The sequence below is a fragment of the Heterocephalus glaber genome, unplaced genomic scaffold (assembly GCF_053883595.1).
Source record: "Heterocephalus glaber isolate CG9 unplaced genomic scaffold, H.glaber_assembly_v1.0 deba00001805, whole genome shotgun sequence".
NCBI classification, from domain to species: domain Eukaryota; kingdom Metazoa; phylum Chordata; class Mammalia; order Rodentia; family Bathyergidae; genus Heterocephalus; species Heterocephalus glaber.
The window spans coordinates 1,031,430-1,103,518 of NW_028258480.1; the positions used below are offsets into that span (position 1 = coordinate 1,031,430).

Sequence of the window (72,089 nt, forward strand, 5' to 3'; positions counted from 1 at the left end):
TTATACATGGAATTCAGAAACAGGCTCTAGGGACAGATCGTTTTAGCTCTTGCTGTTATTTAATTTGGAATAATAATCTCTTGACCTAAATGAAAAGTACTCTGAAAATAAGACCCACCAAAGCACTACTATGTCTCAGTCTAACATACTGTAAATACAGATGACTTCTGAAATTAAAGCAATTGATGGCAACATCTGACGAGAAGGTGCATGTTGCTGTTGCTGCTGCTGTTGCTGTTGTTGTTTACTCTTCCAAGGCAACAAAGGAATCTTTTACAAGGGCCATCTTAGCCATCTCTCTTCTATGACTGTCTTCCTTGGCTTGCTGCAGTACTAGAGCCCCACCCAAGTACAGACAGATACCACCATGGTAACTGCATGATTCGTATTCCATTCCAGAAATTATCAAACCAAGGGTACAAATTCACTAGGTTTGGTTATCCTAAAAAAAACAAGTCTAAATGCTGGAAGGCTGGGAACACAGCCTACTGGGCATGCTGAGAGAACTACTAAAAATTAATTGAATTAAAGGAGATTTATTGGCAAGAGCCATCCTTATTCTGCAACATTATAAGATGTTTAGCCCTTCCCTCTATATCACACTCATTCAGGGCTACACTCTCCTTGAGATCTTTCGCCTTTTCCTTTTCTTAATATTTCTTCTGGTTTTGATGAGTATGTATTAAATGTACATATTAAGGGAATTTATTGTGATATTTCACCATCTGCATACAATGTGAACTATTCAAATCCAACCTCCCTCTATACAACCTGTCTTTCCCAACCTCTACTAGTCACCATTTTACATTCAGGTTAACAATTTTTTTGACTTCCACATCTGAGAGGAAATTTGCAGTTATTTTTGTTTCTGTGTCTGGCGTATTTAATTTAACATAGTGTCCTCCAGTTTCATCCATTTTGTTGAAAATTGACAGAATTTTGTTATTATTTATGGTTGAATAATATTCCTCTGTGAATATATACCATATTTTCTTTATCCATTTATCTATTGATGGTACCTAGGTTGATCCAAGAACTTAGCTGTAATGGATAGGGCTACAGTAAACATGAGTATGCTTATCTCTTAGGTGGGCTGATTACATTCCAGCCCAGTTTGTAAAAAATCATTTTAAAATACTAGCAAGGATGGGAAAAAAACATACTCTCATACACCTTGATTTTAGTTCAGTGACATTGACTGTAGATTTTTTATCCCCAAACTTCCCCAGAATAAAATTATGGATATTTTCAAGCTACTGATTTTGCAGTGCTTTGGTATAACATCAGTAGTAAAATAAACCAGGAAGTTCTGGACCACGACCTCAGAGCCCTGCTTCCCTTGGAGGCAGAACCAGGAAAGGACTGTGGCCAGCAATGGGGAGCTGCAACCTCCTTCAGAAGATTTTTATTGCAACCTACCTCAATCAAAGAAGGGCTTAGCCTATGATAGTCAGAGTTCTGGATTGACAGGGATGGTAAATTTGAGGTAGTGAATATAAATTATAAAAATAATTTCTGCTAAGAAAAAAAAAACCAACTTAGCCTTAGTGATTCTGTTAGAATATAGCCTTAAAACTGAGCTAGGAAGAAAGAAGAGCTCTCCTGGAACTGCATCTCTAATAGGGAGACAGGTTCTTTCCACTGGGATTGCAGAATTGAGAAAGGTAGATTTTGTTTTTACTTAAATATTAATGCTAGCATTTTTTACAAAATTAAGTGTTTGCATGATAAAGATTGAAATAAGTGGCATTTTTCTTGACTCTGCATCAAGGCTGTCAGTTGCCCAGGCCATGTATTAACAAAGCATTTTCCTAGAAGCTGCTTAGGACCATGAATTAGGAAATCTGGGTTCTGAGCTTAGTAGGCTGCTGCCTATTTTAAATAACATAATTACTTCCAGAACTCTGCTTTTGTACCTCCCCTTATCTGTTCAGTGGGACTGCATTACATCACACATGTGTGAAAGAAGTTTGAAAACCACCAGTTAAAACCATTGTTGCAATGTCTAAGTTTCATAATCTGCTGATCTGGGTCCCCCACCCCTCAGATCCATGGGTTTCCACTTGCATCTGTGCTGTGATGGCCCAGATTCCCAACTAGTCTCACACAGCAACCACCTCTCATTCATATGTGGATGTAACACAAGTCAGGTAATTGCCAGACTTATTTAGGAAACTTCAGGTGGGAGTGAAAAGTGCAGGAAGCACTTCTTCTCCAACCTCTCTTGTTTCCTTCTATGGCTACTAAAGCATAAAGTAAACATAAGTGAGAATGCACACATGTAAATATGTACATCAGTGATTTTACAAAGAAGATGAACTGGAGGTGGCTTAGTGTGAGAAATAAGCCCCACTAAGTCACCTTCCAGATTTTCACAGGGAGTTACATAAATGAAGAATGGTAAAGGAGAAAAAACTGAACATAAAGTGGAGACAGAGTTAAAACCTGTTACACACACCCACCAGTACTATTCACTGCTCTGTGTGGACTACACATATTACTAGAAAATTTCTAGCTGCCCATACGTACATATATTAGGGTACAGTGACAAGAAAACAAACCAAATATTCAAGGAACATGCTACCATCCTTGACATTAACTTTGAAATCATATCTCCCAAAGTTCCTTGTAAAGAGAATGAGTGAAATAATGCATAATAGATTGAATGGTATAGATATATGAGGTGCATCAGGAGATAGACAGCTAGGTAGAAGATAGGTAGGTAGGTAGATAGATGGATAGATGGATAGAGAAAGAGAATTTTCTAAAGCTACATTTCACTGCAGTTCAATCATAGACTTAAAGCTAGCTGCATGCATTTTGGATTCTAAAGGTGCTCAGAAAATTTCTCTGCACAGGTTATCTCTCGTCTCCAGCAACCAAACATCTCCTTTCCTCGGGAGGACTCCTGAAGAAGTAGACATCTCTGGAATTGGTCACACCAGAGGAGCCAGCCTCCTTGTGAGGTCTCGGTCCCCCTCAGGCTTTCTCCGCCCGGTGGCTGGGTAATCCAACATGGTGCTTTATTAGATAGTTCTTCAGTTAGATATTAATTATAAACATCCAACATGATACCAAAGATGTATATAGTTATACTTCCTGTTAAGAAGCTTTACCATGCACTAACCAATATGAAAAAAAAACACTTTAAATCCATGAAAATATTGCCCTTTAAATTTTCATGCATGTTGACATGCTCTAAATATTAAAATGATTTCTGCTGCATAAAAAGAGAGAGAGCAGGGAGCCATAGCTACAGAGCTTACAAGAATGAAATCGTCTGTCAAACATGCATCTAACTGCCTGTTTACTGGAAGAAAAACTAAATCTCAGTAGAGATATCTGGGGACACTTCAGCTTTCTTCATTAAATATAATCATAAAATAAAAACTGCTGTTTCATGAAGTAGAATCGTGCTATGGTTTGCTTACATCTATAATCATTTTAACTTTTTATATTGTGATTTACTGACCTTTTTCTCGCTTTGGTTAATTAAATATAGTACTTATTCTTATGAACATGAGTAGTCACTTCCACTGGATTTCCACTGACTTCCAGGTTTTGCCACATTACCTTCGTGTAAAAGTGCCTCTGCTCGCAGAAATCCTCTTCCCGGGGCTGACGACACCAGGATATTTTATGGGATTAGCACCCCTGTGGGATGTGCTGCTAAAAGACAGAGGATCTTTGCATGCTAGTCTGGTGCCAGGTGACCAATTATAATGCTCAGTTACCACTCTGGACTGAGAATGGGAGAGATCAATCATCATGTACACAAATAATCCAATTAATCTAGAAAAAGTTTGTATATGAGCCTTATTTACTAATTTGGTATAAAAAGAAACAGACATGAACAATTAACCTACACAATAGCCTGAAAACAGTAAGCGTTCTGAAATTATGGCAGTCCATAATGAAAATGCTAAGAATAATGGTAATGAAAAGATCTCAAATTTCAGTCCTGAACTATGTTGACACACAGAGGTGTGACCTTGGGCACTACACGTGGTCCCGGGCCCCTCCCTCTCTGGCTCTGTCCCCTGATTGGCTTCCTCCTGCCACCATGGCCTGAGCAGCTTCCTCCATGAAGCCCTCTGCAGTGATCCACCTTGGAGACCAACAACTATGGACTGAACTCTGAAATTGCTATACCCTCAATGTCATAATGAATAAATGGCATAACTATGTCATAACCAATAAAACCATCATTTTTAAAGATTGTCCTATTTTATAAACAATTGCATTGAGAGAGAAAAAATATTGATTACCGTAAAATCACATGATTACAGCAGACTTTATTTCTACATCTGACCATCAATATATTTATTCATTTAAAACATACATGACTGTTCCTATGAGATTGTAGGACAGGTAATGTTTTAAATTTTGCTAATGGTTAAGAGACAGAATAAAAATAGAACAGCATAGGAATGAGTCCCAGATCTATAGTTCACCAGTTGTGTAACCAAGAGAAGTGTATTTAAACTCACTAAAGCTCAATTTTCTTATCTATAAAATGGAAACAATTTGTTATTAACATAAGTGAGGTAATACTTATAAAGGTTTTGAAACATCTCTGCATTAAAGGTGTCAAAAAGACAAATAATTTTAAAATAAAATTAAATTGCATATAAAATATATATGTTTCTAAAATATAATAAAAATCAAGTGTATATGTAAGTAATGCATATTTACATACAGAGCCTGCCTGTGTGAAGCTTATAACCTCAAGAGAAGATAGTCAAGTAATTCCATGCATTTATAATCATAAATGATGACCATTATGACTATTACAAGAGCTGCTCAAAGTGGTGGCCATGAGCTTCCAGACATCTATTAGTATTTATTAATTGCTGCTGGGGTAACCTTGGTCACTGAGACTGCTGCACATGCATTTTCAATTTCTTCTCTAGGGGCCAGCAGTGCAGTGAGTTTTCTGCAATGTACAACATCCTCTAGGGTCCCCTATAAGAGGGTAACAGCATCTGTTGAAAAAATATGCAATTTTTCTTTTCCTAAAGTGTGTATGCATTTTTGGTGGACTCTATATTATTGAATATCTCTAACACATTTTATGTGAGTTATATCTATCAATATTTTTCATGTCAGAAATAAACCTAAACATGTTTAGTGTTTACTATTTCATTTAAGATTACAGTAATAAACCCATTACATGTTAATGTAAACAAAAGATTAATAAATTGTATAACTAAATGTCCAAACCAAAAATATATAGTAACCAGAGTGATGTGGTTTTATATGTTTGCAATTTTTAAAGTATCTGGCTTCATACATGACAGTTGAAATTCTCACATGAGAGAGAGAGATAACCCGAGAGATGAAATTTGAATTTGAAGGGGTCTACATATGAAGTAGAAGGGAGAAGGAGGAATTTATTATTGATCCCCTATACGGTTCACTTTGTTTTGACTTTTCAGTCACAAGCATACAATATTAGCTTTGCAATAGAAATAAAAAAGAATTTAGGGCCAGGGATGTAGCTCAACGGCACGGCACCTGCCTGGCAAGCACAAGGTCCTGAGTCCGATCCCTGCTACCCCCAAAAAATAAAAAAGAATTTAAAAATTGATTCTGCCAGTGTGTCTAAATATGTGTATTATACTCAATATTATTTTACTATAAACAATATATGTTAAAGTTTTGATGTGTGTATAATTGCCTTCATATGCAGCCAGCCAAAGAACACCTTCCAGCTTCCACTCGGTAGGGAAAGTCCTTTCTTGGAGAATTCTCGCCATCTTGTGGCGAATGGAAGCAGCACCCGGGCTTAGCTGACCCTGTGCTGAACACGGAGCCTGCCACCCACCTTAGCCCAATGTTGCTGCTCTAAATCCCTCCGTAGGATCCGAAGCCTCTGAGTATGCACAACCAGGAACCTCCATGTGGCAGCACTTTCTCCGTTGTTAAATTCACATGCATGTGTCACTGTATACTTCTGTCTTGTCCCCGGACTGAAAGTCCAGGAAAGCTGCTTGTTTTGCCTCCTGATCTACATTTCTCTGCAGTAGCTCAGCCCCATGCATCACAGCTGGTGAAGCAGCACCTGATAAATGCACGCTGAGTTAGGTAATCAAGGAAGTAATTAAGATACATATACCATCTCCAAGATGCAAAGTATTTCTGAACTAAAAGAAGCAAATCACTGGACTACGTACACAATATCTTTCCATGTGCCTTAGCATACATATTAGAAAATTATTCATGTATATCCTCACTAGTAAATAAAAGTTCTCCAGAAGAAAATAAAAGATCTCCTGATGCTTGCTGTGAGACGGGGAGGCTAGAGTCTGGGGTGTGATGATTTCTAAGTTCTCACCGAGTATTTATTTGCTTACCTTATTGGATCATGTATTATGAACATATATTATTTTTCAATACAAAAGCACAACACCAAACAACATACAGTACAAGGGTTGTCAAATGAAGGCAACAAATTATTTGTATTTGTATGATCTGTAAAAGAGAGAAGAAGATGAACTTCCTCATGCTTTTATATTGCAACCCTCACATTTTAATTTTTAAATGACTTTTATTTTATTTTTTTAACTGACATAACATTTTATGTTTTTAAGACACAAGATTTTTTCAATATATATGATTAAATCTAGCTTATTAATAAACGCACCACCTCATAAAGTTATCATTTTGGTGGTAATAGCATATAACAATCTACTTACATTTCTTATCAATTCAACACATTTTGTTGCACCATAGATCTCTCTTCTACCGAACTGTAATTGTCTGTAATTCAACATCATGCCCTCACCCCCTTCGCCACGCCAGCCTCTGATAGATGCTAGTCTGATTTCCCCATCTAGGAGACTGGCATTTGAGGCTCCAGATCAGAGGAAGATCTTGCAGTGTTTACTTTTACACACCTTGATGATTTCACGGAATACAGTTCCTCCAGGTTCATTCACCTGGTTGCAAGTGTCAGGACTTCATTCGTTTTGTTGCTGAAGAGTATTCCATTGTGTACCTCCACCACATTTTGTTTATCCCTTCATCCACTGACAAACTCCTATGTTGATTCTACGTCTTGACAATTGTAATCAATGCAGCAACAAACAAGGGTACAGACTTCTTTTCAACATACTGCTTTTCTTGTCTTTGGATATACATCTATCAGTGTAATCATTGGATTATACGGCAATTCCACTTTATTTTATTTATCCTATTTATTTCATTTTATCATTTTATTTTGCAGCACTGGATATGGAACCCAAAGCCTTGCATCTGCTTGGTAAGTGCTTTGCCACTGTGGAACACACCAGCTGTAATTTTAAATTCGAGAGCAGACTCCTTCTGTCTTCCATGATGGCAGTGCCAATTTGCACCCACACCCACAGTGGGAGGGGTGCTTTATCTTGCACATCCCTGTCAACTCTTGCTTTGTATCCTCTTTTTGATAATATCTATCCTGACTAGAGTAAGGTAGCATTTTACTGTGGTTATCATTTGCATTCCCCCGATATTTAGTGATACTGAGATCGCTTTCACATACTTGTTGGCAATCTGTATGTGCTCTCTCTCCAAAATGTCTATTGAGGACTTTTCCCCCTTTTTTAATAGGGTTATTTATTTGCTTATGGGTTTTTGTTTGTTTATTTGTTCCTGTTGAGTTGTGTTCCTTGTACAAACATAGCCACTTTCACTGCTTCTATTCAGCACAGTACTAGAAGTCCTAGCCAGAGCAATTGGGCAAGAAAAGGGTGGGGTACCCAAATTAAAAAGTAAGATCTTAATAGTTCCTGTTTGCAGACAAGATGATCTTACATGTGGAAAACTAAATCCTCCACCAAAAAACAGAACTAATCAAAAAATTCAGTGAATTTTCAGGATACAAAATCAGCATTAAAATATTGGTAGCATTTCTGTACATAAAATAACAAACCAATGGAATGAGAAATCAAGAAAATAATCCATTGCAGTAGCTTCAAAAAATAAAAAATACATAGAAATAAATTTATTCAAAGAGGTGAAAATCTTTATATTGTAAAGTATAAAATATTGACAAAATAAATTGAAGATCATGTAAGTAGAATCATACCCATAATAATGTAATGGAAGAATTAATATTGTTAAAATGCCTGTGCTAGCCAAAGCAATCTATCTATTCTATGCAATCCTTATTAAATTACTAATGGCATGCTTCACAGAATACAAAAAAACTGAAATTTGTATAAAATAACAAAAGACGTCATCTAGTCAAAACAATCTTGACCAGAAAGAACAAAGCAGGAAGTATCACACTACTTCAGGTTGAAATATACTATAAAGCTATAGTAACCAAAGTAGTGTGGTATTGGCATTAAAAAATAAGACATATAGATCAATGGGGAAAAATAGAGAGCCCAGAAATAAACACAGCCTACTGGCTTCCAAGAACATGCATTGTGGATCACAAATGGAGAAAATGAAATTAGATCTTTATCTCCCATTATACACAAAATTCAACTTAAAATGAGTTAAAGATTTAACTCAAAGTCTCAAAATATGAAACTACTAGAAGAAAATATAACAGAAATGCTTTATGCCATTGGCATCGATAAGGATTTTTTTAGTTACCACCTCAAAAGCACAAGCAACAAAAACTGAAATAGACCAATAAGTAGATCAAGCCTAAGAGATTCTGCATAGCAAAGGAAACAGCACAGTGAAGAGACAAAATACTTCATGCTGAACATTTGACAAGGGGTTAGAATCCTCACATTGTAATCTCAGCGCTACATCTAATTATTTAAACTCGGCATTTCCTCATTTCAAAACCTCCCTCCAAGTTAAATAAAATGTTTGCTCTATGATATATGTATACACAGTTTTCACATATAGCAAATAAAATTATGTACTTAAATACATACATAGCTGTTTACTTTTTATGTTGTTGCACATGCAAGATCATATACGAATGCATAGATTGGCACAGCTAATATTCATTGAGTTTATATTCAGTATTTCTCAGAGGAAAGATATAGGGAAACAAAAATAAAGTTGGCTAGCAAAGAGAAGAAAGCAGAGCAAATAGGAGACCAAGCTGAGGGGTCAGAGCTATTCTGTGCCTTACTGGCCTCTTCCAAAATTTCCAGAAAGTACTGGATCTCATTTCAAAAAAAAAAATCTCCACAATACTCTATCAGAGACTTCAAAAATTTCACAAGAACGTAATTGTTTTATTGTCCTTCTTTTACAGTGGCAGTTCCTTTGGGAAGAATCAAGAGTTGACCATAAAATAGTGAATTTTTTCCCTTCAATGTAACAGTTACTTGAGCTTTCTTTCCTTCCTTAACTTATATTTTCCTCCTTTTTGTTTCCTTTCCTTCCTCTCCATTTGAGGCGGTATCATGTTACTCTGTAAAAAATCATTGCCCTAAGTAGCAGGAACAGATTCTAAACTACTTTATGTTTCTATCTGTGTTGAACCCATTAATTCCCCTTCCCTTGTTTCTAGTTCCCTCACTTAACAAAGAAGGTGTTCAGCCCGATCACATCTGGGTGATTTTCTGTTCTAGCACTCCTGTGACTCAGTAAAGAGTCTGGAGCCCCGTAAACAGTGCTTAACTCTGCGGAGAGATCATTATGGTGAGATGGCGGCTTAAAGTATCTGTATCAGTGTAAGACCGAGGCTCCAAGGCCCAACAGTTGCTGCAGATCTTCTAACAAGATGCCTTGGGTACTGTTAAGGTCGACTGAGTGTTCAGAGACTGCCAGTTCCCAAAGATGAATGATGTGGCTCAACCCTAAACAAGCTTCAGAGGGACTAATTAATCAGGACAATTTTAAATAAGAAAACTTCCTAGGTGATAACTGATGTTCAGCTCTGGAAGTTATCTCCAGGGACCTGGCAAGTCAAACAGCAAAGAGCGCGCAGCGCTAAGGACAGAGGAGGCCTTTGCAAGTTGAAGAATGTCAACATTACTGACCCATTAGCTGCTGTCCTGTCTTCTTGGGGTTTGATCTCTTGCCTCACAAAATAAAACAAAACAAATCTACTCCAATTTAGCAAAATTCAGCAAGCCCAGGGGATCAAATTAGCTTGTGAAAATGGAAAGTCTGAGCAAAGGCTACAGTTTAAACTCTTGATCTTGAACAAGTTATTTAAGACTCTTGAGTTTCATTTCCCTGAAATGTAAACAGAGGCTAAATAAGAGTAACTGCAGTGGAGCATTCCATGACCTATGGCATGCATGTGTCTGGAACACAGTAAGAATGCAGTAGGCGCTCAGCCTCTGTTGTTTAGCCATCGCTATCGTTTTCACCCAGGCTGTTACCTCAGCTCCTATCTGGTTCCCATGCAGCTCATCACTCTCTTCATTCCTGGATATCTTATGCGGAGCCAGCTCCCAACTGAGTCCCTTCTTGGTCCCTTCCTCCAGAAAGAAAGAAAACCCCAACACCTCGAACAACTTAGGTCATAAACTGACTGTTTACTTTTCCATTCATATCCCCACACTTTCCTTCTCATTTCCTGTATCCAGCTAAGTCAGACCCCTCTGTTGCCATGTCAGTCACTTGCCAATGCTGCTCCCTCCTGCACCCTCCTCACTACTGCTAGGTGCTGAGTCCTCCTTCACCCCCAATCTCAAGGCAGGAAGCTTCTGCTAAGAAACTACTGAGTAGGAAAAGATTTTATGAACAAAACCTCAGTTGCCCGTGAACTAGCACAAACAATCAACAAATGGGATCTCTTCTTATTAAAAAGCTTCTGCACAGCAAGAGAAACCACCAGCAGTGTGAAGAGACAATCCACAATGTGGGAAAACATCTTCACCTGCTCTTCCTCAGACAAAGGTCTACTATCTCGAATCTATAAAGAACTTAAAAAGATCAGACCTCCCAAGTTTAAAGACTCAATCCAAAAATGGGCAGCTGAAATGAACAGACATTTCTCAGACAAAGAAGTAGAAATAGCAAATAAATACATGAAAAAATGTTCAACATCCCTGGTCATTCGAGAGATGCAAATGAAAACAACACTGAGATTCCACTTCACTCCAGAAAGAATGGCTGCTATCATGAAATCAACCAACAACAAATGCTGGTGGGGCTGTGGGGAAAGAGGAACCCTCCTCCACTGCTGGTGGGAGTGTAGACTGGTGCAAGCACTGTGGAAATCAGTATGGAGATACCTCAAAGAACTAGGACTGGAAGTCCCATTTGACCTCGCTATTCCACTGCTGGGGATCTTCCCCGAAGAATTAAAAGAATCATACCACAGTGATATATGTGCACCCATGTTCATAGCAGCACAGTTTGTAATAGCTAAAACTTGGAAACAGCCCAAATGCCCATCAACTGGAGACTGGATAAAGAAAATGTGGTTTTTTTATAAAATGGAGTACTACTCAGCCATAAAAAATGAGAAATTAAAGACATTTATAGCTAAGTGGATGCACATTGAGGCAATACTCTTAAGTGAAATAAATAGGACACACGTGTAAATACCGAATAGTTTCTCTGGTGTGAGAAACTGAAAGTGTAAATAAGGACTGAATGTATAATAGGCAATGTGAAATAGGAAGAAAAGGGGCAAAGGGGAAGGAAGTGGGAGGGCTAGGGGAAAGGATAGAAGGGAATGGGATTAATATGAGAAAATGGAAAAATAGGAACAAAATCTTTGTAAATAGGGAGGAATGGAGGGGTTGAAGGGAGGGCTGGGCAAGGGTGAAAAATAAGAACCAAGAGAGAGTATGTAAAGGTGCAAATTTCCAATGATGAATGTCATTATATTGTATACCTAAAATGTACCAATGATTAGAATGAATAATCGATAATGTAAAATAGGAATAAAAGGTCCAAAGGGGTAGGGGTAGTGGGAGGCACAGGGGAAAGGAAAGAAGGGAAGGGAAAAATGATGAGAAATGGAAAAAATGGAAATAAAGTCTTTGTAAATAGGGAAGGGTAGAGGGCGTGAAGGGAGGGCTAGGAATGGGGAAAAAATAAGACCCAAGATGCATTATATAAAAGTACAGTTCCCAATGAGAAATGTAATTGTGTTGTATACCTACAATGTACCAATAAAAGAATTTAATACAAAAAAAAAAGAAACTACTGAGTGCTCTGACTCAGTGTGAAGCTCCTAACAAACATCTTCCTTCTCCCTTCCTTGCTTTTCTCCCTCCCTTCCTTCCTTCTTTTCCTTCCTTAATTCCATCCTTCCTCTGAGCATCTACCAAACCTAGTTCTTACTCTTTGCAGTCATTATTTTCTCATAAATTTCCATCATTTATACAGTAGCTGTGCTTTATCTGTATGGCTGCTTTTATTCATAGTCATAATAAATACCACCAAAGCTGTACATTATCCTAACTGTAATAAACAACTGTCATTAATGGCTCACAAGGAATTACTATTTTATTTTACAGATGCAAAACAAGTCCCTCCTAGAGGAGCAAGATGCCTTCTGAAGATTTTGACGAAAGTTGGTGACAAAGCTGAAAGTAAGATGATCTTCCCAGTGAAATGTTTCCTTGGCTTTATCTCGACAGGGGTCACTGTTATCAATGGTTCTCATGCTCCCTAGAAATGCCATAACTACATGTTTGCCAAAGAATTAGTTGGATACCAATTTACTAAAGCAAAGTTATGTAGCAGTTGCAAATGCAATTTCTCCCTGTCTCGGCTTCCCACCCCAAGACTTCCTTCCTTCCTTTATCTTTTCCAGGAAGATCCACAGGCTCAGAACCGCAGAGGCCCTTTGGAAAAACCCTCACCAGGGCAAAATCAATCCACAGCACAGGATCCGCAGTTTTGCAACTGGGTGGGTCAGCACAGGAGAAGCAGCAGCCCATGCACCCTTTACAGCACAGCAGTGTTGATTAAATATTCTCAGTGTAGACATTGTTGAGACGGCCTTAAATCAACAGCATTGCTGACAGGCAATGAGAAGTAAATAGATTAAGCATGCTTCTTAGATCCCAATCTCAAGTTAAAATAAATAAAAGGTTTATGCTACTTGAAAAGGACAGGAGAAAAGTAGATAGACGTTCTGAGGGGACTTCTATGGTAATTTCCAATAAATATTTTAAAGAACATAGTCATTTTAGAAAGTTTAGAATGTTTTTAAATGTCATGTGCATTTGTCTCTCACAAATATAACTGTTAAGTGATGTGATTTGTTTCTACCTTTGATTTGTTTTTGTTGTCTATTTTTTAATTAACTTTATTGGTACATTTTAGGTATACATTATGATCATTTTATTTGTCTTCATTTTTGTTTTGGTCTTCCTCCCTATATAGAGATTTTAATACATGTATGTAGCATTTTATTTTTAATTTTTCATTTGACAAGGGAATATGTAATGTATTTGTATAAAAACTTGATAAAGAGTAACAATAGCTGAATAATACTGTTGGTAAAGAAAATGATGCTACAATTCACTTTGCTTATATATTTGACAGAGAACAATGATTGTTATCAGTAATTTACCATTCTATCTATAGCCAGGGTCACCTGGGATAGGGCATTTTTATGTTGAAAGAAAATCATAAAAGAATCATTTTTGAGCTAATATGCAATTTTCTGCCTTGGATACTTTTCTTTTATACAGAATGCTTTCCCTTATTCTATGCAAATCTTGTTAGCTTGAGTGCAGAGAAATACAGCATTAATCAGTCATTTTAAGCACTTTTAACAGTTAATTAGCTGCTAAGTATTGTAAGGGTTAATTCAGTGTTACTTCAATGTCATTATTCAATATATTGACACATCACTGAAATCCAAACACCAGAAATTTTAACCTTCCCAAACTGAAATTTTATACACATTAAACAATTGCACTACGTTTTCCCCAACTCTCAGCCCCTCGTATCCGCTATTCTATTTCTTTCCCCCATGATTGTTAGCATCCTAAGTACTTCATACAAGCAGATTACACAGTGTTAGTCCTTCTGTATCTGCTGTATTTCACTTGGCCCGTGATTTTAAGATTCATCCATCTGCAGCATATGTCAGAATTTCATTTCTTTTTAAAGCTGAATAATATCCCCTTTGTTTATATGAATTAGGTTTTGTGTATCCATTAATGAACATGTGTGATATTTCTTACTTTAAGAACTGGTGAATGTCACAATGATAAAAATAGCTTCTATTTTTAAGTATTTGTTATAATTAGACACAAAACTAGGTACCTAACAGTTATTATCTGATCTAAGTTTCAATGAGCTGATAAAAATTGCCTCAGAGTTTTAGCAGAAGTCCCCAAATCAAGGATGAACTTAGATGTCTGAACTCTCTGGGACATGGACTTGTGACACTTGGAAAACAACAACTTAGTGAGGAGAAAAAGAACAAAATCCTTGAGAATGAAGAAAGAGCTGAGAGGAAACAAAGAAATCACAAAGAAACTGAAGACAGGAGAGAGGAATGACTGAGCAGGCTGCAACACTAAGCTCAGTTCCCAGGGAGGGAACCCATCTTCAATCACAAGGTAAGCCCGGGGTGGGTCCACAGTCCCAGGGAGAATCAATGGATTTGCTGGAAGCACCAGCCCAGGAAAAGCCTACGATTATTATAAGCTGCAAGTGCAGTGTGGGATTGAACTCTGAAAGCAACTCCTTCCACATGGCAGGTTAGACTAGGAGAAGAAAGAAAGGAGCCATCTGGGGAAAGGGCTAATTGTTTAAGACTGAGCTACTCTAGAAATCGGAAGCCACAGAACAATACACCTCAGGGTTTCTGCGGTCACCTTCCCACTGTGACAGTGAGAGGATGGCCACCAGAGACAGTCAGAGAGAGGATGAAAGTCAGACATAGACTCCCTGAGAAGTGTGAGCTCAGGCAGGGAAGGACAGGGGGTCCTGCCCTGCTTGGTGAGAAACCAGGCCAGTCATGTGTGGTTTTCAGAGGGGACTGAGCTGACAGTGCTGGCCTTAAGTCCAGTGTATTACTGGGCCTCCCAACTCCTCCGCCCCATGGCCTGTGTCCATCACAGAGCTCAGAGGTCTATGTGCTGTCCCCATCTCCAGTGTGATCAGAAGCTTCCTGGGCTTGCATAGTTGCCACACAAACTCCCTGATGTCTAAAGCAGGTGTGAGGGCAGCCACTTGTCAAGGGGCAGGAAGGATCCCCTGCCAGTTCTCCAATATTAGCAAGGTGGATCATTCACCATGAGCTCTCTAGGCCTACAGGAGAGGAAGTTGGGAAGAAGGAGTGAAGAGAATTGTCAGTGTGCCCCTCTGTATCTGATCCCCTGGCCGGCTGAGTCTTCAACAGAATTGCACTTCCAGGAGAGGCCTGTGCTTCCAGAGCATGGGTGGACCAGGAGGTGTCGGCACTCCCTGGGAATGGAAGTGGACCTCCTGGCAGGGGAGACTCTGGATCGTCTTCAACCCTGTGGACAGGAGAGGTGACCCCAGCACAGGAAGCAAAGCCAGCAGTTCTGCAGGAGCTGCTGGGGGGAACCACACACCTTGGCCTTGCAAAGATCTGCAGGACTGAACTCAACAGGTAAACCCTGGAGAGGGCAGGGGTTTCCCACCCGGGAATCCACAACAGCATCCTCCAAGAGCCAACTATTGTGCACCTCTTCTTACAACTTGCTGACACCAGCTTCCTGCTCTTCTGCTCAACATTTTCTGCTCTTTTTCCCCTCTTCTTTACATCACAGTATGTGCTGTGTCAACGGAGGGAAAGAAACATACAGAATCTAATCTGCCTTTTACCACTATGTTCCAGCACTTGGGAGGCTGAGGCAGGAGGATTGCCATGAATTTGAGGTTAGCCTGGGCTACACAGTGAGTTGATGGTCAACCTGGACTACATAGCAAGACCCTGTTTTAAAAACAAACACAAGGCCCGGGGTTTGACCTTCAGCACTATCAAAAACAGATAACCCTAAATTCACAACACTTAAGTAGTGGATTTAGTTTAGAATGTAAGTGATTCCAAAACAAAAAAGCTTCTTGCTGTCCAGAGCTGCCTCCGCTTCCCTTTAGTGCAGCTCACAAACCTACAACAAAGCCAATATTGGAAAGTTTAGCACAGATAGCATGATGTCCTAGTTCCACACATTTGCTGATTATGCTGAAAATGTCTTAGGAGGAAGCAGCAGCATGTGTTTATAGTTCATGAAGCGATTCTGTACCTAATAACTAATTCAGTCTTCACACACAGTGTCCCTGCAAGGTAGATAGTTTCTCTGCGCACATCTATCCCATCATAGACTCGGCTGACACATCAAAACTGTAATCACTGGACGTACACCTTGGATCTGCTACCTGTCAATTGGGTCGATGCAGGAATGCTATTTGTTTTCTTCATTTCTGCAGAAAGCAACAAGGTCAGTGCCTGGAACACAGAAGCTCAATGATCATGTTTAGTGAATGTACGTGGAGGAGCGGAGACAAGATGGCCCTGCCCTGCGGGGGCTAACGCGGGACCTGCCCGTGTCCCGGGCTCGCGGGCATCTTCAGCAACCACCACCGCTGCCGCTGAAGGCAGCCCGGGGCCCCGCCGGTGCCTCCGCCGCCCCCAGTCCCCGGCCCCATCGCTGTAGTCGCGGAAGGAGGCAGCTGCCCCGCACACTACCGGGTGCACGAGTCCGTCTTCAATGGGGATGTGCGGAGACTGTCTTCCCTCACCCGCACGCGCAACACCGGGCAGAAAGATAATCACAGAAACACTCCTTTACGTCTTGCTGTGATGTTAGGAAACAAAGAATGTGGCCACTTGCTTCTGGCTCACAATGCTCCAGGAAAGGTGAAAAACGCTCAGGGATGGAGCCCCCTGGCGGAAGCCGTCGGCTAGCGAGACAGGCAGATGATTACGGCTCTTGTAAGGAAGCTTAAGCAGCAATCCGGCAAAGTGTTGAAGAAAAACGACCTCGATTATTAAAAGCCCTGAAAGAGCTAGGTGATTTTTATCTGGGACTCCACTGGGATTTTCAAAGCTGGGTGCCTTTACTTTCCCGAATTCTGCCTCCTGATGTATGTAAAATATACAAACAAGGTTTCAATAGCAGGCTCAACACGACTCTTACAGACTTTACTAACATGAAGTGCCAGAGAGGGAGCGGATTTACGCTTCATTTTCAGTGGGGATGCAGCACCCTCTGAATCTTTTGTAGTATTAGATAATGAACGGAAAGTTGATCAGCGAATACACCATGAGGAGTCAGAGATGGAAACAGAAAACGAGGTTGACATTTTAATGAGCAACGATATTTACTCTGCAACTTGGTGAAACAGATCCATTTCTTTCACCAGTGCCCAAGCTGGATGGCTTTTTCGGGAAGGATAAAACAGAAAGAGTAGGAAATTTTTTGGCAGACTTTTACCTGGTGAACGGACTTGTTTTAGAGTCAAGGAAAAGAAGAGAATATCTCAGTGAAGAAGATGTTCTTCAAAATAAGGCCATGATGAGGAGTATGAGCAAAGGCAGAAACATAATGGAGCAGAATTCTGAGCCGGTTGGAAGACAGTCCCTTCCTCCCACTCCCCCACCCCAGAACACCATCAGGGGGAAGAGTACACATCTGCTGAGAACGGAAAAGCTCCTCATCTGGGTCAAGAACTGGTGTTCAAAGAGAGTAAGAAAACATTCAAAGCCACCGTAGCCATGAGCCCGGACTTACCCCTAGGAATCGAGTCATTGTTGAATGTTTTAGAAGTCATAGCTTCCTTCAAACACTTTAAATCGCTTAGAGAATTTGTTCAGACGAAGCTTTCTCCAGGCTTTCGTGTAAAACTAGACGAAATGTAAGAGACATGAAAATGCTTCCTACAGAAAGGGCTGGCTGAACTCAATACGGTGTAATAGCGCTGTTCATGAGAAGGGAGACTGGCGCTGAGCACAGATACTCAGCATTCTTTGGGGGTCTGCATAGCAGTAATGTCTCCAGACACAGTGCTCGCTAGTAATGGATGAAGTGATGGTCGTACATTTTATTTTTCAGTCTTAATGTTTACAACTAATTTCATGTTTACACCTAATTTCATGTACATTGATCTTTAGAAACAGTAAACTTTCCTTTTTGACATGTATCTTTCTGACATACCAGAAAACTGGGAACAAGAGATAAATAAAAGGTATTTCAAGCAAAAAAAAAAAAAAAAAAAAGGTATGTGGCCTTTCAGCTTTAATTTTGTACTTCCTTTAGTGATATCATAGTGTCTTTCTAATATCTTCCACAAACAGGGTAATATCTGTGGAGGAAACCTGCAGCTTAAAAATACTCACACTCAAAGCTCCTGCATCAGACTTCTATAGGGATTACATCTTTCAAAATCACATTTCAAATGGAAAAAATTCATTCTAAATTTATAAAAAGCCATTCACTAGAAAATATATCAAGAAAATTTCCAAAATTAAAAGTGGGGTGTAAAAGGTCAGACATACTAAATAAAATACATTCTAAGTAAGTGTTAGGGCAAGGAGATACTGACACAAAAAAAAAAGACTGAAAAAAATTACTTCCTAATAATATACATGGTAAGAAAGGGAAAAAAGAGTTTGAACAAAGAAGTATTTAATTTGACATCTCTGCCTGCCATTTTTCCAAGTAGCTTCACAAAGATCGCTATGATTTCATGGACTTCAGCTTCTCTCTCTTACAGAGCTATCTGAAAATAAAATTATCTCTACAGGGGTTAGACATCATCTGTTACAGAAGACAATGACAATATTCCCTGTTCTTAAAGTGTCTCAAGAACTTGGTTGATATTGACATTTTACGAGTACCGTTACTATCCATGTGTAAGCTTATAACAGGGGGATTGTACTTCAGGTATCTAAACTTAAAATAGGAGTCTCAAATTAAAGTATAAACATAAAAATAGGAATACAAAAACAAATATTTGCCAAATATTCTAATCCATGAGCAATATGCAAAAATGAAACTAATAACCAAAACAACAGCAATTTTCATTCATTTTTATTTATTCTGAAAGAAGCAAAAGACTAGAAAAAGTGTTTGCAGCTCATGGAACAGAGCCCTGCTACTGATTATTGCTTTGGTGATATAAGGAATGTGGGAATGTTTGAGGTCTCAAGACTCCGAACTCTGTGCTTCTAAATCATTCCACAGCAGAGTTGCTTTCCCTTTGTAATTTATCTTCATAATACAAAAGATACGCATGTCAAAGTAGATGAGTGAATTAAATTTCTATGTGTCCCGAACGTCAGAGAATCTGGTGAAAATTCTGATCCTTTACCATCGACTAAATGTGCATAGGAACAAAGAACACAAAGTGTGTATATGATTTCACATTCTACAAAATTTATTCTTAGACTGAAAATTTTTTCCAAGCATAAGTCTTAAAAAAAAAATGCTCGTTACCAAAGAAAGGATCAGAGGACAGTTTGGTTATGTTTGACAATCTCATGCTGCCATCTAGTGACAATGTTGAAAGACACTTGGCGAAAACAAAGTTTGACCTGCACGTTGGAAGGTAGAACAAAACTACATTTCTAAACATGACGACAGGGCTCTCTTCGGCAGCTCATATACTGAACATGATGATGATGCCACCACTTCCTAATAGCCATACAGTGATCATAAACATAACCATTCTGTCCATACTGAGGTTTCTTCTCTCTACACCTTTGTTCCCGCTCTCTCCCTGCCTTTCTTCCTCTCTCTCTCTCTCTTCTTTCCTCCCCCCTTCCCTGTTCCTCACACACATACACACCATGATTCTCAAAGTATTAAAACTAAGTGTTTAAACAGACTTCGGATGGATGGTTTCTCCAGCTGACAAAGGCAAGTGTGAACACGGCACATTTCTTTCACTCTCTCTCCAAACATGTTGTTTACATTGTCACCTTTAGCTTTAAAATTCCATCCGGAATGTGTGCCCACCCAACCAGGCTTCCCTGTGCCCCTCTCCTAGAAGCAGAGCCGCTGGCTCAGGAGGGCAGCCAGTCCCTGGGGGCTCTGTGTGCTGAGCCTACACGCAGAGGCACTGAAGGAGCTGAGTCTGTCAGAGACCCGTGATGCCGTGGGCACAGCTGCCGGGCCAGGGCAGGACCTGGGCCACAAAGAATCTTTTTCTCTTTAAGGCATAAAACTGTAACTGAAAAAGCGAGCAGAAACCTTCTCCTGACTATATTCTCTCACTTTTATTCTCTTCCAATGAACTGAAGCTGAGAAGCCCAAGCCCTGTGGACTGCCCCAGACTTTGGATTCATTTTGCCCATGTGTGATAGTAAATCTAAAATAATAGTGACTTAAATGATTTATTTTCTATCATAAAACAAGTCAGGGGGGAGCCAATACAAGGCTGAAATGCCTGATACACAGTGTAAGCAGCCCAAGGATTTCCTCATGCTTCATGATAACTGCTCTAAGTCCAGCCATTTCATCTGCATCCCTCATAGAAAGGAGACAAGTGGCAGAAAAACTAGTAACCTGAAAATCTAAGGAAACTTTCTGGGTGTGCCTCAGAAATCTTCCACTTAAAGGTCATTCCTTGGTCGCACTTGATCATCCAACAGCCACCTAGAAAGGGGATTGGAAAACGTAGTTCTTTATGTGACTGTAATGTGCTTGCCTTAAATATGGGAGCTACAGTAACAAGAGGAGGATAAAAGGTAGGGCACCTCCATGCTGGTCTGGCCTCTTCCCTCGCCAGCCATTCTTTGTCCTGGGGGATCTCACTGCCATGATGGTAGCAATATGAGACTAAAAGCCTAGAGGTGCCTCCCCACTGTGTGCCAGCTGCATGGCCCCTGCCAACCCCGACGGGCCCCCCTGTGCCGCCTCTGGCTCTGCCTGACCTGTCCCTGCCAGGTCTTCAGAACATATCTGCAAAGGAGCAGTCACCACATACAAAATTTCTTAGCAGAATAATCATTTTATCATTAAAATTCCTATTTTGAAAAATAGTAAATGGAATATAACTTATTTTTAAATCTCTAGAATTACAATTTACTTTGAATCAACTTGATAGATGATATTAAAGCTTGCTGTCCACATATTACACATACACATGACACACAGGAGATACTGTAAGACTGTAAGCAATACCTTTAGCCTAATCATTAAAAAATCACATTCTAAGAACATACATTGTTTTCACAATTCCACTGTCTTATAAAATAGATTACTAAAATTATATTTCTGGATTTTACATGTAATGTCCAAGTGTACATATTTAGGAAAATGTTTGAAATAAAGACTTTAAAAGAGGCATAATTTTCCATGTGAATGGTGGAATTGCTCATGATTTTAGCTTCTTTGTGTCCTGTTTTCCAAATGTTCTACAACAATTTTAGCTCTCCCTTCAAAACAAATGAGTTTTCATTGCTTTTCCGAAGCAACAACAATGATAAATTTAGACAGATAAATTGTATATTCTTACTAGTTGAAATCCTTTCTATGATTTAACTTCTACATTAAGTTGCATAACTGTGTTAGTAAGTTTAAAGATCTTCTCAATTCAAAATCAGTACCTCACATTTTTTAGAAAGATGTTAAAATGCATATTCAGAGCATCTCCGAGAGGGAACTAACCCTCTCCTCACCCGCCCTGGAGTCTCTTGCTGGCTGTCAGAATTATGAATTTTGCTTCAGAAGCCTCAGAATATCTGTGGGTTGGGAGACAAAATCCTCTGCTCGCGCTGAGCAGAGACAACAGCCACTCCTTCAAGGGGACCAACCTTCTGCCTCTGGGCCAGGCCACCCCAAAACACCTAGAGGCTTGAGAGAAGCGGGTCTGCAGAGATCACCCCAGGGTGCTTCGGGGCATCTGGAACCCAGAGGATCCCAGGGGACCCCTCCACCCTGGAGGCCGCCTTCCACACCGTGAGCTGCTTGGGCTGCCCCTGGACTCAACAGCACAACCTCTCCCTGGAGTCTTTACAGAAATTTCCTTGTTTGCTGCAGTATGAAATGTGAGCTAGCCCACCCTGGCCATCTGGGTCTGCACCGTGAAAGGCCAGACTCTTCAGGAGTTACATAGTTTTATTTTAGTCTTCCTTTCTGGGAGGTTGACTCCACTCTGGAATAAATTAAGTGCCTTCTTCGCTTGCATTAAAGTCCCTCCGGGCAGGTATGTCATCTTCCATTCTGGAGGCTCTATGTCCCCAAAGTAGGCCATCATTGGGGAATTTATTGAGAGAGAGGTAAACCAAAGTATTCTGTCTTTAATCTTTGGGAAATCCACGGGGATCAATTTATTTGATTTCCATGCCTGATGGGGGAATTTCCCTTTTTTCTCATCTGGTTTGTAAATTAGCACATACACACTAAGCAAATGTGTGTGCAGTGTGGAGGAGCTGCTCAGTCCTCCCCACAAGAAGTCAGTACCACAGGATGTCTGCAGCCACCTGGGGTGCTCGGCCCAAGCTCCTTCCCATGGAGGATCAGCCACAAGGACCTGCGGTCCTCGTGCCCGAGTGTGGGCCTCTAGGAACTCTGACACCAAAGGAAATGACAGTGGAAAGACATTTACTGAGAGTGGGGGCTACCCAGGAGGGCAGGGCAAAGTCCAGTAAGGCAAGATCATCGCTTTCCCTACAAAAAGAAGGATTATGAGATGAATCCAACCTCTTTGGGACGCTGTGATGACAATCTGTTTTGCAAATGGAAAGAAATTGGGGCGATTTTGTTGACCAATAGTCATAAGAAGAACAAAGCTGAATGCATAGTATTTTGTTTCTACAGGGGAAAGGAAGGACTTAGCAGTAGTTGAATTCTAAAAGTGGCATATCTAGTTTTCTGACGTGTACTCATTCTGAACCTTCCCCACCCCTGACTGACTATTTGGCATTCAACTTCCGTCCTCTCATGACTTCTGAAATTTATTTCAACTCAGATCACAACTGACCCAAGAGACTGAAATTTTTCTCACCACATAGATCACTGAGTTTCAGAGAGCCAAGTCAGTTTCTACTAGCATTACCTCTGTGACTTTGGAGTAGAATTAAGTTTTCTTTTGGCTATTTTGTGATAGCTGTAGTTCCATGACCTGGCTTGGTCATGGGTCACTGGCTTGTTCCAGCCAGGTAGAGACAGAGATGAAGCAGGCAGACACCATGCAAAGGAAACCATGCAGCCCAAACACAAGAAGCCCAGCCAGCGGTCTTCGGTTGTCAGCGAACGCAGGTCTGCCTCAGCTTCAGAGAGATGCCCTGCCTGAGGCCACACCCTTCTGAGAGAGACCCCACTGGGTGCCTGAGTCTGCAGGGAAGCCGAGGTCTGGACATTGGGGTTTGTACTAGGGAAAATGGTGGGCAATACGTGCTCTGAAGTTCCACCCCATCTTCACCGGTCTTTTCAAAGACGTGGGATTTCTCAATCGCTTCTCTGCCTTTTGGCTAAGATCAAGTGTAGTATCAAAGACATGAGATTTCTTACTCTGGAGAAATGTCAGGTAGCATTGTAAGTAATGCAGGAAAGATTCATTTCTTGTGAATATCATATAAGATGTGATTGTATTCTAGAGATGTGCTTTATAAATTTCAGATGTATAAAAAAGCCTTTTACTGTTCCAGCCTATTTCCAGATACAGGCATACATGTATGTGTGTGTGTGTGTGTGTATATATGCTTTAATAGATATTAAAATATATATTTATATATATATTTGTTAAAATTTTTATTGTGCATGTCTGCAACATACAATATTGGTGCTCGCTATTATTGCTTGTTCTACTGAGGTCCTATTCAAATAGTGTTTGCCAGTCCCTATAACTCTGAATGTTTCCCTGTGCTTTCTTCTACCAGTTTCAAAGTTTTAAGTCTTCTAACCAGATCTTTGATCTCTTATGAACTGGTTTTCCTACACAGTGAGAGACAGGGATCTAGTTTCAGTCTTCAAGATACAGATGTAGATTTCCCGGCTCCATGGCTTAAGAAGCCTGTTCTTCTTCAGCATGTATTTTTTGCCCCTCCATCAAGAATCTGATCGCTGTAGTTGAATGGATTTGTTTCTATGCCCTCTATTCTATTCCATTTTCTATATGTCTATTTTTTATACGAAAACAATGCAGTTTTGGTTATTATGGCTTTGAAGTATAATTTGAAATCAGGTATTGTGTGATACTTCTAGCCTTGCTCTCACTGCTTAGGATTGCCTTGGTCATTCTGTGTCTTTTGTGTTTCTGTATGAATTTTGGGATATTTTTCTAGTTTTATGAAGAATCTCATTGGAACTTTGATGGGGATTGCACTGAATCTGTAAAAAGCTTCCAGCAATATGGGCATTTTAACAGTATCAATTCTATCAACCCATGAGCATGGGAGATATTCCTATCTTCTGGTGTCTGCTTAAATTTTTCATTGTTCATTGCAATTTTAACTAAGCACTGCATATAACAAAAGTCAGGCTCTTAAATAAGAGTTGGACACTGAGAATTGGGAATTTGACATTGATATGCTTCAGATTGTGCTGCTGAGCTCCAAATATTAAAGCATCTGGACCTGCAGAAGTGGCCCTCTCACCATTCCAGAAGACAGCAGCCTTCCTTAGCCTAGACTAGAGAATATAAGAAGCCAGATGTCACATACCCAAAAGAGTTACAGGACTTGACTGGCATGAGTTGGCTGGTGTGCACCGGGCTCAGCTAATCTGTGCCAGGAAAATATCTAATGGGTGTGTCTGAGGGCAGGGCACATAAAATGGGGACTGAGTACCAAAGAATGTATAGACATTGAACAAGCAGGAAGCATCAGTAGCTGATCCTAATGCACTAGAAGCATAACTGAGGGAAAGGTAAATAAACCCTCTAGATCCATTTGTTTTCAGTTGATTTTAAAAATTACTGATTTTGGAGGTTACAAAGCTAAGCAATATATCATTAGTCATCCACCAACTTTCCGGTATGCGACACCTCTAACAGCAGCAACCTAAGGGTGAAAACTGTGCTTCTGTGAAAGTTGTATTTCACTCTCTTTTCCAGCAAAATTTGCCTTTTCATTGTCTTACCTTGTTTTCTGATGGGCCAGTTGCCTTTTGGCATCTTCCCTTGTTGTTGGGGACCACTGCCTTTTGCTGTCTTCCCGTGTTTTCTGATGAAAGGCCTTTACCATTCTAATGATCAACTGAAGAGTAACTATTCACAAGAAAGGGAAATGAGTGGAAAGACTTCATAATACTCTGGAATAAATAACTTCTCTTTAGACTTTTAGAACCTAAAACACCCAGTGACCCCCAGTAAAAGCAGCCTGTGAGTCAGAAATGCAGACCGCCTGAATTTTTAACTATCCCGGGACCAGCCCATCCCTTATATGCTTCCTCAAAAATCCCTATAAAAGCCTTGCCCCTGCAGCCCCTAGCCAAGATGACTCTTCCTCAAACAAGAGTCCCATTTTCTACCTTGCTGGCATGTTGTCAGTAAAGCTCTTTCTTCCCCAAGCTCTGTGTCTCTTGATTTTTTGGCTTCATCATGCAGCAATGAAACTGGATCTTTCACAGTCATAGTGGAATGTCTAGGAAAAATGATGATGCATAGTCAGTGAGGTGGAGATGCCATTGCTGCCAGGGAGGTGTTGAGGAAGGGCCCAAAGGCTCAGAGATGCAGAGATGCTTGAAATGCTTCATTATAAAAGACCAAAGAAGGTATCAGATGAGATGAGAAGATCCAAGGTCACCTATTGCACTAGTTCAATAAAAACTACTTCTCAGAGGACCACAGCTTCGGGAGAAGCTCAACTGGAAGAGATGCTGCTACAAGTCTCAGCATCCTACAGTTGTGGCAATGGCAGGATTCCAGAACACTTGAGTTAAAACTATGACAAAAGCATGAAGTATGCAACAGAGTTCTTCGCTATTCTGTTTAATTCAGTGATTTGACCACTGGAGATGCAGTATGGCTTCAGGAGAATGTTATAGGAGGCTTCAAGTTCAACCCACTTTAGCTGCAACAGCAGCGCTATACCACACATGAGATCATTTGTAAGGTCTCTGATATATGCTATACAGCTAGTGATTTAGGGAAAGTATTCTTTTCTATTCTTGCTAGAAAAGAGAATTAGAAAAATTTACATTCAAGCAAGCCAAACAATTTTCATTTACTATTTTGTCTCAAGGCTGTGTTAACTCTCCTATCCTTCTTCATAATACAGTCTGCAGAAACATGGCCAGTAAGCATTGCTCAAAACACCAGACATACCCATTGCATAATGGTGCTATAACCATAAACCAGGTACAGAAGCAGCTGCTAATACAGAGGGGGCCTCAGTAAAAGATGCATGAAACAATGAGAAACAGTATTAATATTCAGGACTCTGACATTTGGGAAGCTACAGGTTCAGTGGTAAAGGCCATACTAGAGCACTCCCTCCAATGTAAATTTCATAAGGAAAGTGTTTCCATGGGCCTCTGCATCCTACCACACAGCAAGTGGCCCTGAGGTTGCCATGTTGGGTGACATACAGAGGAGAACAGAACATGGTCGTAACAATGACCAGCCCTGCCACTGATGCCTATGGCATAGAAAATTTTAAGATCTTGAAAATTGTCATAATGGGGGGGAAGCAGCATGGCATTTATTAAAGTCGTGCTGTGATTTTAGCTCTGTGACTAGGACTCAGGCAAATCCATGCAGCTTGAAGCCAAGACTGGTTCAGCCTTTTAGAAACCTCTCCAGGCTTGATTCTGGGCATGGACAAAGAAGGGATGTCTGCACAAGGAGAGTCATGGACGTGCATCCAGGCCTGGGCCTAATGAGGGGGGTCCCTCTTGATTCTCAAAAAATAGTTACATGAGCACAGCAGAATCTACCACTATTGGAAACTATGTAAACTTCCGATCACCTGACCAAGGGTACAGCAGCAGGATAACAAAAGGCAAGACAAGATCTTCACTGCATAAATGGGGGACCCAGGATGGTCAGAGCTCTTATCAGGCTAGGACCCTCTCTCCTGGAGCTCGCCACTCTCTATTAAACACAGAGCTTCTTGAACAGTAAGGGGCAGTGGTGTGAGGAGGTGTTCCTTTCCCACACCCCAGCTGCTGGCTCTTAGGCAAGCCATTGTGGGGTAATAGGCAGACTCAGACTTTTAATATGGAAAGCCAGTTTATGAATGTTCAGCTTGCTCAGGGTGATGTCCATCATACCATAAGGTCCAAATGATAAATCTGAATTGAGCTGTAGTAGAACCAGGAAACATGAATAGACTATAATTCAGATGTATATGCATAAAAGTTCAACATTCCTAAGTCCACTACTCTTTCCACTGAAGCAGTCAGTGCCACAGGTTGATGTGTCTCCTTCACATTGCTCTCTGTGTTCATATTGTAAGAAACAAGGTCTTTTCTGTCAAAAATATGAACAAGAGAGTGTCTCCATCTTAAACTCTAGTTCATTCTAGGATCCCCTACCACCACCTTCTTTGTTTTGAGTGCACTGAGTTATAGAAAATGTTTGTTCAGTTTGGATTCTGGGGACACAGCTAACAGCCAAAGGTAACTTACTGACAGCCAAGGACTTTCAGTTCCCCACACCCCACCTCTCCCCTCCCTTAGTAGCCCTTTACCTCCCCCTCCCCAATGCTGTTTAAACTAGCAAACCTTGATAGATTGTAAGCCTTTGAATTCAACCAGCGAATTGGAAGGTTACCTGCTTCTTCCCATGCATTAGGGCTTAAAATCCCCTCTAGCCTGCCACTCACCACACCTGCTACCTCATGCTAGAGTGTGCTTCCAGTCTTCTGTAGAAGTAAAAACTTGCCTTGTCAAGATTTCTTACTGTCTGAGTGCTTACTATCTGCATTGAAAAATTGAGCCTGGGGGCTTCTTTCCAACAATATGGATTTCTTTTTATTGTCACATAGGTCTTTGTCATTTTAAATATGTGGTCTGTGCTTCCCATTGATCTATACCTTCATCTTTGTTAACACAGCAGTAACTGTATAAATTAGACCTCCCTAGGTCACTTCATAAAGACCTTGTTTTTTCTTTCCATTTTCCACAAAACACTTCACAGAAAGAATATCCTTTTCTTTTTTCTAATAATAGATACTTATGTTAGTTCTTTCTCTGTTTTCTTACCACTGCACATAATAATTAATCTTCATACATTGTCATTTATATTTCTGTGGTCTGAATTTCTAGAGGAAGGGTTTTGAGATCAAAGTTTGGGGGTGAGGGTGGGTAAATAGAGGCTAGATAAAGTGTATCAGGACATAGTCACAGAGAGAGAATCACATTTCATGTTACACAACGAGGGGTGATGATAGTTCACAAAACAGTGATATATTTTATGAAGTTCTAAGAGAGGACCATGTACCTGCACCAACTACCCCAGTAAATATAATCATTGTATGCTGCAAACATGAACTGAAAATAATAACTAATATTATAAAAATAATAATGATGAAAATGGGGAAAAAGGATCCACAGATGGACAGAGAGAGGAGAGTAGGGAGGAGAAAGTGAATAAAAGAATCAAGATATGTTAAGTACATGTACCTACTCCCTAAAATAAACATCAGGAACAGCAAACATGTACTAATAGAAAGAAAGAATGGAAGAAAGAAAGAGAGAGAGAAAGAAAGAAAGAGAAGAGAGAGAGAACGAAAGGAAGGAAGAAAGAAAGAAAGAAAGAAAGAAAGAAAGAAAGAAAGAAAGAAAGAAAGAAAGAAAGAAAGAAAGAAAAAGAAAGAAGGAAAGAAAAAGAAAGAAACCTCCAAACATAAAGAAAAGCCAGGAAGAGGGACGCTAATTCCATGATTAAATCTGTGAGTGCTGTTAGGCATATGTGGAAATATCACATGAAACACTGCTAACATGTACTATTAATATATAATATTATGAAATGAGGAAACCGTGGAAATGTGCTAAGTGGAAATCACCCAATTTCTTCATAGAAATGGAGCCATTCACATGGTTGGCAGAAAATGAATGTATATACATAAATGAGAACCTCACCATGATTAAAATCTGTTAAGGCATTGTCTACAGTGAAAGGTATAGCACTGACATTTTAATTTTACCTCATTTATTTGACTAATACAAGGTTGAATGTATTTTCCATATGTTTTTGGTAATTAGTATTCCTATCATTGTGAATTCCTAGTCATTCATTGGCACATTTACCAATAATATGCACTATGTGGTATAGCAGTTAATTAATTGGATTGCTTTACACAAAACAAATTTTATTGGAACAGCTTTATTTATTTATTTATTTTTAGTGCATTCTCATGTTTCTTGATTTTTGGTTTTTTTATATATTAATTGGTACCTTTTAGGTATACAATACATTTACATTTATCATTGGGTGTTTGTACCTGAACATGATGTATCTCAGTTCTTATTTTTTTCCCCATTACCTATGCGCCCTTCACCCCCACCACCCTTCCCTATTTACACAGACTTTGCTTCCAGAAGGGAAAGGGAAGAAGGGAAAAAGTATGAGAAAGAAAAAAAAATTGAAACGAAGTCTATTGGAACAGTTTTAAAAATCTATCAGCAGGTCATATGAAGTTCCAATTTTCTAAACAACTCTCTTCTAATTTTAATTTGGGAAAATAAACATAAGGGAATCTAAAGAATTATGAATCCTTGGCATTTTTACACCTACTGAGTGAGCTTCCACTTGCTACCAAAAAGAACAAGACTCAGGGGTTTTGAGAGCAAGGCCTCACTCCAGGCCATAAATTCAGTAGATGTCTGACCTGAAGAAAGGCTCAAGTGCTCTGAAGGCCCAGTACCCTCAGCTGTAACTGGAGCCAATAACCCACCTCAAACAGGAGCTGCAGTGATAAATAAATTGTTGATATGACATGTGAAAGTCTATGATATAGCTGATGGTAAGAAAATACATGATAATAATTTTATAAATAAGGAATAGCTTACATCGAACTAATAAAAGGCTTTTAACATGATGATATTGGCATAGAAACAAAAATATCACTGCACCAAAACTGATAAGCTTGGAAGAAACATGGGTACAATCTTACGTGTCACACAATAGCAAAGGCAGGTGTGAAACACTTTTCTTCTTCTTAGCAATTTCATGTTTTTAAAATCACCATTTAGGATAATTGAGTATCACTGTGATAGGCAGAATTTCAAAACCGGTCCTACACAGATGTCCCTGAATCTGCTGATATGGGAGATGTCCTAGGCATGATTTTTGTTGTTTCTTATGGCACAGTCAACCTTAAAAGAGAGAGAGATGTGGGGTCCAGATCTTTGTTCAGCTGACAACAATGGGAGAAGCTATGGAGTCGCAAAACTGACTAGGAAAATAGATGCATCCTGAGACCATAATGAAGTAAATAAATCAGAAACAAGGAACTCAACCCTTCCTAGAATACATTCAGAACAGGAGAGACAATTCCCCAAAGTTAAAAAAAAAAAAGGACCAAAATAGGGTAATGCATGTTTCTAGGTAAGAAATAAGTACACAATGCAGGAAAAATGAGAAATACTCTGCTTTTCAAAATCCATACTGAAATCATATTAGTAGAACTGCTATATAGTGATAAATGGAATAGAATTATATAGAACAAAATCAGTTCACTCTTCAGTGGGGTGGGGTACTGCACCCTGCAATCCCAGCACTGGGAAGCCAGGAGGCTCATCATGAATTTGAGCCCAGCATGGGCTACATAGTGAGTTCAAGGCCACTACATAGCAAGACCTTGTTTTTAAAAATCAATTTAAAAATCAATTCACTCTTTACAAGTTCCCATTGCATCATATATTCTATGCCAAGCTCTATTTTAAATCATACATATATAGATATGTGTACATATATGCATATCTACCCAAACTGACACACCTTCCCTTTTGCAGATATTCCTGTCATCCAAGCAGACTAGCTAGAGCTGCTATTTGAAACTACATCTGTCAAACTTTAATGTCCAAAAAATAAAGAATTTTTGTCTGCTGTCTACCTGTTATTCAACCAACAAATATTCATGCTGAGCACCATTTCTGCTCCTGACCGGGGAGTCCAGAGACAGAGCACTGAGCACAAAGCACCCTCACTGTCATAAATCTGTTCCCCTGTGTGGAGGAGATAGTAAACACGCAAGCAAACCCATACACGGAGGGGTGTTTAAGTTCCTCAAGAAGGAAAGAAAAACAGATAAATGTTGAAATGTGATTGAAGCAGGGAGTTGTCTAAGGTAAAGAACTCCGGGCCTCCTCTGACCCCAGGACATTTGATTGAAGGCTCAGAAAGAAAGGGAGTGAGCTGTAACCCTTCTTCGGGAGGGGCACACAGACACTGGAATGGCAGGGAAAGGCCCACTTTGGACTCAAGAAAGCTCACAGATGCCTCTGACAGGGCGGGTGACATGGCAGGCAGTGCACCTTCAGCACTGATTGTTTTTTATATGTGAAGGCAATCAGGATGAACTTCTGAGACTACCAAGAAAATCTTCGCTGGCCTTTTAATTTTTTTGTAGTTGTTATGGCCCGTGGGGCTTAGAATGAATAGGAGCCAGATCACAACTGATGTAAGGTAACATGATATTAAGATCTCACTCGCTTATGGAACAAGAGTCACCATGTAAAAAGGCAGTGAGTTTTTCAATCTCTTCTCAGTTTAATTAGCTAATTATAAATCTCTTTCCCTACCAGGGCATTAGATAATCTCATTCCATGATCGATACTCTCCATTTAACAAATGTCTACATCATATAATAAGGTAAAGATAAATCCTTGGGGGTAGGGATTTAGCTCATGGAGTGGTGCCATTGCCTGCCTCACAAGCACTGAGTTCGACCCTGGTACCAAAAAAAAAACAAAAGAAACAAACAAATCCTGAGGATCAGAATAAGTTAGGTTGTGAATTTTGCCCTGTACCCTGGAAAATTTGAAAGTCCTATTACAATTTCTATGTGACCCTTTTGCACTTTTATGGTCCAGACTCCATGGACAACTGTACCATAAAACAAAATCTGTTCAACTTTCTCAATCCCTATCCTATTTAAAGAGGATTTTCTTCATCAACTCTACTAAAATAATATATTTTACATTCCATTTTTGTCCCTTGTTTGAGTTTGTTACAAGCACCCCACCAATACATAAAATTTGTTTGTCTTTCCACCCGAAAGCGTGGAATGTTTACTAAGGCTGTGGGGTTCTCTAATCCGTGGATCTTGGTTTAAAGTTCTAAATCTAAATTTCTTAAGATTGAAAAGAAAAAGTCCAAAACGAGACAGTTGCTAAAAACGTTATGTGAACTGACGTATCGACAACACAGTGCCAAAGGTGAATTTCGATTCAAATGTAGGAACCCCAAGCCCCAGCCCATTGTTCTTGCCTCTAACATATGCCCCAGTCTGTAGCACTGCTTTCCAAATGTTCTTCGGAGTGAATCTTTGGCCTCTTTGTTTCTCACGCCGTAGATAAGTGGGTTCAACATGGGAATCACCACTGTGTAAAACAGATACCACCTTATTGATATCCAGGGAGAAACCAGAGCTGGGACAAACGTAGATAAAGAAGAGTCCCATAAAGGATGGAGAGGGCCGTGAGGTGTAAGGAGCAGCTGGAGAAGACCTGGCGCCTCCCATCTGCAGAGCGGACCCTCAGGACGGTGACCACAATGTAAACGTAGGAGGCCAAGATGACTGTGCCACTGAGCACTCCCAGGATTCCAGCCAGGACGGAAAGCAAAAGCTTATTGACCTGCGTATCCGCACATGCCAAGGCGAGAACAGGGAGAAGGTCGCAGAAGAAGTGACTGATGATGTTTGGGCCACAGAAGGGCAGGCAGAAAGTGAAAGTCATGTGGATCACGGTGCTCGGTGCTCACGAGGCCCGTGGCATAGGGCCTCACCACCGCACACAGAGCCAGGGAGACATAAGGAGTGTGGACTGCAAGCACTGACAGACGGCAATGTACCAGTCATACGCCATGGAAGCCAGCAAGAAGCATTCAGTCACTACGGACTGGCTGACCAAACATAGCTGCACAGTACAGCCAAGGAAGATGGCTCTGTTCTCCGCAAAGATGTCAGTCAACACCTTGGGACCAATGACAGAAGAGAAGCAGCCGTCCACAAAGGACAAGTGGCCGAGGAAAAAGTTCATGGGGGTGTGGAGTCGAGAGTGCATCCAGATGAGGACCGTCATGCCCAGGTTTCCCAGGAGCGCGACCACATAAACAGAAAGGAATGTCAGGAAGAGGACAACTTGGTGCGGCAAGGAATCTGTTAAGCCCACGAAAAAAACCTCAGTCACCAAACTTTGATTTCCATGATCCATTTCTGATGTCATCTGTTGATGAAAATAAATACGATTTTTCTATGCAATAAATTCATAGTCAAAGGTTTCTTAATTCTACATCTGAATATAACTTTTATTTTTTTAATTTTCATAGCTCATGCTGGCAGGCATCTCCCTTGGATTCCCCATCACAATCTCTGCTGACCCCTGCTCGTTCTGTGCTGGACAGTGAGGCGCTGTCCAGTTATTCATCAAAATCAATGGCTCTTTGGGCTCCTCCTTGATCAAAAGAAGACTTCTGTACAGAATCAGAATTTCAGACCTAGTGAAGTTTGGAGGTTATCTAAGGCTAGTCCTCTAATTTTGCTGTTACCTGTCTCAAAACACTTGATTTTGAACCAGGAACTTTTTCGGAAATATTGTGCAGAAAAGGGAATTCTGTGCATTCAGAGTGTTAATTGCCCTTGATCTAAGGTCAGGATGAAATGGGTGCTAGAAATGTAAGTTTCTTTCCTACTCTCTTAAGAGTGTGTAAAAAGAATAAGATAAATTGTTTCAGATTGTCAAAACTTCTGACATCTAAGAGCTAGAAGGGCAGCCTGACTACAGATTGTGTAGATTTGGAATTAACCAATTCCACAGTGTCTCCACTGAAACATTCTCCTCTGATCCTCTCAGTCCTTCACATAGGTGTTGTAAATATCTATTAATCTACTAATTATTCATGTAATTTTTAAATCCATCAAAGGGACCAATTGTTCAACACAGACTAGGAGCTTGGTAGAGAAAAATATTTTAGGGAAGAAAAGAGGGGTGCAAGGTATAGATTCCATGAAAATGAAACTTATAGAGCACAATACTTTGTACAAGACTGTCACAGAGGTTTCATTTATAGTAGACAAGAGATTAAAAAGACCAAAATAGCCTAAAAGAGGTAAATGATTGAACAACATAGGACAATGGCCACAATGCAGATAGATCTCAAGGACATTATACGAAGTTGAAGAAAGCGAATCACAAAAGGTCACATCATTTATGAGCTAACTTAGATAACATTCTCCAAATGGCAAAATTATAGAAATATATTAATGGTTGTCAGGAAGAAGGGATGGTGGCATGACTATAAGGGGCTTGCTCAGGTGGTCTTGGTGATAATGGAAATGTTCTGTATTCTGATTGTGGCAGTGGTTATTTAAATCTACCCCTGTAGTAAAATGATAAGGAATGATGCAGACATATCCTACTAATGCCGTCTTTTTTAATATTTTATTTTATTAGCACATGTGTGCAGTACATAATGTTTATTCCTGGTGGGAAGTTGGTACATGTACATAACACATTTCTTGGTTTTAATGTTGGACTATAGTTACATAAAATAATACCACTGCTGAAATTTAGGTGATGGGTCCACAGGAAGTCCCTGTACTATATCTATGCTTCTGGGAATCTGTGATAGTTTCAAAGTTAAACATTAGTTTAAGAAACAATGAAACAGAGAAGGAGTAGCAGAAACAAGGATCACCCAAAAACCAGTAATACTGAGGAAGAGAGGTATAGGTTTTGAGCCTTGAAATAGTCATAGCTATTTCAACATCACCAGCACACAAAAACATCCTCAGTACTGACAGAAGGATAGCAACTGTCTCTCCTGGTAGGAAGCTTGAAAGGGATTTTGATTAATCAGAAACAATGGAAAAGAAAAGGTGGTGACCTCTCGTGATCTCAGAGGTAAAGAAAAGGTCTGGAGAGATGCAATGAAGTCCAGTCAGAAAAACTTCTTCTTAGTAATAAAATGTTCCAAAAATTTAACACTTTTTAGACACAAAAACCCGCCGGAGCATATTCATAATTATAACCTATTGCACGAGAAAGATAGAAGGAGCATCTTATGGGTCACCATAAATTAAAGTTATAGAAAAAAATTTATAAAGCTGAAACTAGAATACATGTACCTGTGTTCTCAAATAACTTCCCCTGTAAACAAAGACATTGGGGTACGCGCACCAAGGGTCACTGTTAAGTGTTTACATTTTTCTGCTCAGCTGTAAATACTGCGTGAACCAGTAGGGGCTGTCTATGGAAAAAGCCTCTTCAACTCTGTTTATCCCAGTGGTATCCAATGGAAACATACTCACTGATAAAAAGCCATGATTCTACATGACTTTGGACACAAACAGATTGAAAACATAAGTCAACTGATTCAGATGTCTGTTTTCTACTTATAACACAATAAATTATAAGTGAAGTGAAGAAATTAAGAGCCAAAAAAGACAAAACATCTCAACTCCAACTTTCTATGTGTCTTTAGCACATCTCAGTACCTGTGTACCAAACAAAATATTATCTGCCAAATTACACATGTTCATTTAGGTCGTGTAAAGCAAAAGACAAACTCAGAGTGGATACAAAAACAATCCCTACTATGAAAAGAAATTACCCTGAGATTTGTCCTTCTCAGTCTCTTCAGGTACCTGGAAAGACAAACTGTATGCAACACCACCTCGAAGCCAAGCCTTCCAGGAGCCCTGTGATAAGGAGAGACAGAGTTCTACACAGTACCCAGGACAGATGCTTTTACAGACTTGTGAGTAAATTAAAGTAAATTGTTAGAGCTAACAAATTAAAAAAATGCATATATTGGGCCTGATGTGTAGCTCAGTGCCAGAATACACACTTAGCATGCAGGAGGGCTGGGTTCAGTCCCCCACCACCCAAAAGAAAAAGGAAAGGAAAACGTATTTACAGTACACACTGTGACTTCTTGAAATATGAGTACATTTCGCCCAAATACATTTCTCAGGTGTTCATTCAGGTATTCATAGGTATCCACTACTGCATAAAAATCTAATGTTCACTTTATCTGTATCTTTGTCTCCTTTTGAGACCCATCATGGCCCTGAGACGGTTTCTAAATTGTTTATAGCTATCTTAGCCATCTAGTAACCTCTACCCCATCACAATGTCACCCCAAACTATCACTTCACATTTATATTTCACTTCCTGTTTACCCTTTCTGTGTTAAGAACATCTAAGGTCTACACTCCTGGCAATTTTCAAGTGTAAGATATATTATTAATAACAAGAGTCATCATGCTGCACAAGAGATCCCCAGAGCTTATTACTTTTTGAGAAAATGGCTTTGAAGACTGAATCAAGGATAACTGCATAAAATAAAACTCTCTTGTACATGGTAACTTCCCACACCATTTAGAAGTTCCAGTTTTCAGCCTTCCTACCTGTACCATGAACACCTTCCCTTGAGAACTCTAAACTGGAGCCCCTACATTAGAAAAACAAACTTGACTGGAATGTGTAATAGTAATTACTTGAAGCAGGAAAGGCTAGGGAGAGATTAAATGATGGGTACCAAAATGCAGGTAGATAGAAGTAGTAAGCTCTAGTGTTCTATAGCATAGTGGGATAATTACAACATACTATAACCTATTAAATATTTTACGAGTCACTAGAAGAGAAGGGATTTATGTTCCCAAAATAAGATAAAGATACAGAGATGACAACATTAGATTTGAACTAGTTTGACTAGATCAATACATATTGTATCAAAATATCCCTCTGTACCACATAAGTATACTTATTACATGACAATCAAAAGAATATTTTATGTTAAAAGAGAGGAAAACATTAACTGCCCTTATTGCTTAGTATAAACTGTATATACGTATCAAATTATAATACTATACTCCATAAATTCTAAAACTAGAATAAATAAATAAAATGTAAAAATTATGTAGAGCCTTGATTCAGAGACTTTACAGTCAGAAAGGCAGTCTAGGAGTTCAGCAATTCTAGGAACACTCTGGTAGGTACAGAAGCTAGTAAGTGGGCAAGATCACTGTAAACAGAGAGTATAAAATGGGCTCACAGTATTATGCTTTATCTCTAGATGTCCCTCCAAAGCCTCACGTGGTAGTAGATGACTGTATCATGGGGTCATGAAACTCATGTGAGATTAGTCCACTGATGAGTTTATAGCTACATGTGGTTTGGGAGGTAGAGCCTGAACAGGGAAGGTGGACACTGAGGGCGTGGCCTGAAAGGATCTTTCTCCCTCCTCCTTGATTGCTTCCTGCTTCCTGCTGCCCTGCCATGGACTGTTTCTCCTCTGCCAACCTGACCTGCCTTGGAGCCAGCCAACTATGGACTGAAACCTCTACATATTGTAAGCCAAAATAAACCTGTCCTCTTTACAGTTGCCATTTTGGGTATTATGTCTCAGGGACACAAAAGTAATTAAGACAGATTTTGTTACCTGAGAAGTGGGCTCGTTGTTGTGATGCTACCTGACTGTTTTTTTCAGAAGCCTTTGAAACTGGTTCTCAGGAGGAGTTTGGGAAGGTTTGGAGATCCCAGCTGCAGAAACAGTCCTATAATATTGTAAGCTAAATTTGATGGGAGGCTATTTTTGAAGCTGAGGAGACCAGAATGATGATAGAAAGGTAGATGATGAGGACCAGACTCAGGAGGTTTCAGTGGGGAATAAGGGCTCCATGTGTATTGTGTTCTGATGGAAAATGTCTCTTTTGTTCCTGTCCTAAGACTCTGGGAGATCCTGAGATTAAGAGCAACAGACTAATTAACCTGGCAGAGGGAATTTTACAGCAGCTGAACACTTAAGCAATAGCACTGGTACTGTTCACATCTTGCCATAGATTGGCCAGGGTGCTGGACATGGATCTACAGATTTAGTGTTTGCCCTGCTAGATTTAGGTCTTGCTTTGATCCCATTCCTTTAAATCCTGCTTTCTCCCTTTTGGCATGGGAATGTTTACCCTATTCCATTGTATGTTGGCCATGTTTAACATTTCATTTTTACAGGGGCTCACAGCTAATAATTTGCCTTAAGTCTCAGAGAAGACTTTGGACTTGGACTTTCCATCAACATTAAGGTCAATATTAATATCAAGGACCCCAGGTGAGAGTCTCGATCTCCTGTGAGGCAATACGATGCAAGGCAAAAAAGGACATGGAAACAAGACTTAAACAGAAAGCAGGGAACTGGGATGGGCCACACTGTGTCTGTGGTGAGGACCCAAAGCAACCAGGACCATCAGTATTTACTGATTACACAAGCATCTAAGAATAGGGTAGGGAGATTTGTGTGGCATCTGGTGATATCAGCTGACACAGATAGGCTCGAAAAGGGGGGATAAAGCATTCTTGCACAAAGAGCAGAACAGACCAAAGGTAGGTCATGGTTAACTAGAAAACTACTAAAACAAGTAAAGGGGTGGCAGCTCTAGGAAATGGAATGTGGTTTTGAGCCTCAGGGTCCTTGGCCACAACATTATCTCTCTTAGGAGCCCTGTAACTTCACAGACCAGTACTTAGGTCTCTGCCACAGCTGCTGGTGGGGGAGAGAGGAGGCCTTTTGCTAGCCCTGGTGCCATTTGACATGCTCCTGGGAGACACATAGGCTTGGCTCCAAATACACTGTAGCCAGTTATGGGGGAGGGGGGAATGTTTGCTCCATACTGCAGCCCACTCTAAGCCTGGCCAGGGGGGTCTGCCACACATTAAGTGGTCAACATTAAGTAACTTTGTCCAAAAATCGAATGGGCTCAGTAGGCAAGACTTCCATAGAGACAAATGAAAGGCAGTCACTATTTCCTGGAGTTTGTAGGGTGGCAGGACAGATGCTACAGGCTACACACGTGCCAGAAATGTGGCCTGATACATTATCACTCTCCTATGTGACTTAGCATGGAGCAATGCTCCCTGGACACTTCATTAGCTACTGCTTGCCTTAAAGAAAGCAAAGATGGTGTTTCCTTTGTGCGCATAGAGTCACTGTAGCAATAGCTCATTTGTTTACTAGTTAGTGTAGTAAAGCTTACAGGGTCTGATTTTTTTTTCTTTGCGGTACCTGGGATCAAACTCAGGCCCTTGCACTTGTGAGGCAGGTGTGGTGCCACTGAGCTAAATCCCTGGCCCTAGAGTCTGACTTTAAACTAGTCATGGAGCAAGGCTCAGTGGTGTCAGCTGTTCAGGAGGCTGAGGCAGGGGGTTCCTTGAGCTCACAAGTTTTCAGTTGGCTTGAGCAATATCCAAAGTAAGCACCATAATAGGGGCAAACTTGGGAAGGGCTCAAAATGCAGCAATGCTTTCTAAAGGACAAAAAGCCTGGAACAGTGGAAAAGGGCCAGAGGATGGAGCTCAAGGGGGTGGGGGAACGAAGACTTTCCTGAAACCGCATGGGTGGAGCCCTGCCTCACAGGGATGTCATTCCAATGCCTCCTGACTATTGGCTAGACTCACACTGTCTTGCCATTCCCATTGGCTACTGGCTCCTTCTCTAGGTGAAAGCAGCCAGTCGTCTGATGCTGTGGGAAAGCTCACCCTTCCCTGAAGGAGGAGGAGCTGGAAGAGCTGCATCTGGGCACTGGCTCCTCTGGCTGGAAGTCTTGCTGGGTGGTGCCACAGCCGCGGGCCATGAATATGCATTACACACCATAGGTGTTAACGCGCTCCAGAAGTGTGTTAGATGATTGAAATGCTTGCCTTCCGAAGGGCCTGCAGTGCCGCTGGCTGCGCGCCCTAATCTCTTCACAGCTGCGCTGTTTCTAAGTGAATTCACCGCGTCGCCACTAGATGCCAGCAGGAGACGGTTTAGGGCACCACCGTGCCGTCCTGGGGCGTCGGGTTTCCCAAGAGTGACTCGCGCAGGGTTCCACCGTCCTGTCGCCCCTCATTTACTGGTGTCTTTAAGCTCCTGGGACCCTATGGACAGTGGAGATGAGAGGAATAGGGCTGTAGTAACAAACCGAAGAGAGATCCTGGAAAGCAAACTCCCAGATTCCCAGGAAAGTGAAAGGTGCTGCATCAACTTAGCCACCGCTTTCCTGAGAAGAAAGAGAAGTGTGAATATAGTCAATGTGCAGATTCGGTTCGTGGCCCATTTGGGCAGTACTGGGTTAAACCCAGGACTTCCGCACTGGGATACAGCCCAGCCCTTTAAGTCACTATGTTCCCCAGTTTGGTCTCCAAATGGCGATCCACCTGCCTCAGCCTCCCAGAGCACATTCTGAGTTTTAAAACATGAAACAAACCTTACTTTTTCAATTTTTTGGTTACCAGAGATCAAATCCAGAGCCTCATTCCTTCTAGGCAAATGTTTTACCACTGAGATACACCCCAACTCCTTCACATGGAAAGCTTTAATGCACACTGCAGGACTGAGAAAATTCTGTCTGTGGAAAACACCATGCTAGCGCAGCCTCCAGGAGGCTGTGACACAGCTAATTGGCTCGAGGTCGCTCCGGCAGATCCAGAAGTCAGTGTGACTCAACAAGGATGTGGTCCTCAGTCCTGGGGAGCTCTGTCCCCAGGGGGACTTGGGTGAGAGCCCAGAAGTGAAGGAGGGAGACAGCGATGTCCCGGCCATCTCTGGCCCCAGAGCATCCATATCAGAAAATAGTGAAGGCCAATGAATGACAGCCCGTCCTGGGCAGAGGCCTAGAAGTCACCAAGTGGCCAGAGCAAGTGGGGACGGAGCCAGAACTTGAACCAGCTCCCCTAATGCTCAGCAGATGCACTTTCCAGTATTTCATCACAGATTTGGGAACCTAGGTCCTCCCCTAAATCCTAAATTCTTTCACTCAGAGTTCTTCTACCTGAGTGATTCCCACCTGGCTTCCTGTCCACAGACCAGGCTGGGGTGTGTGAGTGTGTGCGCATGTGTGTGTGTGCGTGCATGTGTGTGTGTGTGTGTGTGTGTGCGTGTGTTGGATTCCCCACAAAGAGGCTCTGGGTTTGCACACAGGGGAGAGGGGAGCTTTGAGGAGCAGCACATCTAAAGGATGGAGGGAGGCCGACAGGGAAGCTGAGCTTCAGTGCAGTGGCCCTAGAGGCCCAGCCAGTCCCCTGCAGCACCCTGGGCCCCAGTGGTCCTTCAAGGACATTCACAGCTCTACTGTTTTCTTAGGACTGCTTTCACTGTGTCCCATAACTTCTGGTGCATTGCACTGGTATTATCCATCAGTTCCAGTAGCTTTCTAATTTCTTCCTTGATTTCTTCTGTGACCCATTAATTATTCTAGAGTGTATCATTTAATATCCATGTGTTTGCATAATTTCTGGGGTCTTTTTTGCTGTTAACTTGTAGAATCATTGTGCTATCATCTGATAATATACATGGAATATTTTTTTACTCTTTTGCATTTACTTAAGCTTCCTTTATGGGATATCTTGCTTTGTGGTCTATTTTAAAGACAGTTCCTTTTCTGCTCAGAATGTGTATTCTGTTGTTGAGTAGAACACTCTCCCTCTCTCTATGTATATTTTTCACTCATTCCAATTAATCTTAGATGAGTATTCTTTGTGTCCTCCAGTAGCCGGGGCATTCATTCTCATGTTCTTGTTTTTGAGGTATCTCTGAGTAACTGGTCAGTGACGACAGCTCTGTCTTCCAGTTCTGACTCTCGACCTCACAATGACATTTCTTTCAATAGAATTTTTTATCTCCTGGATTTCTGTTTGGTGCCTTTTCATGGATTCTAATTGTTTGCTGAACTTGTTAAGCTAACTTTTTATTAGTGTCTTCTTTATACTTCCTGAATGTGTTCTTTATTGAGTCTATTATCTACATCCTCCTTGAGCTTGCCAAGCACTTTATTATCCATCTTTCTCCCTTTTTATCATTTCAAATAGTTCAGCTGTGTGGCTTCTGAGTTTCTTCCCCTTGATGCCCCATGGGCCAGCTTTGAGGGAGTTGGGAGCCTTGGGAGGCATTCTGCTGCCTTCCTTTCTCATGTTTCTGCACTCATGTGTGTGCATGTGTGTGTGTGTGTGTTGAGGTTTATGGACTAAATATAGTGGAAAGACTTTTATGCTAGTTTGGAGACTTCTTTAGTTAGTATCTTCTGTGAAAATGTGAGGGTGTGTACCTTGAGGGTAATCTACTTAGAGTGGGTGTAAATATAAAGCTGAGCAAGGGAAAATATACAGACTTAGGAGAAGCCCAAAGGTCAGGAACAAAGCACCAGGAATTGATCCTAATGCACATGCAGTGTACCTGAAGAAAGCCTAAATAGACCCTTTAGATCCACTTGTTTTTAGTTGATTTTGAAAATTGCCAATCTTGCAGGTCACACAACTGAACAATATGTTATTAGTTTTCCACTAACTCTGCTTCCATGATAACCTGACTAAAGCCACGTAAGGCCTGCAAACTGCTCTTGGAAAGTTCGTCTCCATGATCTTCTCCAGCAAGAGGCACTTCTCTGTTATCTCCCCTTCGGTAATCTTCCACCCTGTGGAGATACAGCTGTCTTTTACTGTCTTCCTGTTTTTGGATGAAAGACCCCTTTGTATTCTAATTAGTAACTGAAGAATTAGCTACTCTTGGGATAGGATGTGAGCCATAAGACTTCATAAGTTCTATGCAGTAAATTTCTCTAGATTTACAGCAGCTGGAACACCCCGTGACCTACAGAGGACACAGCCTGTGGGTTGGGAAGGTGGACTCCTGTAAGGTGTGAGCAACCCCGAGATAGTTCTTTCTTCCCCCAATCACTGAGTCTGGGTTTTTTGGCTTTGGGGGCAGCAGTGAGCCTGGACCTTTCACAGGTACAATGGAATGGCTCCTTGGCTCTTGGGGAAACAATGGTGCATAGTCATTGAGGTGGAGATGCCATTGCTGCCATGGAGGTGTTGAGGAAGGGCCCAAAGGCTTAGAGATGCAGAGATGTTGAGATGCTTCATTATAAAAGACCAAAGAAGGTATCAGATGACGGTGCCCCCGAGAAGACCCAAAGATCACTTACCCGACTAAAGCAATAAAAAGCACTGATGAGAGCCTCCAGCTTGGTGAGGGCCCAGCTGAATGTGATGCTGCTAAGTAGCCAAGCTTCCCAGAATCAGTGGGGATGGCAGGACTCCAGAGTAACTGAATCTCGAAATTAAAACCACTGCACCAAGCAGGAAGTTAGCAGTAGAGATCTTCGTGCCTCTGCCAGTTTAATTCAGCAGTCTGGCCCCTAGAAGCCTTATGGCCCGTAGAGAATGACTGCAGATTCCCTCAAATTCAGCTAAGCAGTAGCTCCACAGAAGTGCTGTGTAATATTAATGTATTGACCTTTATATGGCTGTGGTAAGAATTTCTAAAGGGACGGTTTTCAGGCAAAGGTTTGGGGTGAAGGTGGATAAAGGAGATTGAATAAAAGGTACCAAAACACAGACAAAAAGGATAATTTCTGAAGTTCTCCAGCACAGTGGCCGATGATTGTAAACAATAACCAACTACAATATTTTATGAAGATCTGAAAGACAGGACCTTGAAGCTCCAAATAAAAAAATGATAGGAAGAGGGAAATGCTATTATACTTATTCGATCAGAGAAAGCACTTATGCCTGTGTTGAAAATCACACTGAACTCTATTAACATGTACACCTGATACATATTCAGCAAATATGACAAAAAGGCATGCAAATTTAATATTTTAAATGGAAACAACCAGAGTTCTATATAGAAATGGACCCAACCACGATATCAGCAGAAAATGAGTGTGCATAGCTAAATAAGAATCTCGCCAGGAGTAAAAACTCGTAGTGTACCATCTGTGATGAAAGGCAAAGCACTGGCATTTTAACTGTACCTCATTTACTTAATCCATATGATGTGGAACATTTTCTACACGTGTTTTTGGTAATTATTTTAGCTTTCATATTCCCAACAGTTCCAGTTCATTCATTGCACATTTACCTATCATATTTACCTATCATGGGATGTTCATATCTTAATGTCAAGGAAAGTCTAAGCAGACATTACTTGTCCTTATGAAAATCTTCCATAATATCACACATACAAAAGGTTTCTCATGCTGAAGACTTGTGGACAAAAATGTTAGTTGCTGATGTTCACAAAAATCTTTGAAGACAGAAAACAAGATACATTTTATGATAGATGTGAAGTAAAAGAGGCATCAAGAAAAACAATGTAAAATACGAAGATTCAATAGAAAGGCTTCTCCTAACTACATAAATTCAATTTTTAAAAATACAATGCTTGGGAGCACATGAGACACCTGCCTTAGAACTCAGGTAGTCTGCCCAGCATTGACTTTAACGTGTCATGGAAACTGGACAGAAAAGTAAGCGTCATCTGAGCTAAAATAACACATAATTAGTCTATAAGAAGGAGTACATTTTACATAAACTTCTTTTAGGACATTTATTCTGAAATCAAGAATACTAACATATGGGAAAAGTCAAATGTATAATATTTTATGCAGGAAAAACCTTCAAGAAAAATATTTTCAAGTCACTCAGTCAAAAAGCAACATTTAGAACTCTGGAGAGGTGATGATTTTTGTAAGATAATTGATATGAAAAGGTATAGTTTATACAGTATAATGAATAAATGTCTTTTGGAAATAAAGCAAAATGAAATCAAATTATAGAATAAATATTTTGTGAATTAATACATAATATTTTCCCAAAAAATCATAAATCATAACTCCATCTACTTTGGTTATGATTATGTTAACATTATAATATATCATTTTTCACTTTATGTTGTATATGTTGCATTTTTCACACTCACAAAAACAGTCACAAAATCAGTATCTAACATTTAAATAGGGACCTTATCCACTGCAGGAATGTTTTGTTTATAATCATCAAAATATTGCCACATAGGTATTTGGAGATAAGATGTAGTACAGAATACTTTTAGATTTAATTCAATAACTGTTTTATTTATTTATTTACTTACTTATTTCTTTGAATGTAAGTCATCTTTAGTCTTCTATAAAATGAAAAGGACATTTTTATGCCTTTCCCAAATCTAAGATTTTATGAATTTAGAATTCTTCACGAACATCATTTGTCTTTTACAGAATTTTTCCTTTAGTTTTAATTGGTAAAAATTGTATGTATTTTTCATGTGTGGTGTGATGTTTTGAAATATGTGTACATTGTGTAATGCCTAATTTAACTTCATACACATTTTTTTGTGGTGAAGATACTTAAAATCAGCAATTTTCAAGACTACAATACATTGTTCCTAAAACAACAGATAATTCATTTCAGACCAGTTGTTTAGTCTGAAGAGGATGCGAACGAAATGCCAACATTTGCTCTTTCTATAGAACTTGGGGTGGGACATTATGACCCCAAAGTTCAAAGTCCTGATGTTTCTCTGCCATATTTCAAAAACTTCGCATTGTCCAACGCACAGCACACTCTCTCCTTGAAGGAGGTCCTCACATAGTGCCCCAACTCCACGAAAACAAGTCATTGCCTTCTAGAACTAAGGACAGAGCCTCGGAGGCCTGGCTCTCTGGGCCACGGTGAAGAGGACAAAGCCCAGTCCTGAGGGCCGGGGTCAAAGGTGCTGTCCTCAACCTGCACATTATTCCCACACCGCGCAGACTAGGGGACATTTTCTTGAGAGAGTTCAATAAGAAATTAAACCCCAGAGAACTTAAACCTCAAGGGCTTCCACCTGAAGGGACAAAATTAAAACCATCCTAGTTACAATTGTGCCAACTCTCAATTCCTCTATCTTAGCTCAAAGAGAGGATTCCTAGAGAAATAATGTGTGTGTGTGTGTGTGTGTGTGTGTGTGTTTGTGTGTGTGTGTTCCTCTTGGGGAACATCCTTGCAAAGGACGGCTTTCATTTCTATCACTGAAAAATGATCCAATAGGCAGCCAAGCCTAGCTGGAATGTGGCAGAGTGCAGCCTGAAGTCAGGAGCCGCATCATTTAGGCACAAATCCCAGTTCCACAGCTTACTGTTGGCATCGCTGTGAGCAAGTTTGCAAGCCTGCCTTCATCTCATTCTTTTTATCTCTTAAGGAAGGGAAACAATGGTTACTAGCTCATATTGATGTTAGGAAGATTTGTTGAAGTAATACATTTAAAGCACTTAACAGAGTATTCAACGCAGAGTAAATAATTGCTAATGGCATTTATTATCATTAGGAAGCTAGACCATAGTTGGAGAGATAATGCATAGATATAAAAATGAAAGAGCAGTTCCAAGTAGCAGTTACTTATCTGTGGGTAAGTTAAGAAGAAATCCATTCCAGAAAGTACTGAATGGATGAGCACAGGCAGAAGCAGAAGGAAAAACAAGGACATTGTTTGGGATGGAAGAGTCACACAAGAGAGAAGAAACTGTGGCAGTGAACTGACATAAGTGAACTGCATCACTAGCCATGCTTTGAGAACTTTGTTGTTCATCCCATCAGGAATTCCTGATACCCCATATTTCTATAAACTCCCTGATTTCTATAAACTTCCCCTATTTCACGGGCAGCTCATTTGTAACTCCTGTTAAGAATCTATCTCTGCAAAGGGTAAGCCTTTATGTATTTATATTAACACCAGACTAATATGTCTTCGTTAAATTTACCAAGAGAAAGAATATGATTCCATGATCACCAAGCGGCCAACCTACCAGGAAGACATTAAATTCTCAAAGTGCGTACAGCTATAAACAGAGCTACAAAACACTTGAAGCAAATCTTGTTGAGCCTGTGAGGAGAAACAAAAATAATCCACAACAGGAGTTGAAAATTTCAACATTCTTCTCTCAGTAATTGCTAGAACAAATAAACAAAGCATTAACAAGTATAAAGCATTCATAGATAACACTATGAATACAAAAAACCGAGAACACAAAAAAATGAGAAAGCACATCAACTGAAAGAGCAGAGCATCCATTTATTAAGTACACTTAGAAGAGTCATCAAGACAGAATGTATTTGGGTCAATTTTTTAAAAATCTAAATAAATTTAAAGAATTTAAGTAATTGACAGTATGTTCTCTAACACCATGTAATTTCATTAGAAATCATGAGAATGATCTCTGAAAATTCCATTTAAAAATTGGTGACAGTTCCAAATAACCTTGGAGTACAGGAAAATTTAGATGTATAGAAATTAATTTTAGGGCCAGGGATTTAGTTCAGTGGTTCTGCCGCCTGCTGTGCAAGCGCAAGGACCCAAGTTCGATCCCCAGTACAAAAAAAAAAAAAGAAATTAATTTTAATTAAAAAATTTTTTTAAAAATCAAAGTTTGTGGTAAATAAATAAGGTAGCACTTAGAAATTTTTAACACTAAATGCCAACTTTAGAAAAGATAAAAGCTTTGCTGGACATAGTGGTGCACACCTGTGATCCCAGCATTTGGAAGGCTGAGGCAGGAGGATCACGGTGAGTTTGAGGCCAACCTGGAATACATAGTGAGTTCGAGGAAAGCCTGAAATACATAGTGAGATCCTGTCTCAAAAACAACAACAACAACAACAACAAATAGAACAGATAAAAGCTTTGAAATCAGTGACCTCAGCACCTCTCAGTGATGTTAGGTACTTATCTCCAGGACCTACAAATGTTACCGAGGCTGGTTGAAAAGTTTTTGTAAATGTGATTAAATTAACAATCTGACAGGAGGGGTTTGTCTTGAATCACATGGGTGGGCTCTAAGTAAAATCTGGAAAATTCTTAGAAATGGAGAAAATATTGGTAAGAAGTAGTGGCTCTGATGGAATGATGAACACTTATGGTGTAGATGGGCGGCAAAGCTGGGAGCCACAAGCAAAGGTTCCCCTGTGGCCTCCAGAGAGCTCAGCCTGGATCCAGGCTTTATCTGGACCCAGGGTGCAGGGCTTTGCCATGTGGCTGGAGAAAAATAATAAACACTTAATTTTTCATAAAAGTGTAAATAAGGATCAAAATTTATAACTGATCACTGAAATAGGAAGAAAAGGTCTAAAGGGGTAGGGAAAGTTGGAAGGGTAGGGGAAAGGAAAGAAGGGAAAAGAAAAAAATATGAGAAAAGGAAAAAAGTGGAAACAAAGTCTTTGTAAATAGGAAAGGGTGGAGGGGGTGAAGGGGAAAAAGTAAGAACCAGGATACATCATGTACAGGTCCAAGATCCCAATGATGAGTGTGAATGTATTGTATACCTAAAAGGTACCAATAAACTTAATCAAAAGGAAAAAGAAAAATAATATAAAGGAGAAAGAAAATAGTAAAGACCACAGCGGAAGTCAATGAAATGGAAATCATAAACATAACGGAAAATTAAAAATCAGCACATTCTATGAGGAGATCAATAAAAATCAATAAATTGTTTACCAGCTTTATGAGAATAACAGAGAAGACAAATATTACTAGTATCTATCATTAGGGAGATGGCAGTGCTATAAATTCTATAGGTATTAAAAGGATAAAGAAATGTTTAGAACAATGCCAATAAATTCATCATAGGACAAGTGGACAAATTCCTCCAAAGACATTAGCAAAGACACTCACAGAGAAATAGATAGTGTGACTAGCCATGAATCTACTGAATTTACTGACTTTTTAAATGAAAACATTCCCACAACAAGCATTCTTGACTAAGGATTTAAATTTTTTTAAAAAACAGTCTTTGAATAAATCGATGACAATGAAGTACTTTTTATATAACTCTATGACACCAAAACCATACCATGATGTTACAGGAAAACTACAGACCAGTATCCCAAAAATTTTTCAAAACCTTTAGCAAATTGATTCTAAAATACAACTATCCGGTATATATCGTAGGAGTACAAATTTTCCAACATTTGGAATTTTTAGCTTTAATTCATCATAGTAATAAAAATTTTTAAAGAAAAATAATTATTTCCATAGATACAATAAAAAGCATTTGAAAAATTCCCATATCCATCCCTAATGAGAATTATCACCAAAATAAGTTGTAGAATGCAAGTTCCTCAACCTGATAAAACAAGAACACTGACAGCAAACACGTACTTTAACAACAGAAGCCTAAATTTTTTTTCTTGAAGATCTGAAACAAGACATCTACTCTCATTGTTTCTTTTCAGTATTGCACTTGTGTTTCTAACAAGTTTGATAAGGCAAGAAAAAGAAATAAAAGGTATCCAGCTTGGGAGGGGATAAATTAATTTTATTGATAAATAATGTGATTACTTATGATAAACACCCTAGTGAATCTACAAGCTATTGGTGATAATAAAAGAATTACTAAGATCATAGGTTACACGTTCATATAAAAATATATTATTTTCTAAATACTAGCAATAGGCATCAAAAATTGAGATTTAAATACAATACCACTTATAACTGCATTTTTCCATACTAGGGAAAATTTTTACAAAAAGTCCTCAACATCTGTACACTAAAAACTATAAATCACTGCTGAAATACAAAACCTCTTAAATAAGAAAATAGATGTATTAGGAGATTTGATATTAAAATGTCAAATTGATCTCAAAGCTCAATCCAACCCCAAGGAAAACCTGGGCGATGTCTTTGGAGATATTTACAAGCGAATGCTAAAATTACTACGAAAAAACATTACTATGAAAAGCAAAAAGGCCTAGAAAAGACAAAACAATTTTGAAAAAGAAAAAAGTTAGAAGAATTACACAACCTGTGTTTAGGATAATTAGATATTTTAATAAGGTTTATGTCATTCTTAATTAAGACATGATAATTGGTCATGTTTATAGGGTTTATGTGATAAACATGAGTAAATTATGTAATGATCAAATTTGGGCAATTAAATTTTCCCATTAATTCCATTATTTACCTTTTCCTAGTACAGAAAACATCAAAATTTTTCTCTTCAAACTATTTGAAAATAATTTTATACAATTTGGGGGAACAAAGCTATGTATTGATATATGTAGACATTAGGGAATAATTAAGTCAAGATAATTAATATAGCCATCTCTTCGTGTACTTATACTTGTGATGAAAACATTTTAAATCTATCCTTTTAGCAACTTTGTAATACATAGCACATCATTAACAACTGCTGTGCAGTAGATCACTAAATCTTACTCCTGCTGTAACTGAAACTTTGTATCCTTTGACCAGCTCCTCCCCTCTCCACTCCGGACTCCAATATTGGTAATTCTCCTCCTGACTTGTGTGGTTTGACCTTTTCTATCGGTGAGATAACGCAGTATGTCTTCAGAGCCTGGTTTATTTCACTTCGTATCATGTTCTCTAGATTCATCCATATTGATACAAATGCCAAAATTTTTTTGTTTTTAGAGGATACATAGTGTTATAATTCTACACCTATCTATCTCTCCATGATTTGTACATACACATTATCTTTACCTATTCACCCCTTTAAGGACACTTGCCCTGTCTCCATCTCTCGGCTCTTGTGAATAAAACTGCACTGAATACAGGAGCACAGGTATCTCAACATACTGAGTTCAGTCCCCTTGAATATACACTAACTTGTTAAGTGGCTGGCCCTTAATTCTACCTCTAGTTTTTGAGGACCCTCCATGGTATCTTCTGTAATATAGCTGTATGAATTTACATTCCCAAAGTGCACAAGAATTTGCTTTCCACGCATCATTGCCAATGCTTGCTCTCTTTCATTTTCTCTAATAGCCATTCTAGGTGCAACAGGATAACTAACTGGGGCACTACTGTGCATTTCTCTGGTGATTATTTACCTTAAAGATTTTTCTCAGATCCGTCTGTTGACCAATTGTATGTTCTCTCTTGAAAAATGTCTTTCAGTTCTTTCCCTATTTTTAAATCAGGTTCCCTGCTCTCTTGTTATTGATATGTTTGAATTCCTTATATATTGTGGATTATAGCTCTTTATTAGCTGTACAGTTTGCCAGTATTCTCTCCAGGCTAAGTCATACATTCACTTTGTCGATTGTTGCCTTTTTTATGCAGGAGCTTCTTTTATTTAATGCAATCCAATTTGTTTAATTTGGAGTTTTATTGCCTGTGTTTTGCAGATCATATCCAAAAATAAATCACTGCCCAGACCAATATTATGCGGATTTCCCCTTGTATTGTCTTCTAGTAATTTTACAGTTTGCAGTATTGATCCATTTTGAATTAGTTTTATACAAGGTCCTCTCCCTCTCTCTCTCTCCCTCACTCTCTCTCTCTCCTTCTCTCAATATTCAGCTTTCCCAATAGCACTTATTGAAGAAACCTTCCTTTCCTCATTATGTGTCCTTATAATATCTGTCAAAATTTAGTTGATCATCAGCCCACATGTTTATTTATGGGTTTTTTAACCTGTACCATTGCTGTATGTGTCTGCTTATAGCAGTGTTGCATTGCTTTCATCACTATAGTTTTGTGATATATTTTTTAATCAGGCAGCATGACACCTCCAGTTTTGTTCCTTTTCCTCAAGATTTCTTTGTCTATTTGGGGTCTCCAGTGATTTTTTTTTAATGAATTCAGAGATTCTTTGCTATTTCTCTGAGGAAAATTCCATTGAAATTTTGATAGGGATTGAATTAAATCTATAGATCATTTTAGTTAGTATGGGCATATCTACAATAATAATTCTTCCAGTTGATGAACATGGTCTATATTTCCACTTATTTGTATTGTCAACTTCTTTCATCAATCTTTTATGGTTTCCAACATTCAAATATTTCACTTCCTTGGCTGAGTTTACTCATAGTACTTTATTTTCATTGACACTTGTAAATGGAATCATTTTCTTAATTCCTTTTTACGTAATTTTGCTCATAACATGAATGCTCTTGGGATATCTGATTTACCATCATGGGTTTCAACCTAACATCATCTTAGGCCAAGAATAACAAAGTAGTAGTGGTAAGCACATGGCCATGAAACCAATATTCCCTCCTTTATGTCACATGGTCCAGAAGCTACTTGCTGACTGAATGTTGAAATGGTCTCATAAGTGGCAGGAGGGCAGCAGTATGGGATAGTTAGTGTGATTAGCATTTTCCAGGATGCTCTAGAGTTTGAGCAACTGCATCCTAAGCTGTTTCGTGTCCCTGACCGCTAGAATATGTTAGTGTGAGGTGCAAGAGGTGGAGGTAGAAGGAGCCCCTACCACAGTTACGTGCAAAGCCTACCGTGGGGGAACTGAGTTTACTGACATTGCAAGTTTAGGACAGATAGAGGTGGTACTTCTTTGCTTGGAGAGTTTCCTGCCACCTGTGTGACTGCCTACAAGCTGGGTAGTTAAGAATGGGTGTGTTAATACGTCATCTCCCTTGCACCTCGGGTGAGTCACCTGAGACACATGTTTCATATGCGCTTCCAGACTCCCCTCAACTATGTTAACCCCAGCTGCCTCTAGTAGCTTTTATTGGCCACCCTCCTTTTCCTGTCTTATTTCCTCACCACTCTCCTAGTCTTTCCTTCACCTCCCAGATAAATTATTAAGATGCGATATGTAGGGCTGGGGATTTAGCTCAGTGGTTTTGCTGCCTGCTGCGCAAGCGCAAGGACCTGATTTCGATCCCCGGTACCCCCCCCCCAAAAAAAGATGCGATATGTGTATGTACCAATTCCCCTCAAAAGAATGTAATTACTATGTTTTGCTAATACATACTAATAAAATATTTTTAACAATAAAAATTAATTCATGAAAAAATTATTCCAACTTGAATCCTTGTCTCTGGTTCTGCTTTCAAAAAACACAAGCCAGGAACCCACCCTGGAAAGGAGCCTTTGGACTCTGACCAGCAGCAAGAGGGGACCAGCAGGTGGCAGCACCTCCACACGCGAAGACCGCAGCCCAGCAGGGCTGAATTTGGGCTGCAAAATTCCCTGCTCAAAACCATGGCAGAAAGCAAGCATCCTGACCATGCCACAGCATCTGCTTTTCCTGGCAAGCTTCATAAATGAGATCAAACTATGACATACGCATGAAAGAAGATGCCACATGAAGCCTGTTATTCTGTAAAATTAATGTGCACTAACAAATACATATGGAAAAATATCCTAATGATGAGCTTTGTCACCAACTCAGGATATCACCTTCCAGAGCAGTTTGCTTCATAAATCCTGAGAGTTCGTTCACTGAATCAAAGGCAACTTTTTAAGAATTCAAGGATTATCATTGCTTCTAAGAGTTGCTTCTGGAACCATTCTAGTGTTTACTAAATCAAAAGGTTTACTTTATGGCTCCTAGGAGCAAAACCAATCCTCAATCTCTCCTTAAATCTCTGAAATAAAAGGACATTATTACTGCCTGTTTTGAGAGTAAAACTGAGTAAAAAACAACCAAGAAAAAATAATAAACACATACAAAGTCGCTTTTAAAACCTGTGTCTTATGACACTAGACACAAATAAGATTAGCGTATTGCCCGATCAGAAGTTAGAGCAGATCATTAGAGGAGGGACTTGTGGAACAGAACCATAAACAAACCTCCAAACGCAAACTGAGGGATAAGAAGTAGATGGGCCAGAAGCCCTGTGGTGTCATTCTTACTTTTTCCGCTCACTGCTACTAAATGCAGCACTCAAATTACAGCGGCTCCCTCATTCCCATTCCACAAAGCAAAGTTCGCACAGGGCAGGACACCTATCCCCCAGCACCTATGGAGATTTGCCCCAGGGGCCAGAATGAAGCACACTCCTGTGCACTTCCTTATTAATGGAAACTACTACGCAGCTGATGATACCCAGCACTCTGTCTCGGTGAATTATTCTCTTGTGCATTTTTGCAGGACTTTTAAGTATCATTATATTGCAATACTCTTTGGCTCCACTCCATAAGACATAACTCCACTTACCCTTGAGACCGAGATACTGTGCTTAGATACCTCATGAGATCTTGCACTACTATTTCCCGAGTAAATATTTTGTGTAAGATCTTCTGGCCATCACTCAACTTCTTGTGATACCTACTGCTTATGGGACTCACTTTTTAAACATCGACCTAGTTTGAAGGGTGTTCTGCTGAGCTGTACATATGATTTTATCTTTATCTTCTGCAGAGACGGAAACAGAGTCACCTGCCTGCTTCTCAGACTTCATGAAGTCTGTTAATTTCCCATGTAGTCTCTTGTGAAGAGAGTCAGGCTGTTGGATGATATCAGAAGTAATACCAAGGTCAACCGGTGAAGTATATTCCAAAAGGAAACAAATTTGATTTAATATTGTTTTAGGCCAAATAAAATGACAACTGAAAATGTCACTCTTTTTTTTCTAACTGAAATGTGACTCATTGATCCTCCGAGTCCCTGCTCCTCCCTCCCACTTTCCAAGACAGTAAAGGATGAGTGATCTCAGCAATTTCACCCTAATCTCTTGCTTTTCTAGTTGAGTAGCTTTATGTGACTGATTTATTCATAGTCACATAAAATATTTAACTGAAGGGCACTCCAGTGATCATAAAACTGAGCCTCTTACTTCACGAGTGAGGAAATGCAGCTTGACACAAGCATCCTGACTCACAGTCAGTTCCCGGCTGACCGTCATACCCACCCATGCCACACTAGAAATGACCTCAATACAAACAGTATGGAGTTTTTATTGGGGGTGGAATGAAACCTAACTTGCCAGATGCATATTCACTGAACTTTCTAGTTTCCAAAGTGAATGCATGATGACAACAATCCACACATCATTCAATCTTTCTGCAAAAGTCTCTGAGACCCCACTCAAAAATATAGGCAAACTGCTGGTCCACTTGCCTTACCTACTCTCAGCAATGTCTGATATGCTGCGATTAAAGTAGCATTACCGTAGCTTAAGATTTTATATACCTGTTACATTTGGAATGCAAACACACCTGTGAGATAGATTACCAGTCAACCAACATTTGAGTAACTCTTCAATGTAAGAGTCTTTCTCTAAAGAGCTATGGTTAACTCATTGGTCTCTTATGTGATGTGTTGTATGAGCATGCAATCATCTCAGACACTGTACTGAGAGTTAGAAGTGAATCAGACAAGCCTGCTCCCCTCACAGATTTCACAGTACTTCCAGAAAAAAGGATTTAGCAGGGCCTGATGTGTTCTCCCAGTTTTGTAGAATTCAGTTTTGTTACTGCAGAGGGCTGGAAACTAATTTTATTTCATGGACATGGGTAAGAGCAAGTTAAGGTTTGCTAAAGCAATCCACAGAAAGTATTGATGACATAATGTTAGAGGAATTACGAGGACATTCTATATCTAAGGTCATAGGGAGAGGGGAGTGGGAAGAGAACAGGTATTTGGGAATTTGGCTTTTTCAAAGACAGACTTTGTTTATCACCATTAGACTTGATCTAGTTAGACTTAACAGGCTTAAAACATGAGCTGAAGGGCTGGGGATGTAGCTCTGTGGTGCAGCTTGCCTGGCAAGTGCAAGGTCCCAAGTTGGATCCCTGGTACTTGGAGAAAAAAAAAAAAAAAACGTGAGCTGCAAATGTATACATCTTTAATTGTCTCATATTCCAGAGTAAATGCAAAGCTGACAGAATGCACCAATTCTCTGGGTTGGATGGTTGGCGTGACTAGTAAGACACCACAGGGTGTGCTCATAACAAAGGCAAAGGATGCAGAGGGGAAATAAGGCATAAGCAGATATCAGAGAGGTCCGAGACATCCAGAGCAATCTCCAGGATCACTCTGCCAGGGCACAGCGTGTGCTCTGCATCTGAATCAGGAATGATGAGCACACTCGCAGGATAACTGGGCTCAGGAGAGCCATCACCTTGCTGGAAAAGTTGTCTTCCCAATCCCTCGCTCCATGCCGGGTAGCAAAAATGAGGCTGCGTGATCAAGAGCAGAAGAAACTGCCAGAACATAGTGGAAACCTGGTGTAAAGTTTTTTATTTAAAAAGCTAGAAAGGTAATAGTAGATTGTTTACTGGATCTATCTCAGATCCTAGGGATCTCAGAAATATTTCTCACTGATTAGATGATTTCAACCTGGTCTGGCCAAGAGTCATCTCTGGAAATAAGTTTAGGATTGCAACAGGCCACCTGAAATGAATCCTGTCTTCATATGTATAACTTATCCTTTCTCAAACCCAAGAGGATAATCAAAGATTAAGTGGTTAAAACAATGATAGGAAAAGCTTTTCTTGTTTCCACTCACACCCTCTTCCCTTCCTTCCCCCTTTCACATATTTCCTTTGCAGCCCTATCAGGACTTGGAAGACATCTGAATCCTCTGGGCCACCACTGACGGGAAATGAGGTCGGCACCTGCTCTTCCCTCTGGGCCACGGTGGGTTGTGACCATCACGAGTCGATGTGACTCACAGCCGATCACACTGGCCTCTCTTTCTGGGCTGAGCCTCTCTACAGCTTCCATTACTGAGCTGCTCCTAGGCCCAAGACGGAGACTCGCTGCTTCTGTGCCTGCTGTAGATGAAGGCTTTCGGTGTTTCACAGCGGTTGAGGCTGGATATTTGGGGCCTTGGGTACTAATGGAGAGTTGTTCCTATATCAAGCTTTGGAGCCACTGATGTAAGCTGCTCTCTACTTGGATTTTATAGTCACCTGGTGAGCTTTCAAATGGCCCAAAGATGCACAGGTCTTGGATATTTCACAAGGGCCTGTGCTAATGGCTCTTGATGGACTCAAACCCATTAAAAGCACTGCTCCTCCCAAAGGCTGACTCGCTGCCCTAGAAACAAGATTAACCAGGATGGACTGTAGCCAGGATCCTGATGATGAGTGAGCTATGCGGGTTCTGTCTTGAAAAACCACTGCAGTGTATCTTCCTGCCACCCCACAGACTATACTTGGAAGCTCATAAGTAAGGGAGCTAAAATGCTGATTGAGTAATTAGGACTTATTAAACAATGTTGGAGTCACCCTATGCTAAAGTGAATGCAATCAGTTAGTTGAATATAAATGTGACTTGAAAACACAAAGTCAATCATGTGCACAACAGCATGCAGAATTGAGGAAGGGAAGTCAAGGAGAGCCTGCAAGTAGGATGAGTAAATGTCATCCCTGCCCCAGGCTCTTGCTGGATACTGCATGTCCCAGCAGGGACAGGCTGTCCTAAAGGGAATGCAGTGTTGTTCACTCACCCTCTGACTCATGGAGTAACTCAAATTTCAGGGACAAAGTCCCAATACTGTGGGCTTGGAGGTGGATATCTAGTCGCTACTTCCTTCTTTCCCACCAAAGAGTCTAGTGATGGAGAAGAATAAACTCCAATGACTTTCTCCTGAAGAAAACTATTTCCTAGCTCAAGGTTTTCTAAGGAACTGTGATGCATCAGCCGAGCCCTCCCAGCAGCAACTCTAGAATCCTAGGCATGAAAACACTTCAGGAAGTTGCAACAGACATGAACTAGGCATGGGCAGCATTCCACAGGGACACATGCGGGATCACACTAAGAGCAAGCCAGAGACAGTGTCCTGATCAACAGCCTCCTCCCCCAGTTCCGCAGCCCCTTTTCTCTCTGCAAAGAGAACAACAGTGAGAATTGACAAAAAACAGCCGGTAGAAAACACACTACCCTCCCCCGGCGGGGAGCCGGAAACAGAGAATATTGATGGCATCTGACTAGTGCATCAGGCACAAGGTAAGAATGGGAGGAGAGCAGTATGGAAAGGCCAAAGCGATCAGGGTGGCATGCAAAAATGAGAAAAATTCTACTCCAGCAGGAAATTAAGCACCTTTCTGTAAGTTACCAGTGCTAGAAAATGACAGGGGACCGGTGGAGAGTATGGTTTGAATTTGAGTTTAATTAGCTTTGGTAAATAATAAAAACATCATTCTATCCTTTGAAGAGCTGAAAATTTTTAAATCAGAAAAAAGAAGTTGAGGAAAAAATGCACAAATGTGCATTAACCTATGGCCTCAAACAAAATTTTGATATGTTAAGTGCTCTTACCACAAAAGAGCAATAACAGTAATAATTGGAGCGGGAGGAGACATTGGAAGGTGATAAATAAGCTTTAGGCCTGGATGGTGCTGATAATTTCGTAGACATCTACTTATTCTCAAACTCAGTGAGATATACACATTAAAATGTGCAGATTTTTACATCCCAGTCATGTATTAATAAAGTGTTTTTAAAACTATAAAAGCACTTACACTTTCACCTTATATTCTGTTGTAGTCTCCTCTTGAGATTTTTTTCTGATAGCTATGGCTGGACAGATACAAAAATGACTATTATCAGTTATTCACTATGATGTTCCTGGTAGAAAATGTTAGAAACTTTCCAAATGTCCATCCCTGAGGGAATAATGAAATATGTTGCAATTACAAAATGAGTGAAGAAGTTCTCTACATGTTGATCTGGAAAGACACCCAGGATATGTTAATGGAAGCAAAGTAAAGAACTACGAGCATAGCAGGTTACCTTTATGTCAGACAGAGGTGGGATGAGCTATTGGAAAAAATAAATGTGCATTCACTTTTACTTTAAAGAAGCACTGGAAAGACACTCAAGAATGTAATAAAAGTTGTTACTACTATGAGACAGGGGGTTAGGATGGACCAGCTTGGAATGAAGATAAGACTAAGGTTTTCTCCAAGTATGTAGCTTTAAACTATCTGAACATACAACTTTTACAATAAAATCTAAAAGATTCATGTAAATTTTTGGTTAAATTCATGTAAATTTTTTGTTGTCACTTATGAGAGAAAATGTGGGGAACATAAGGCATAAATTTTCGTATAGTGGTCCATTGATCTTTAAAAGGCCAAGGTCCAGGGATGGGACTTAAGATGTTTCTCAAACCTTGAAGTACAACACAAAATGTTTGTTTCTCTGCATATGTGCATATTTCAGGGAACTTGTCCGTGGCTTGCATCAAATTATCAAAGGACCCCATGACCCCAAAAGAGTCATAAATTTGAATATTCAGAAGGCTCTAAACTTATTCTTCCTATACATCAAAACCACTGGATGATTTGGTGGTTGTGCTAGTTAACCTTAAATTGTCAGTTTGAGTAGACTAAGAGTCTCCTGGAAAGTGACTGGATGGTCTGGACACTATCCTCATCTGGGGATTAATCCACTGATGTTTATGATTAAGTGCCTGATAGGAGCTGGGGCCAGGCAGAGGGTGCAGGGGCCCAGGCAAGTGTTGTTAAAGAGTGTGTCTCTCACAGGGGCTTCTCCCAGCCACCACGATGTGACAGCTTTGCTCCTTCACACCCTTCTGCCGTGATGTCCCTGCCTTGGAGCCAGGTGACCATGGACTGAATCCCCCAAACCATGAGCCAATCAAACCTTTCCTGCTTCAGCTTATGAATGTCAGGTGTTTTACCTCAGCAAATACGATGGTTATGAATATGAATTCTCAACAGATGGATATCACTGTCAAACTTCATCACTAACTGGTTGTATATCCTTTGTGTAATTTACTCAAACATTGTAGCCTCGTTTTTCTTATCTAGTATAGAAAGAAAATAATGTCTACTTCAGGTGATAGAGCATGAATATTAAATTAAGTAATGCATGTAAAGTGCCTAGGGAAATATCAGATAGGTAACAAGACATCCAATTGTATCTTTTTTTTTTTTTTGGTACCAGGGATCGAACTCGGGTCCTTGCACTTGCAAACCAGGCGGCGGAATCACTGAGCTAAATCCCGGCCCAATTTCCAATCGTATCCTCACGGTGAGGTCTTTCCTGACCAACCCAAGTGAAATTGCACACGCTCATCCACATACACACACATGCACACACGCACTTGCCGTTCCCTTTAGTACATCATCAGTAGTGATATCGGTAGTGAACGTACTATCCGTTTTATTTTTTATTTACCTCTGTATATATTATCTGACATTCCTTCTGGACTATTGCTCCATGGAGTTGCATGGTTTGTTTGTATCTTTTCACCTCATCACCCCTTGCTGCCCTATTCCATTTTCCCCTGCCTGGAATAGTCAGGCACACAGTAGACACTCAGTGAGCATTCATTTATACTTTTAATGGCTCCAGTTTCTCAGAGTGAATCAGCAATACATTTCCCTGGAGTAGATCGTGCAGTCTGAGATTAATAACTCTGGGTCAAACCCAGTTATTTCTTAATCAATACTAAGCTGCTCTCCGGGGGCACAGGTGCTCCAGGTTTGTGGACTGCAGAGATCTCTGACTGGCACATCCTGAGAAGTTGGATAGGCAGGAAGTATTCTATTTTGTTTTCCTGGCATCTAAGGCCTGAAGTTTCTGAGGTATCCATAAGTTCCCCAGGGTCCTAATCAAATTTTCCTACTAGCAGAATTCCTGGCTGCTCCCTCTTAATTCCTACATGAACCAGGGGAATTTTCATCCACTTTGCCTCCCTTCCAAATCCACGCACGCACTATAAACTATTTTTTATGATGCAGTGGTGGGTGGAGGAAGCTCTCTTCAGCCTAACAGTAGGAACATTTCTGAGGTCTAGTTCATTTATATTTTTTTATTAGCACGTTTGCAGTACCTAGCGATTGCAGTCATCATGAGGAGTTGATACATGGACGTAACACATCTTCATTCTGCTTACTTCCGGCTCCCTGAGCCTCTCCTAAGACACGCGACAACTGCTAGCAAAGCTAGGATGTGGTCTTGGAAAGAGAAGACACACAGTGCTCTCCTCCTGCTCCTGAGCTAAGAGAGAAGGGACTGGGGGATCGCAAGCTGGGGAAGTCAACCAGGTGAGACACGGGAAGTTGACAAAATGAAGTTACCATAGGAACCAGGGAAGCAGAGGACCCACGCATGGATCTGAGAGACTCCGCCCATTCTCTCCCTAAAGTCTCCTGCGGCTTCTTCCCTGTCCCTTGAGGCCAAGCTGGAGAGATGAAAGAGAGACGTCTGAAATTCTGAGTTACTGCTACCAGCTCTGTGACTCTGGACAACTCCTGAGTCTCTCTGAGTCTGTTTCCTCATCTGTAAAACAATAATAGCTGGCTTCTAATGACGGCATTAGTATTACGATAATGAATACGAAACCTCTTGCAGCATTCCCAAGTACTTTACAAACGTAAAGCATGGTGTGATCAAAATACATAGTGAATGTCTAAATTTTTAAATATGTATTACACCAAAGGCAACACCATGAATCCTCCGCAAAATCCACCTGCACACTTGGAACACACTTGGCCCATCGTTCTTGCCACTTCCCGAAGTGGTTCTGGAAGCCCCCTTTCGTGAGTGACTTAACAAGGTGTGACCAAAACTACAGTGAATCTGCTGCCAAACGTCATTCTGGCTCTTCCCAAAAGCCAAGATGACCATGAAAGGTAAATGTTTTGAGTTGATTCGAGACACTGAGCAGGCCACGACAGCACAGCTACAGACGCACATGAAAGAGGACTCCAGAGCTGCTTCAGAAAGTGGCAAGAAAGATGGGATAAGTGTGTTCCAAGCTGGGAGCGGGGGTGGGAGGACTTGGTGGCAATGATTCTTTTATACGATAATCTTTAACTGAAACACCATATTTTACCACATCTCATAGCAATGGAAGGTACAAATTTGAACCAGACACCGACCCTCCTTTGAACTTGTTATAAACTGATACAATAAATCCTCTGCCTCACCTGGGTTAATCTTGGGGTCCTGCTCTGACTGATTGAAAATCAGTTTATTTCACAACGGGAAAGGTCTGGGCTGAAGAAAATCACAAGTTTCGGAGCTAGTGTCTTCCTGAAAGAAGTCATTGTGTCTTCTATAATTCCCTGATCTGCAAAAGCAGCAGCTGCACGGGGAGCCATTTCCCTGTCTGCACCAGGCAGACAAGAACTGCAACACAGACAGGGGCTGACACTGTCGACAGGGTAGGGGCTGAAATGAGTGCACGGAGAGCAGCACCTTCCCCCAAACCCATGTTGGGAGGCCTCCGGCTCCCACGTGCGAAGCAGGACCCTAAGGCCTCCCTCCCGTGGCATGGGTAGCTGCAGTCTACATGGACCTCCCTCTTGTTAACCTCTTAACTCTACCTTTGCATCTCTAGTGGGAAATTGAGGTAATCAGCCAAATAACACACACCTCAATATGTGCAACTGAGAAACCCGGAATTAGCTGGAGAAGCTGCTGGCATTAGGCAAAATGGCTGGAAAATAGTTGCTGTCTCCACCTGATTTTGTGAGAATCACACACACACACACACACACACACACACACATGTACACGTTATATTATTAACAGAGCAACACGCATTTTAAATTAAGCATGACCACAAGCCTCTCATAGATCCCACTGTGCTTGGGTGCAAGGGCAGTGAGCTCAAAGGACGGAAGGCGTGAATGGGAGGGAACTTAACTTACACCCATGCGTGCGTTATGGTTAAGGCTCCAACTCCAGTAGGCCACACTAGATATTTACCTATAAAACCACAAAAAGAGTTCTCAAAAATCCATTTGTATGAAATGTTGAGTGTGTATGCCCTGTGTCTTCTCTTCTGCCTCCATCCCCAAGGTGAAATCAGGTTCAAAGATGTTACCTTTCTTAAAACAAGAAAAGGAAGACACACTTGAGGCTTTCTCTCCAGAGACTTCACAGAGGGAGGAGAATAATGAGGCTTCTTCTGGCCGAGAAGATGTGCAAATGATTAGGAGCAGTTATCCAATGCCAAGGCACCAGCCTCCCTGGGTTGCTTTCTCTCAGCAAACCTTGGAGAGGGAATAATCCTTGGGGTTTTGTCTGTTAGGGGGGGAAGTCAGGGTGAGAATGTAATGAGGCTGTGAGAACAAAGCTCGAATTAGATCTGAACGTCACATACATCCAGGGAGCAAGAGCGAAGGCTTTACTTTAGAAAGTCTTCTATTCCTTTAACTCTTAAACCAAATCCTGTCCATCTAAATCTTGCACTTAAGATTAAACAAAAAATAATCAATAAATTTTTACAAAGTGGTAACCTGGATAACTGGAGAGGGGAAATCGTGCTTTGCACAAGCAGTGGATGCTGACCAAGCTTTGCCTGTGCCCTTGCGTGGGACACAAACACCCACCCTAGACACAGGCATCATGCTGGGTTCTTGGAGTTAACGTGACAACGCAGCCAGTGCCCTCGTGGCTTGGGTCTGTGAGGAAGACACAACATGTCAAGGTAGCTAAAAAGAGGGAAGTTTCACTAATGATAAATGTTCTGAAGCAACAACGGAGACAGGCCAGAGCCTGAAGGTGGAGGAGAGGAATTATATTACACAGCAATCAGGATCAGACCAAGCATCTCTGGGAGGAGGTGGTCTTAGAGCCGGTGTGGAACAGCCACATGCAGGAGGTCCCCAAGCCGACGCCCCACCCTGGGATGGCGTCACACAGAGACACAAGGGTGCAGGACCTGGCTCAAGGAAGAGCTGAATTTGTCTGAATGACTGAGGCTCCACTGCGTATCATGTCCCTCATTTGATAGAAGGAAAAGTCGAAGCTTACAGCGTTTAAGCAGCTTGCCCACAGTTACTTGATGAATGCGTGCCACTTCTAGGAATTCTTGACCTTTCTTTTCACTTTTTGGATAGGCAAATTGGATACATGTTTATCAGAGCAGTATGAATAGGCACTCACTGGGAATTTCCTCACTTCCTGTCCACACCATTCCACCCCTGCTCTCCACTCCCTAGTATTAATTAAAAATAGTTTGGATTTGGTTTCTGGGTATTATTCAAGTGTTTATGGACAAACAGCTACTGTGGCTGCAACCAGAATTGGAGAACGAGTTCTGTGAAAAGAATCGTGTAAAGAGTTAAGTTCACAAACCAAGGTACTGCTGAAATTATAATTTCACATTCTTATCTTCTTTCCTTACCCAAATACAATATATAAACTTACTGTATATGTGTGTGTGTGTGTGTGTGTATAATTTCAGTAAAAATATATACAGCAGACCCTTGTATTACCATCTCAATTCATTCCCCAGGGCTGGTTGTAACTCAAGTTAGTCAATTGCCTTCAAAGTCTCCCTCCTGTACACAGGCAGATCTCAGTGTCCTTAGAGGGACATTGGCCCAGGATTTCTCAATTAACCCCACACAGGAGAAGATGTAGTCATGTTCCTTCCAGAACTCTTTAAGAGTTAAATCTGTATCTGAGACCATCTGGAAGCACAAGCGGCTGGCATTCAGGTCATAACTGAAGACTTTGGTCATAAATTAAAACTAAAATTCTGGTCGTAACCTAAGTTGCTCATAAGTCAGGCTGGTCATAACTCGCGAGGGTCCACTGTATTGGAGACCCCTCTATGACAGCACATAATTTCTCTCTTTACCACATACCATCCTCAAGCTGAAGTGAATAATATGTTCTCAATCTTCTATTGGTGGAAATAGAGGTTGTTTTTTGCCCTTTGCTAATACAAAATAAATAACCTTGTGCATATTCCAGTTTGCATAGATGAGACCAGTGGGTCAGTCATTGATAAAAGTTGCTTCATTGCCTTGCACTGAGGTGGAAAATTCTTACCCCCACTAGTACCCCATGGTGTCTTCCCAAAACCACATCAGAAAAGGGCTTCATAGACTTTCGGACAGTTATCCATCTAATAGGTGATCAATAGCATCTCTGTGTAGGTCTTAATTTGTAGTGCTTCTCTTTATGACAAAATTAATATTTTTTTCCTAGGGCGTGAGTTGCAATTCTTCTCTGGGTTTGATTTTATTTATTTATTTTTTGGTACCAGGGATCGAACTCAGGACCTTGTGCCCGGTGCCACTGAGCTACATCCCCAGCCCTCCCTGGGTTTGATTTTATTAATGGTATGTGTAGGTTTTTAGTGTGGGAAGGGGTTGCACCTCTTTGTTTTGCCATGAGGAAAGTCCTATTTTGCATTATTTATGTGTTTGCTCCTTACGGTTATCCAACTTATCAACCCTTTTTATGGCATGTAGATGTTGGTGACACAGTGACAAGGCTGTCTGCATTTCACCCGTGCATTCTTCCAGGAATATTTTGGTTTTATTCTTTATTTTATTTTTTCCAGTACTGGGGATTGAACCTGGTGCCTGAGCACTGAGCTACATGTAGCCCTTTTTCTTTTATTATTTTTTATTTTGAGATAGGGTCTCACTCAGTTTCCCAGGCCGAGCTCCATCTTGCAGTCCCCCTCCCAGAGTATGAATTTATTCTTTATAGAGAGATCTCCTACCCTCTGGAGTTGATCCTTGTGTGTGATAATGAGATCCGGTTATAACTTCTACGATCTGCTTCTGCATCCTGCTGGTACCTTAGAAAGAAGCAGTAGCCTCAAAACGAATTTACCCAAATTCTAAAATGCACGTCCGCCTTATGCAAAATCAGTTTGGTGGCAATAGGAGTCACAAGTTCTGGCCAGCTTCACTGGCCGCTCCATTTTTCTAACAACTGGATACACAGTGGTGTGAGGGACCTTAGTCATAGCTTCTGTCAGTGCCCAGCAGGCTGTTTGGGACACCCCAGTTCTTCTCTAGCTGTTGCTAAGCAGCTGGAATCCACAGGACTGAGTGTGAGAAAGAGGTCAGTAGAGGCTTGGGCAAATTCTCCCAGCAGGCTTCTTTCCTTCCATCCGATGACAGACTTTCCATCAGCAGACCTGGGCATCAGTCTCACCTTGCACCCTCCCTAGCTGCAAGATTTGGACAAACAATTTCATTCTCTGGGCTTTCACTGCATCAACTCGAGAGGGAGGAGTTTAGGCCTTGCCTTCTTTGATATTCTTAATAGTCACAATTTACTTATGGTCTTCAAAGGTCCAGCTAGGACTTGAATTCAGTAATCTACTATTTTGTTGATTTCTAAATAAGTGAAAATAATAAGACAGTAAGCATTTCCTGCCCATCAGGCCCTGTTCCAAGCAATTTTCCTGTATGAATATATTTAACCCTTGAAACACCACTCGGGTGTAGATACTATTCTTTTTCTCATTTTGAAGATGAAGAAAATGAGAAATGAAGATTTCAAAAGCCACCCACCATGAAGGAAATGTGACAGAGGGGAAGGTGAGAGAACAAAAAGAATGATCATAATGGATTGCTGTTGGAATATCTGACTCTCACAAATTTCACAAAAACGTACAGTGTGTGAGCGTATTGCTGAGCTTCTTCTGAGGCCTTGCAAGAAATCAATTCCAGTGAGGCTCTTCCCAAAGAGCCTGCTTCTCAGGAAAGGACTCCGGAATTGGATCTATTTAAAATTTAAACGAAGAGAAAGGGGTTATTCATGCAAAAATATGGAGGCAGTGTATTTTTGGAAGAGTGAACTCCTGATGAATAGGCCCAAAGCTGGAAAAAATTTGAAATATCTGAGGCATTGAAAGAATCAGTGTAAGGAATGCAGCTTCACTGGTCGCTCCATTTCTAGCAACTGGGTCCACAGATGTGCGAGGGAACTCAGTATGTAGTTTCTGTCTGAAGGCTCGAGTGTAACTATTACGCCCTTACAGTAATATCTGAAAGCATCTCACAGTATTCGCTGGGTTTCTGACATTGTCTCAGGAAGCCCCAGTGAGGGGAAATGGAAGCTGCGGAGGATGGCCAAGCAAGATTCCAGCTCATCACCCCACCCATGGGTCTCTTTATTTTTCTTTGTATCGGATTTATATCTTGATCTTCTCCTAAGAATTTATTTCAACCAAAGACTCCACCACTGAGAAAAGCCGAAAATCTCTGAGCCCCAATCACATCATTGGATTGAAAGGAACCCTTGAAAACTGGAGGGTGACAGGTTTGTCCAAAGCCACCACAAGCGACACAGAGCCGACAGCAGAACTTCAGCCCTGATTCCCACCACAGGTTTCTTCCTGGACGCCGTAGCACACCCACCCTTAGCCTCCAGGAAATACTCTTTTATATGTTTGATGTTCTTTCTCAAAGCAGGGTAGCTGGAGGGTGATTTCCATCCACTTATGTTTTCTTCTCATCTTAAGAGACAAAGAGATAGACATCTATAAAAATTTGATTCAGTTAATAAAATCTCCATTTACTCAGAGGAAGCTGGTAAGGGACACGGGGCTCTTTTGTTATTATAATTCTACCAACTGGGGCTTCCATGGTTTTCTTGGTGTCTCCACAAAAGAGGAAAGGGATGAAAGCCAGATAAGAATGGAAGGACTAGGAGGTGCCAACGCCTCCCTCTTCCATGCCTGCCACCCCGTCCTTTTCCAAGGCCTCAATGGCACTCCCCTTAAGCTCTTACACAAGCCTCCTCGGAGTTCTCTCTGTCCTCCCCAGCCTGGCCACATTCACCATCTTTCCAGTAAAACTCCATGTAATATCCCTCCTTCTGACAGTCTAAGGCTCTTCCAAGCAAAACTGTAAAATTAGCAAAAAGTCTCTACAAAAGTTAAAATCCAGTTACCTGAACTTGCCATCAAAAGCTGATAGTATAAATCTAATTTCATCTTCAGATTCATGTTTCAGCTCATAGGATGACGCAGAAATTTAAGCATTCTTCATTCTCACTCCAAGATCTAGATTTCACAAATGGAGGCCTGGGCCCATCTTGGCACCCCTGTGCACCTCTTCTCACCTTACCCTGGCTGTTGGAAAAGCTTCTCTATCTTTCAAGATCTAGTTCATTGTCATCTCCTTTGAAAGTTTTCCTTGATTGTGTCAAGCAAGTGAGAATTCTTCCAACTTGGGCCCTCAGTACCAGATCAGTTGTACAAGTTCAGGGCTGTTTTAAGGCGCAGCCTGCACCTTCATCCTCTGTGATATTATTTTGTTTCTCTGGTAGACTGTGAGCTTTCTGAGGACAGAGCTAACCTTTGTGCCTTTATATCTCCTACAGGGCCTCATACCACTCCTGGGACACAGTTAGTGGTGAAAGGAGAGGGCTGGGAGATTCTTAGTACTCAGCTCCTCCAGCTGAGAACCAGCCTGTTGCATACGGGCCAAAATCTCAAGAGAGAGTCCTTTAGCAAATAGCCAAGGACCCTGCCCAAGCAGAGGGGAGACGATGGAGGCTCATTTGGATGCAGTTTGACAATAATCACACGCCTAATAAAACTCATCCTCACTGAGCAACACTTGGCCAAAACAGAAGTCTTCAGCTGTGAAGCCAGCAGCAAATATGGCAGAATTCCAGCCACCTTGCAGCTGTACTGGCTTTGAGCTGGCTTCTGTCTGTTCTGAATCTCACCCATGAAATGAGGCCCCAGCCCCACTAGGAAGACTGCTTGAATAATTGCCACTAACATTGTGAAACATTGCAATTGATGCTGTACAATTTAAACAGCTACAAGAATCAGAAAATCAACTAACTGCAGAGCTGAGTGTGTTATTACTGAACACCAGCCTGCAGAGGCACGGAACTGCTGCTTAGAGAAAACGCTTCTTAGAAGATGAGCTTGGGTCTCGTCACCTGAAGAATTCATTAGCCCTTTCCCCTTCATTGAGATTTTGTTTTGCAGGCTCTGCAATTATCATCAGATGTAAAATGATGAGGGAAATGACATGAGAGGATAAACAGCACATCCAAAACTAAATAAATAAAGTATGCACCTGGATATGGTATAAAGACCTAAAGACACTTCTAATCAGGAAGGCAGAGAGCAAACCAGAGATGACCCTGAAAGGAGGCATAATGTATGGCATTAGAGATGAGGAGGAAATTTGGGTTTAATTTACTTGAGATTTGAATCTATCCAACCTGTCACCTCCATCTCAGAGAACAGACAGCCGAGTGCTGAGCATCTTGGGTCTTCGTCACCCACGCAGTCACTCACTCAGTAATCATTCGAGTGCTGTGATTAGTCAGTGCCAAGTTTGAGAAATGCAGAATTAAAGGAGATCTGGCCCTGGCCCTCACAGAAATGAGTGCTTAACGGAGAAAAGATGCAAAGGCACAAATGCACAGGAGGCAGGTCCTCGGATAATCGCACCATGGCCCCAGGCACAGTCGGAACAAAAAGAGTGCTGGTCCTATCCGAATGAGGGAGATTGACGTCACTCCCATGCGGAACCCAAAGAAGCTGAATTGGGGAGTGGAATTTGAGGAAACAGGAATTGGGAGTAGGATGGTGGGTTCCAGAGGCGGAGAGGAAAGGGAAGGAGGATGCACCGGGAAAAGAAAATCTGTGGATACTAAGCTACGATGGGTACCGAGGACTAAGTCCTGCTGGACCATTGCCCACCAGGGGTGCTACGGACAATAGTGAACTGTGCCTCTTAAAAGGCCAGAATAAAGGATTTATCATGAAGAAATGGTAAGTGGTGGCGGAAACATCTATGTGTAGCCCAATTTAAACACTACACAATGTATACTCTAATGAAACATCTCGGAGTACAATTCCTTCATACGTGCAATTTTACGGTTTTAGACATCAGTTTAAAATAATTTAATTTAAAGAAAATGAATGACAAGGAAATTGAAACAAAACAGAAGAATGATGGTAATAGAAGAAAACGCTGCCCACACTGAGTTTAGGGTGATGAGAGAGAAGCCCTAAGGTGCTTTCGGAAAAAGGGAGGGGGTGCTGGAATCTCGGTGGATCCACACATAACTCACTGGCTGACAAAGGGCGGGAACGCAGAACATGCCACGGGTCACTCGTGGCCAAGCAGGGGTGGGCAGCGCCCATACAATCAATCTCTTTAGCTCAGGAGTCTTCCAAGGACTCCTTGTGGGGTGTTTGGTGCCTAAGTATTTCCAAGAGATGAGTGTTGTTATTCAATCCCACATTACTTGTAGATATTCTGTACATCTTATGAGACAAATGCAGAGGTATGCTTTCTCTACTGCTAGGAGGAGAAGAATGAAGATGGCCTAATATCCGTCTGGCCCCAGCAGGAAAATCAGAGCTGGCTGGAAAGAACTTCAGATATTTTCTAAAGTAGTGTTTTTTTAAGTTCACATCCTCAAATACTCTACGAAATACTTTGTGTTCATTAAAACTGTAAAACATATGCACATCAGGAAAACCATCTACTCTATCAAGTCCTACCATGTAATTTTAGTACTCCAGTTCTGCATTTTTGCCTGACACTAAATGAGCAACTAAAGTGACAACTTTTAAATGCTATTCAGTATTCTTTGGGGTTCCCAATTTCTCAAGCTGGAGCATGACCGTGTCTGATGCAGTCCCTGAACGTAAAGGGAGGACATGGCTACCCAGGCAGGGCATTAACTTTGTAATGTGTCCAGGTGCTCAGTAATGGGAGTAGAGCCCCAAGTACTTGGATCAACATTTATGGGAGAACAGTTTGGTAACCTCCCTCCGGCTTTCGGGATCTCTAAATACAGAGTCAAGTTTGGAATTCGTCTTATACCTGTCAATGGTGCAGTTCACTTTCACAGTCAGAGTTTCAGTTTCTGGTTTATTGTGGATGAGTTCTGTACTCCACCCTTCTGAGAAAGAGGCAGAGCAGATCAGAATAAGTGATTTCAATTTAGGGTAATAAAAATAGTTTTTTTAAACACCACCTGCTCTGGCCTTCTTATAGCATGGGATTTGTGATTTCACACATATAAAAGGGACTTTTGATTACACCATGAGGCAATGTTGCTATGAATCTTCTTACCCTAAAGAAAATACTGTTTTGTGTGGTGTTTGTTCACTGAAAGGAGGTAGTAACCACTTTCTTGTTAGGAAATTTTAAAAGTAGTACAAGCAAGTAATTTGTGCCAGGCTTTACATATATTTGATAGTAAGTGTTCCCTGAAAGAATAATAAATCGATGCTACCTAAATATCCACTTATGTGATAAATAATTTACAGCAAGGACAGGGGTGAGCCACAGGGTATGGGAGTCCATGGAACTCAGGAAACCCGGCTCGTCAGCAGAATCACCCGGGAAACGTTCTCAGACATGCAGACTCTGTAACCCCACTCAGATACTGAATCAGAATTTCCATGGGCTGGAATCCAGAGCTTGACATCTATAGAAGCTTCCCAGGTGACTCTGGTAATTACCCAGTCACCCAAAGGAACTCCTGCCAGTCTTCAGAGCAAAAGTTTCTAAGTGAAAATGATGGGCTCAACTATGACAGTCAATGATAATCCTACCCGAGATATGAAACTTTCCAAGATCCAGGTAATCAGGACCATTACGCCTTCCCTTCAGCTAGCTATTTTCTCAAGACCCTACTTATTCATTCATTGAGCAAACCTTGACTGGGCTATAGCTGGGAGATAAAAGTGAATTCAGTTTCACCGCCTGCTGCACAAGCGCAAGGACCCGAGTTCGATCCCCGGCACCAAACACACACACACACACACACACACACACACACACACAAAAATGAATTCCATAAAAGGAGTGTTTTTCTCATGGACTCTTTGGTCTCAGTAAGTAGAGTACTATGAGGTCTAGCCATAAAGTTTAAGTGGACCCTCAAGTTACAGCCAGCCTGACATACAAGCAACTTTGTTTATGATCTGAATTTTAGTTTTAACTTACAAACAAAGTCTCGAGTTATGACCTGAATGCTGGCCACTTGTGCTTCCAAATGGTCTCAGGTATAGATTTCACCCTTAAAGAGTTCTGGAAGGAGCATGACAACATCCTCTCTGTGTGGGGTTAACAGAGAAATCCTGGGCCAGTGTCTCTCTAAGGACACTGAGATCTTCCTGTACACAGGAGAGAGACTTTGAAGGCTGTGTAGAGGAGCCCGAGCCTTCATTGACCAACTTGAGTTACAACCAGCCCTTGGGAACAAATTAAGTTCGTAAGTCAAAGGTCCACTGTATTTGAAATTATAAACTGGACTTTTCTCCCCTAGAATCAACTCACTTTTCACACTTGCTACAAACAGGCTCTTTTGGCTTCGGCCCATATGGTGGAAAGTAACCACTTCCAACGGTTCTTGGACTGACATCTCCTCCATTCCTGATAGTAACCGCTTCCAAGTGAAGTTCTTAGGCTCAGTGCGGCTTGGGAGCTTTCCTGGACTGTGGACCAGCCACGAGAGGGTGGAGGAAAGGGGTTGATCCCAGGATGGTGTTGCTGCAGTGAAACCATATCCTTGGAGAGGGGTTGAGGCAGTTCCATGAGAAAGATGAAGAGGAACAGCTCAGTGCCTTGGATCTGTGCTTCTCTGAGGATCTCTGCACCATAGAGCACGCACGCCATGCCATCTACTCGGGCTGCTCAGAGTTTTGTTCTGCTGACTGAACTTTGACTCTGTTCACACAACTTGAGTTGTCTTATGTATTCTTTCTTTATTCATTCACAAAACATTTCTATAGACATTGACCCAGATCAAGTCCTGGGGACGAGGAGGAAAAAGAAGAGTGGTATTATCTGTATTCTCCCTCGTGGAGCTCACAGTTTGGTGAGAGAGGCAAATATATAAATACACAATGAAATTTAGTGTGATAGCAGCATGTGCCAAGTACCTAGGAAGCACAAGAGAAATTTAGGGGAACTCGCAGATTTCCCGAAGTGGTTCTTGATGG

General features: G+C 40.8%; 3 pseudogenes; 2 read left to right on the top strand and 1 right to left on the bottom strand.

The window, feature by feature from the left end:
• The first annotated feature begins 15,126 nt into the window (after positions 1-15,126).
• On the top strand, positions 15,127-17,719 carry LOC101713345 (ankyrin repeat domain-containing protein 13C pseudogene; annotated as a pseudogene).
• A 5,536-nt stretch (positions 17,720-23,255) lies between these two features.
• LOC147820739 (U2 spliceosomal RNA) lies at positions 23,256-23,414 on the top strand (annotated as a pseudogene).
• An 8,608-nt stretch (positions 23,415-32,022) lies between these two features.
• LOC101712974 (olfactory receptor 5G25-like) lies at positions 32,023-33,128 on the bottom strand (annotated as a pseudogene).
• Positions 33,129-72,089: the final 38,961 nt, after the last annotated feature.